This window comes from Notothenia rossii, assembly GCF_949606895.1.
Source record: "Notothenia rossii genome assembly, chromosome: 2".
In the NCBI taxonomy this organism is placed as follows: domain Eukaryota; kingdom Metazoa; phylum Chordata; class Actinopteri; order Perciformes; family Nototheniidae; genus Notothenia; species Notothenia rossii.
Window position 1 is genome coordinate 65420045 of NC_136904.1, and position 72089 is coordinate 65492133.

The following is a 72089-nucleotide window of genomic DNA, read 5'->3' on the forward strand; positions in this document are numbered from 1 at the left end:
TGGGTAGTGTAGTGTCTTCTGCCATCCTTTACTCCGAAAAAATATTTTTTTCTCCGAATCGAAGGGGACAAATACAAAAGCATTGCACACAATTTAAACCAATTAATGTTGTGTAATTAACAAGGATAATCTGGTGTTTTTTAGTCGATGAATAGTGCAGATATCATTGTAAAATCAATCGACAGTAAGGGGAATACTTATTTCCAGGTGTACAATTCTCCGTTATCCAATGGGAATGGACGCTCACATTGCCTTTAAGGGCAGCCGACACAAACGAATGCCGTGCTTCCATGAGCTTGAAATCCCGCCGCAGATGGGAATACATTGCAATCAGTTGAAAGCTATTTGCGTCCCTTTATGAAGCTGAAGGAGCCTAGGAGCGTCACAACTGCACGCCACGGGACCCTGACCAAACGTCGCTCCTGGACGATTATGGAATGAGAGTGTGTTGTTCAAACGGGATCGAAAGATAATCTTTCTGTCTCCATTGACTTCAATACATACTTTTTCCGAAATAAGGTCCCAGGGAGCTCCCCCGGAAAGGGGGACTTCGCCTATAGAGTTGTAGTAAGTAGATAGAGTTCGCTATGATTGAGGTTTCGTTTATGCATAGGGTAGATTATTTTAATTGCATTTCCTTTTTTTTGTGTGTATTTTTTACATTTTGGATTTGCTTGGCGAGCTACTTATTGAGGGCTTACGAGCTAGCTCGCGATCGACGTGTTGGAGGCCCGTGGTCGCAGTGTTGCCAACTTGGCGACTTTGTCGTTAAATTCGGAAGCTTTCCAAACCCTCCGGCTACTTATTTTTGTCAAAAGCGACTAACGACTAATCTAACGACTTGTAATGCTGTTATTAGGGACTTTTCTGGTTTTTGGAGACTCACGTATTGTTCAGCAGTTAACGAGCCGCGGGAGCTGCCGTGAACCCCTCTGCCCTCACAGGCGCTAGTTGCCTCCCGCAGCAGCTCAGCTGCAGTCAGAGCAGAGAGGAGAAAGCCACACCCTCCCGAGTCGAGACTGTAAATGAATTGCTCATGCGTCAAGCCGTCCTGGTTTTGAGCGGGATTTAAAGGTAAATTGTAAATGTTTCTGAACTGTCACACTATAATAAATAACTGCCTTTGCTTTGCATTGACTCACACAGCCTCAGTCACTTAATCACCTCGTCCACTGTGTGTGTGTGCCTCTCTGTGACAAGCTAAACATTCACGTAGGTCATCGTGCCACAGTCTAAACTGTATTCACAAAAGTACAGAAAGGAGTGGGAATCAAACCCTGAGTTTAAAGGATGGTTGAAGCCATTTATCGGAGATGACACACGGGCATACTGCCTTTATTGTAAGGGAGATTTCTACTAAAAACTATTAAAACTATTTCTACTTTCTACTTTGTCTAATAGAGACATTTCTGATCTACTGTCGTCTGGATTTACTCTTTAGGTTTAAGTTTTGATCCTTGAAGGGGGTGGACATTTTTTTTTACCGCCATTAAATGATATGCAAATTAGGCGATGACGTCATTTAGGAACTTCTGGTGACTTTTCGGACAGCCAATAGCTACTTTCCTTACTATGGAGTTGGCAATACTTCCTGGTCGAGATGCAAAAACCGCATACGTCAAGCTTACGTCGGAGGGAGGCGAGATTAACCTGAGCTAACAGTTAAAGGCGAGTACGGCAAATAAAAGTTGTAACAAGCAGTATCGCTGAGCAAAGTGACTAGAACGTAACCACACACTTGTAAAAAAAAAACACACTTTATAAAATCAGGCAACACTAACAAGGCTTTGTGTGATTCTGTTTATTTGTACCTTACTTTGACCATCTGTTCGCTGTTATTGATCATTGTGGAGAGCAGGCAGGCGTTTTGTTTTGCAATATAGCAGCTATCGGATGGAATCAATAGGCTGCACAGGTTGTCATGACTCATGTCCGACTATCACAAGTAGAATCATAATGAAAAATAGGCCGGTAAAATGTGCCTGTAGAAAGTGGCTTATGCCACAATCGGATAGCAACAACAAGTAGTCAAGATAGTCAGTTTAGCCTTATTGTCTGAATCTTTCAAAGTTAATTTCCCTACATGTCCCATTGCATGTCTACTGGGTCTCAAGCCAGATGGCATTCCTGCAAGGACTACCGATCGGCTCTGGACATTGGGATGTTTAGCCACAAAAAGACTCATCCTATTAAACTGGAAGGAACGCAAACCAGCCTGCTTTACTAGGGACTCATGGCTGAGGGAGTATCTGGACCTACTGAACATGGAGCGTGCAGCTTCTCTGCTGGGGGATTTTGAGGGGAGACAGGAGGATTGCGGTTCACTGTCCGCAGCTCTCCTATCTAACCCTGTCAATATGGCATCTCCTGTGTAATGTATAATGTATTGTGTATGTAATGTCCTGTGTATGTCACATTCAGCTGTCTTAGGAAGTCATCCTTGCATCCACCAAATGGCGCTGAAACACGTTAATAAACAATGAACCGCGGCACTCTGGAGAAAGGTATAAGGTTGGAGAAGTCGTTATTTAATTGAATCTGACTTCGTATATGATTAAAAGCAACACGATCATCGACCCAACGCAGTCCCCCTTTTTTTTTTTTGTCTCGCCGTTGGGCAGAAAATCAGCGACGTAAATTGTGACGTCATGACGCAGCAGCGGCAGCACCAGTCGGGCCCTGGGCGGTGTGAACAAAACGGGGGCTGAAAAGAAAAACCAGTTCCGAACCTGAAAAGCTCGAGCACGGAGCTAGAACAGGAACTGCGTTGGTGTGAAAGGGACAATACAGTATCACAAAAATGTGACAGGGATAAAAATGTATTTGTCACAGCTAGCCAGTATTTGTTACTGTTAAATTTGCACTTATGTTGCATTCATGTGTTTTAAAAAATGCTTAAATTAAAAGCTAATACAAACCACATGTGGCTTAAAGGAGCCTCATCTGAGATTGTGTGACTGATGAAGTATGTGACCTGAAGACAGATGTTTGTTTTGCGAAAGTCAAATTCAGCTTTATTGTCAAAAATTCTACATGTGTTATACATCCAGAAATATCTAAATATCGTTTCCCACAGTGTGACATGTATACATAAAACAAAACAAAAAGGGCCTAGATAAACGTGATATACATTAAACAAAACAAAAAGGGCCTAGATAACCGGGGTATACAGTTTAAAATGTTAATATATTTAATTTAAAGGGTTCAAAGTACAGTTTCAGTGCAAGTCAGTTGAAACGATCTTAAGTTGGCGTGACGTTGAAGTCGTGCGACCCTGCTGCTGTACTGGCTTGTAGTTCGTTTATAGCATAACGTTAGCATTTCGCTTTTGGCGACTTGATTTATGATTCAGAAATTATAAAAGTAGGGTTGACATGTGGAGATTATCCGGCTGAACAAAACGTGATCCCTCTCTTAAATGTGTGTCAACCACAGACCTTATTTCGAGCTATTTTCCAAAATCCTATGGAGAATTTGCATTGGTTTTTCAAGAAGGAACCGGAAGAAGTTTACTTCCGGGTTTTACGACGCGTCACTGCGGTTCTCTATAAGGTTATTAGTAACACATGTGCTCTCATTATTCTGCCAGCTGTGAAAAGGCCTAATTAGCCAGGACATATACTTTAATATGATGGTTTAGAACAGTTATTGACAGTGTTTTTTGCAGCAGGTTGACTATGGATGATTCACAGGTTGGGACTTTGTGTGGAAAGAGAGGTGGCACATGAGAAGGAGGAAGTTAGTATTTTAATGAACAATAAATTAGAAAGGTTTTATTCGTAGTTAAAGTTAAATGTGACAGCTGTAGATAAAAATAAATGACCTATTTTTTTTTTGCATTTTATCTTAGCTAACGTTAGCATAATGTTAGCTAAGATAAAATAAGCCTCTTGAATTTTGTTAGCTAGCATTATCATTACTCAAACTATTTGCTAACAGCGAGACACTTTAACTACGCTAACGTTAATGGCTACTTTGCAAGTTTAGCTCGTTTTCTTGAATGAGCATTATTGTAATATTGTTACGTCAAGCACAGAATTATACATAATTTATTACACTATAGCAATAAGCTGCTTTGGTTTCTGACATTTTGCATGCTAGCTCACATTTAAATCAAACAGGGCCATCTTCTAATCTTTGAGCAACACTTGTGCGCTCCAAACTCTGCCAGCTATAAAAGAGCTCTTATAAACCAGGAAACACACATATAATTGAATATGTGTTCTCAAACAGTTATTGACAGTGTTCTTTTTTGTTGTTGTTGTAGCAGGTTGACTCTGGATGACTTGCAGGTTGGGAATTTGTACGGAGAAAGAGAGGCAGCATACAGGAGGAGGTTAGTATTTGAATAGACAACAAATTAGAACGGATTTGTTAGTAGTTAAAGGGTAAATATTAGCTGTTAGCAACAATAAATGACCTCCTATCATTTTATCTTAGCAAATAGTAACATGAAGTTAGCTTTAAAAACAGCCTCTGGAGTTTTTGGCAGCTAGTGTTTACATTTGTCTTTAAACCTGGAACTCATTAACAATGCTAACATTAATGGCTACCTTGCTAGATTAGCTAGTTAGCTCGGGTTAGCATTATTGTAAACTTCAAAGATTACGGCTATACCAATTGGCTGCTGGTTTCTGAGATTTGCATGCTCGCTTACACTTGATTATAGGGCCCTGTTACATTTTAAAGCAACACCTGTGTACTCTGCCAACTGTGAAATAAGAAGAATTAGCCAGGACATAAGTCTACTTTTTTTGTTGTTGTGTGGACTCAAATAGTTATTGAAAGTGGTTTTATTTTTTTGCAGCAGGTTGGCTCTGGATTACTCACAGGTTGGGAATTCATACGGAGAAAAAGAGGAAGCACACGAGAGGGAGGAGGTTAGTATTTGTATTAACAATAAATGTGAATGGTTTTGAGTAGTTAAAGTGTAAATGTTACGGCTGTAGGTAAAAATAAATGACCTTCCAGCATTGTATCTTAACATGAATTTGGCTTTACAAACAGCCACTTACATTTTGGTAGCTAGCATTATCATTACTATGTGCTACACATTAACTATGCTAACGGTAATGGCTACTTTGCTAGTTAGCATTATTCTAATCTTTGCTACTCTACCTAATTTTGCAGTGTTGCCATTGACCACGAAATTGAAGAAGAGACAGCTAGAGTTACAGGTAGGGAACAACTCACTCCATTTCTGCATCTGTCAGCTGATTAGAATGAATGAAATTACACTTTGTAAGTTTCTGTTTTATGTATGTTCACCACACAGTTTATGTTGTTCATCAATGTTATTAAGCTTAATAACAGATATATTACATTGAATTAGGTTTATGTGATGTAAAATGTAGTTTTACGAAGTAAAAACCGTGTCCTTAAATTAATTTGGCTGTAGACTATATTTTATTTTATCCTCGTAGGCAAATTAAGAGTCATTGATCTGACTTTTGCTGAGTCTCTATCTATTTCTCCACATGAATGACTTGACCTGATACTGTAAGAAATAAAATCAATGTTTATATGACGTAATTTAAAGCTGTTTATTCTGAAAACCGGAATTTGAATGCAATCTTTTAATTTAGAACTGTTTTTTAATTCTGAAAACCGGAAGTTCACACAACGACTTCCGGTTTTGCGAGTAAATATTGTAAGCTTCAATTTAAGGTTAGCATTAGCATATGGCTAAAGACTACGTTTTGAAACAGTGAATTTAAGGTGAAATTACACGTAGTGTTGTACACTAAACACACAGTCTTTAACCCTCACTTATTGACACTGAAATACTTTTATTAGGGATTGTTTAAATAACCACAGACATTAGAATATTGTAAATTAACAACAGAAAAACGCCAGGAAGAGGGAGACTACTACTGTTGATAACCCGTGATGGACAGAGGAAAACGATCTCTTTCACCCGGCTGACCCCATGCGAACGGGACAACGGGGGGAAGCAGACGCTTTTGCATATTCCATTTGTGTCACCGTATCATTTGTTTATTTACATGCTGTTAACTTTTGAGAAAGCTTCCTTGGATTCTTTTCAGCTAATCCTGCTCTCAGGTCTAAATCACCTAACAATACCCTCACATTTGAGACCTATAACATTTAATTCAGTCTGAACAAAATACACTTTTAACAGTCCAGTAAAATAATAATAAAAAAAAAAAACCTTTGTGATATATTAAAGCAGGAAGTAGAAATTAATGCTTATCTCCAGATTCCCGGAAATCTGAATTAAAATAATCCTTTGAATAACTTTAAGTGATGACAGCCTAATCTTGCCTATTATGTAAGAGGAAACCAGGACTTGTAGATTGATTTGCTGCCTATCAGATGGGGATCACCCAAGCTGTTGACGCACATTCCGCAAGCAAAACCTCTGCTTCAACGTTTGATAATATTCATTTTGCATGTTGTTCTAGCAGTAACAATTATGTGAATACTGTTTTTTATGGGATATGTTGAAAAGAAAAGGTCCATAAAATATCATCATGCAACACTGACGGATGTGCGTTCTGTTGTTGACTTTCAACACATTTGTATACAGGCCAACATGACACATTGATTCCCAGAGAACCTATCCTCTTTTTTTGGCAGAATTCTCTAAAATGAAAAAGTCCTTGGCAATTTGGCAGTATCTGCAGTGTCCTGATGGTTCCTTTTTTTTCTCCACCAATGTTTCCACAGTAAACACATTGAATGCTTCTTGTGAGTCTTGTTAAGAAGATCTCTGAGTTGGCTGACCTGGTTTGTGGGCAGGGCCAACAAGAAAACAGCTGTCTTTCTCATTAACCCTTCGCTAGTCTCTTGAACCCCCCCCCCTCTCTTTCTAAACACACACAGACACTTGCACACACCCTGTCTGATGGAAAGCCAATAACACAATGCTTTTAGCACCTTGTGAACATGGCAAACAGCTGTTTCCTGTCACACATATCAGGGTTAGTTGTGTGCACCCTGGCATCACCAAATGGTGTATGATAAACATGTTAATTTCTTAACAAATGTGCATGTTATCAGTCTATATTTTTTTACCCCAGCTGATGATGTAGTATAATGAGTGAAACAATTCCACAAAAGGGAGGAGGACTGGATGGATGGAAGGGCGGCTCTCGGTGTTCCATGTGCTCAATTTATGTCATGAACTTACTTTTATTAACCAACACCTTTTATATTGTTTATACATTAGTTATTTTGCCAGCTATCTTTTTTTATTCATAACATTAACAATGTGTTTTAAACTGCAGCAATGTGTCCGTATATAATGATTAGCGCTGGCTACTTTACTTTCATACTTTACGTAAGTTACTTAACACCCATTTGAACCCAAATTTGATATTTTCTTAACCTTACCAAGTTGATTGTTTGAATTGACAATGTTAACCACATGTTCAAACTGTGCTGAAATCTGTATCAGACAAGTTGGGAATGAAACATGTCCTGCTAAATGTCCTTAACCCTCCTATTGCCTTAGTTTTCCCCTCCTTACTTTGGTGTTTGCGGTCAAATTTGACCGGTCCTGTTTGAACTGCTATTACATTAACACAAAAACCATTAATCATCACCAAATTTCATTTAACATCCTTTCAAACTGTAAATATTGTATCAGGCTACTGGTATACATGAAAAACTGCAGTAAATAAATATACAAAGAATCTGAACATGTATTGTGTGCCAGGTGTGATCCATGTGGGGGGATGGGCACATAAGAGCGGGAAATGTGTCAAATTGTTCTGTGTGTGTGTTTGTGTGTGTTTGTGAGTGCCAGGTGTGATTCACATGGGGGGATTGGGCATATAAGGCGGGGGCACATCTAGAGTATGTGTGTGTGGGTATTTGTGTGTGTGTTTGATCTGATCCGGATGGTTACTAATTCCTTTTCTTTATGGCGGCCATTTTTGAACGGGAACACCATGGGTGTTACAAAGTTGACTAAATCATCCAAAATTCAATGAAAGTGGTGATCAGCAATTGTGTATGTTCAAATGTCTACTGTGAAGGATATCATAAAGCCTTAATGCAATCGAATGTAAAACTAAAAAGTCATGATTTCGACTCCACTTCAAGCGATAGAACTATTAACAAAGCAGTTATATACTAATAAAGGACTGGCTTATCTAAAGCCAGTTGAGTAGCACTTGAAATGTTTTAGCTCTATGAAACCTGATGTACTTATATGATTCCGTTTTCTTCAAGTTTGTACTTTGTTGGTCGAACGCACTTATTGTAAGTTGCTTTGGATAAAAGCGTCAGCTAAATGCAATGTAATGATTGATGAAAATAGTAAATCGGTCAGATTTGACCCGAAGACAACAGGAGGGTTAAAGGGGATCATGTTAGTGTGGTTAAGGTGAACATTCTTGGTGTCATCTCAGTTGAAATAAACCAGTTTGTTTTACTATAAATAACAGCTGAAAAACAAAGGTTTGAACAGTTACTACTGTACAATCTCGTTACTTGTGTTGGCTTTAAATGTGAAGCATTGGTAATATGTTCGTATCCAGGACTTCCTTACCATGATTCACCACGACTGAATGAGACAGAGAAAAACTGCTCTGGAGGGAATCCTTCCACTGCTCTTTTTTTCCCTCCTACATTCATTTTCCAATAGATGAATCAATGGCTTGTCTGCAAACCATTCTCATTGACTTAGAGAACTGAAGTAGAAACAGATTCCTGAATGACTTTTGGGAGGAGAAGGAATGGCTCATCATTCCAAGTAGTCTCACTTGTAGGAGGCGGGGTCAAATTAGGAGTTGAATCTATAAATGTTATGTGTCTGCCTGTATCTGGCATGAAGATTGGATTTCGAATGACATGATATGTGTTGGCAATGACCGAAAAAACATCAGATTGTGTTGAATATCAGCCTTTTTCGTATTATTATATGTAAGGGTTCAGTTTAAGAACTTTACACAAACTGAAACTATCTATCAGACACATTTCACTGGGCTACTTTTACCTTTACAGTAGGTATCCAAACTATTTCACTCTTATCAGATTTTATAAAGTATTATCACTCTCTGTAGATTCCATGTTGTCGCCATAAATCAAGAGGTGTTGTTGACCTCAGATTCCTCTCTAAATTTAAACTCTGGATTCCCAATCTTGACCACCTACAGTCTTGACCACCCACAGTGACCGTCACACACAGTTTCACTTTGGTTTTTGTCTGATTTTCTGCACGTTGCTTGTAGCTAAAGAGATGCTACAGAATACAAAAATAAAACAATTAACAGACAAGCTTGTGTGTTTAAATTACTTCACTACAATTTCTCATCAGAAAAAGAGTTGTTATAAACTCTATTCTTGCTTTTTATTGGCCAGTAAAAAGGGTTTCTGATCTTACTGTGGGTCTTGTTTGGTGCCCCAGAGATGGCAATAAAACAGCGGTTTTATGATCTTACTTAGCAACCACTTCTGAAAAGAGTCAAAAAATCTGTGACACCTCAAGATAAGCCAATGTCCTTTTTCCTTATCTGCTCCCTTGCATCTTTTACTGTTTTTTTAATACTAATACATTGTGAGATAACTAGACAGAAAGAAACGCAGGAAAGTATGAGAACTTGTGAACATGGGTGTAGTTCTCCCACAGCCACAAAGGCCTGTGAGAGGATGGTTATGGGAGAAGGCTGACAAAAGGGGGAGGAAAATTAGGCTGGCCAGCATTCTTCTCATTTAAAGCTGTAACTACACAAAAAAGCACTCACGCAGTCGGGGCTGGGTCTGCTTGCTGCTTACAAGGAGAGCTACTCTTGAATTCATGTTGGTGCAGTGATAACCTGAACATTTGTTTTTCCTTTTCATCCTTTTTCCTCTTGCTTTACGCACAAGAAAGGCTCATGTCTTTTTTATAAACATGATGGGTTTTGTGCATTTAAGGAGTTTCCTTTTTCTGGTGGTCTCCGTCGCTCAGGTTTTGATTGTTACATGTCAAGACGCAACTAGTGGTAAGTGAACTCATCTGCTGTTTATTGTAACACCCAATTGTGTTGAATATAATGTGTGATGGTGGCTGATGGTTGCCCTTTGAATGGACTGGACATTGTCTTGGACTAGTGAGCAGTTGGATTAAGTAGTTCAATGTCATTGTTTTTGCCTGTTGGCTCTTGATTAAAGGAGAACTCATTCTTGATAAGACCTTTTATTACACATTGTTAACTTCCTACACCAAACATTGGATCTTTTTGCTACAGTCACTTCTCCTTACATGGTAACTTGATGTTCACTACTGCCTTGTTACGAATTGTGGTTTTACAGGACAACAGCTGAAAATGTAGTTACTGCACGCAACATGTGGGTAAGATCTCTGGTAGAGATGAGTGAGACAAAACCTACCTAGTTATTAAAGACTAGCTTAGTGAAGATTTAAAATAGATAATGGTAGCTCTTATGTGGATTATCTGCAATAGAGGAACAAGCCCTTTATGTCAGGGAACAGTCCTGTGGACATGTGTCAGTGATTGCAAGTGATGTCACCCTCAAGCACTGAAAATGTGCAGTGGAGGGGAAATGAGCACCTTTGTGGTTTTGCGTTACTCTTGGACTACTTCACCACTTTGGAACATTCATTAAGTGTTACCACAGCCATTTTCTTCCACTTCGGACTTACATTGTACATCTGCAGAAAGGATTTCAGCACCAGCGCTTGCGCGCCTCTGAGGGAACACAGACTGCATGTTAATTCAGGCCAGATGTGAGGAGACATTGGAGGAGAGATGCTGTTGGAGCCTCTGACTCACTCTGTGCTGCTGAGGCCTTCAGCTGGCAACACATAGAGCTAGAACACCTGAGTGTTCTTGTTTTACTTGAACTGTGCTTCCCCCTTTTTTTCCCCAACTGAGTGTTTGATCTGGTGTGTCGTTACAGGGACTGTGTTGTTTCTACATATGATGTCATGGGCCACACTGATCACTGGAAAGTTAATTTGATTGGCCCCTGATGAAGAGTTGAGTTAAGCAGTGCCACACAGACAGTACTGTTTATTGTTTTAAAACCTATGGATACATCTGGATAATTTAAGTTTTCTTTGACATTATATCATCAACTAAAATAAGTTGGCTTTACTCCGTAAATTCACATTAAGCAGAGACAGCTGTGTGATAGTGTCGCATCAGATAGAGCACCACCCTGTGGTGAATGCAGCAAAGGGCCCAACACATCTCTCATACTATATGCACACTTTTATTGACTAGAAACAAATATTTCTGTCCCTGCCTTTCTGTTTTGTTCAAACATATATTTTAACTCTGCTAATGCTCGACTTAACAAATAGGGTAACACTACAGTTGAATTCATTTTCCCTGAATATATGGACGTTGAGTTATCTCTGAAAGAAATACGCGACTGTGAAAGAATAGCTGTTCTAGGCTGCTCTGTCGTGATCAGGAAAATGACTTTATGTTAATCTGTTTGTCCTATTTAGTTCAAAGTTATTTTAGGCTTTGTTTTAAACCGTTTTCCATATGCCTGTGTCTCTCTATGTTGATCTTGCATACTTCTTTCCATGGAACAGTGGTGTGTGAGGCGATTGCCTTTGACCAAATGAAAACAGTGGAAAGTTCATGGTTTTGTAGACGAAGGGAAAATGTGGTTCACTAGCAGTTTGAGACAGTGTGAGTGTGTGTGTGTTTCACAAAATGACTAGTTAGTGTTATATTAAATGTTTTTATACTTTCCCATAAAAATAAATTGCATCATAAAGGGACATTTATGTTCTCCTTGATTACCTTAGTCTTGACATAACATATTTAATCTAAGTCAATGGAAGTTCCCGTAGCAAGAAGGTTGGGCTGGATGGATAGGTCAAACAAACATAGTACCTTTGCTGTTTGGTGTCCAGAAACTAAAAGAAAACACTGTTTATAACCTCAGTTGTATAACAACACTGATCTTTGCCTTAAGCCTAAGTACTGTTGTTGGGTTTTAAACCACATGTCAGAAACTTTAAACTTAATCTCGGAGTAATGCTAATGCTAAGCCAACCACCAATGAGGGGCAACGAGAACATCATATGACACACTCAATTGTACACCTTCGAAACAATGCTGAAAATAGAGTACCACTGGGATATTGTGAACGCCAACGACTACAAATACCAGTGTTCCTCCATTTAATTGGGACTTTTATGTGGAAAGTTGAAACTTTAAATTGAGTATGGTTAAATGTTGATGAAAATAAGTAATTGCAAGCAGTCTCATTTCCTCAGTAAACTATTTACACATTAAATAATCTTTTTAATGAACTCAGCAAAAGTCCATGTTGAGGACCACAAGGTTATTGTAAAGACATCTGATTAATAGGACTTTTGTAGAATGTATTAAGTCAAGTATGGTTCTTTTGAAGACTGAAAACGTCTTTAAAACAAATGTTGATTCTCTTTTTTAGTGAATGCAGTTATGCAGCTCAAAATGAAAGTCATATGGTGGGCTGCACATGTGCGGCAAAGTCTGCATGCAAAAGGAAATAAGTTGGCAAGTGAGATCAAGGAGCAGACTTTAGGCTTTAAGCAGTTGGAAATGGTGACGCCAGTACAGATTACCAGGAAAATAATGTGCATCCTTCATTGAAAACCTCTGTTAACTAGTAACTGGAGAAGCTGACATATTGAAATCCTATTTGGAGAAAGGTTTACCAATGTGAACATGGAAAAAGGAAAATAAAACTGCAATAGATCTCTCGGTCCAATAATAAAAAATAAAAAAAACAGGAAGCCAGCCCACAGTTTTACCCTGAGAACATTGTGTCTAAGTGTGGTGTGTGTGTGTGTGTGTATGTATGTGTGTGTGTTGAACGTCGCTCCTCCCAGATGCTGACATAGCTGTAAAACATCTTAAAAGATGCCACTTAGCGCCATGCATCAAAGACTTAGTCTTGGTTACACCAGTGAATTATTTCATTACTAACATCTTGATTTTGGATATTCACACAGCCAAATCAACTCAAAGTGTGTTTCCCTCTGTGTGAGCAACACATGAGCAGAAAGCAAAAATCTGCTATTCAAAATCAACAAAACCTCCATGAGGTCACTGTCTTTCAAATTGGTTCCAGTCGTTGCCACATCACTGACATCGCAACAAATGGGCTGTTTTCTACCAAAGCTGAAACGTCCAAACATGTGAATTCAACCAGGTCCACAGACGGCCCTGATTAGAAACACATGCCGCATTTTTGTGGCATGACTTGATTACACGCCTCTCTTCTCCCAGAGTTTAAGGGGGACGGGCTCACCGAATTGTACATTGTGTTGAGTTACACGCTCAGAAGACAACGTTTTTACAGTGGTCTGATATATATAGCGTCTGGTGGCGAACGCTGGGGTGTCTTGGTGGCACAGACGAAGGAGTTGATTGATTTTCAATAAAGATTGTGCCTGGAGGACTGCTCCATGGGAACCGCTTATAAACCAAATTATCGCAGTCAGCAAATGGAGGCTTGGGGTGGGGGGATGACTTCCAGATGTTCAAATAGTTGCTTTGGCAGTATTTGGAATATCGTTTAAGAAAAACGGCTTAGCCTCAAAATATAGTTGGGAATGGAGAACGATAACTGGATGCAAGACATACAGTGTCTATATTTCTTTACATTGACGTAAGTTTGTAGACTACTGGCTCATGGTTTGCCTAAACAGTTTTCTCCTGGAACATTACTCCTCCGCAGGTCTAAGTTAAAGTAACTATTTGTTCGAAAGCCTTGCAATTACAGCTCCCCTCTGACAGACTTCCTGGTCCTTGATTGGCACTTAATTTCCTCTGCCCTGTCATCCTCTCAGCCTGTCCTGTGGGAGGATGACAGGACACAATGTAAACACAGAAGGGAAGTGCTTCCCGAGCGCTATAATTCTCTTTATTTCATTCTAATTAAGAATGTGACAAAACTGCTTGTCATACTAGTTACATGGAATAGATTGGCCCCTTCATTTGATTGTGATAGAGCCTAAATAAAACAAATGCAATGTTAACATCCGTGCTGTTTACAGTCAATTAATATTTAAAAAACCTTATAAATGAAGGAACCAACCAGGGTAGGAATTTCACGACGTCCTACGGCCACCATGGCCTTTGTGCCCTTCACACTGTTCAAACCTCGAAGTTGCTTTGAAAGCGTCAGAGTAGTGGTCTGGGGCCTCATTTATAAAGGGATATACGCTCCAAAATTTGCGTACGCCAGTTTCTACGCAATGTTTGTGATTTATAAAATACTAACTTGACGGGAAAATGTGCGGTCCTACACGCAAACTCTAACCCATGCGTACACACTAAGCACAAAAACGGGAGAGACGAGAAACTGCGAAACCGTTGGCAGAAGGAAGAATGGAGAGAAATATGTGGAAATAATACCATAAATAAAATGTTACCTCTCATTTATCATATATGAAGAATTCATTTTCACAAATTGATTAAACCCAATCTTAAAATGATTAAACAAACGCCTGTTTGCGACTCCTCAGTGCACACAAAAATATAACTTGGAGAAATAAATAAATACGGATATGTTATGTAAAACCACCTCGAATATGTTGTGTTATTGTTATGAAATGTTTTCTCATAAATGATGCGGTAAGCAGGAGTACAGAATTACGTCTAAACTGACGCCATTTTGCATTTCTATAGGTTGTAGATACGAGCATGGTTTTATATAGGCTACTATCATGTTTAATCGTGTTTTATGCCGCTTGCCAAGACTTGATAAGTCGCTCGTAAAACACAGGAGTTATGGAAACTAAGAACACCATATGTGGTAAATTGTACAACTAATATAACACAACACATTAGTTGTATTTCCTTTAACTGGTGGATATAGAGTTGCTGCGGGGGGAGGGGCGGTTGAGATGCACCGGCACACACACACACACACACACACACACACACACACACACACACACACACACACACACACACACACACACACACACACACACACACACACACACGCACACATATATTTATATAAATATATACGATTTCAGAATCAAACAGAGCACTCTCATAATAACGTAACACTATCAGAGACTGGATATATCCCCCCCCCCCCCCCCCCCTCTCCCCTCTCTGGTCGCTACAATGAGGAAAATAAATTACGGGCCAAAAGTTTTATTTACAAGTATCAAAAGTAAGCAGAGGACACCAAACCAACTGAGACCTGTCTGTCCGCTGCATCTACGCACACACTGTACCACAAACACCTACACACAGTACCACACGCACCTACAGCTCCTAAAACAGGCTACAGCCGTTGTGTATTTCATTATGTGAAGCACTAAATGGTTTTAGAAAAATATCGACTCTTTGTTTGTAGATATCTACTAAACTAAAGCAAATAAAGAGAGTAGGCCTTTTATACTGAGTGATATATATTATACACACTGCTCTGCTTTCTGCACGGACCCCACAGCTGTTCTCACTGTAAACATCGCGACGCGATGAAATCAGTTAATAAATTAATATCCAGGGGATGCATGCAGAGCTGTGATTGGCTAAGATAAGTCCGGCCGTGCGTCACGAATCTTTGAAACATCTCTGTTCCCGGAAATGCATCCACGAAGGAGCCGTGGAGGACCGTGGAGGACCCATCAGTGTATCCTCGGTTATAGCTCCTCCAGAGAGCCTCCTCGACGATCGATCCTCGGTCCTCGAAGTGCATTTAGAGAAATGAGATGTCCTTCAACATGGCGCGCTGAAATTCATTTCCGGGTCACTACCGGAGGACCGAGGAGTCGAGGAGGAGGATTTGATGAAATGAGAAAGGGCCTATGTGTATTTATTTTGTCATTAACCTTTTTCTGACCACTTATTTATTTATTTTGGTGACGATCCGACCTCCATGCTGCTACTCTGGTTCAAACTGCATCCACCAAACAATATGATTGATCTCGACCTCCACAAAATAACCAAAATCTGACACGGTGTGAGATGTCTTTTTTAGCTGTTCTGTCAGCTATCTTCTTCATAAAGTCAGTCATGAGAGGCTTCTCAATACTCAAATTTCCCCTCCTCGACTCCTCAACTCCTCGGTCCTCCGGTAGTGACCCGGAAATGAATTTCAGCGCGCCATTTTGAAGGACATCTCATTTATCTAAATGCACACTGAGGATCGAGCGTCGAGGAGGTTCTCTGGAGGAGCTCTAACCGAGGAGACACTGATGTGTCCTCCATGGCTCCTCCACGGATGCATTACCGGGAACGGTGGAGGCGTGACGCACGGCCGGACTTATCTCAGCCAATGACAGCTCTGCATGCATTCCCTGGATATTATTTTAGAAACTGCTTTCATCGCGTCGCGATGTTTTCCAGAGAGAACAGCTGTGAGGTCCGTGCAGAAAGCAGAGCAGTGTGTATAATATATATCACTCGGTATAACAGGCCTACTCTCTTTATTTTGCTTTAGTTTAGTAGATATCTACAAACAAAAAGTCGATATTTTTCTAAGACCATCGAGTGCTTCACATAATAAAATACACAACGGCTGTAGCCTGATTATGCTTTAGGAGCTTTAGGTGTGTGTGGTACAGATGCGGCAGACAGACGGGTCTCAGTTGGTTTGGTGTCCTCTGCTTACTTTTAATACTTTTAATACTTACTACTGTATACTGTAAATTATTTTGGCCCGTAATTTCAATTCCCCATTTCAGCGACCAGAGAGAGGGGGGGATATATCCAGTCTCTGATTGTGTTACGTTAATATGAGAGTGCTCTCATACTTTAAATTGTATATATTTATATAAATAAATGTGTGTGCGTGTGTCCGCATCTGTAGCCTGTTATTTTTTCATTATACCGCACTCTCAATTAATTCAAAGTAAATATATAAGTCGTCATGAACACATCTGTCCATCAGACAGAGGGCTGCTATGCCTCCTGTCATCATTAATGGACGTCTCTTTAAAAGGACCGCTCAGAGGAGAGGAGTTCTCATTTCTCTAACCGCCTGCTGCTTCCCCTCGGTTCCCCTCCTCAGTCCTCCGCTCGCATCTCCTGTGGGCGGGACTAAGTCTCGAGGATAGGAGTCGAGGAGGGGAGTCGAGGAGGGGAAATTTAAGAATTGAGAAGCCTCTAAAGTGAATGAATGAATGGGCGTTTCTTTGACTATTTATAGGCAAATATGGGCGTTACGTGAAGCCCGCAAAAGCTGCACCGCATTTCAAGTCGATTGTGATTTATAAAGGGAAACCGGCGTAGGTAGTGCCGTACGCACTTTCCTTGCCGGTACGCAATGTTAGGTGAATCGGAAAATGTCGGAAAATACCTGTACCTATTTCTTGGATTTCTACTATGTAAGCAACCTTCCCACGTGAATCCTACACACGGCGTTATAAATGAGGCCCCCAGTCTCTTACTGCATCATGCATTGCTCTAATCGCGAGTTTCACTGTGGCTGTCAGCTGTGTTTACTCCTGTCATTCAAGCAGGATGCGCTGGAGAGGGGTAGAAATCAACTACAACAACATTAACATATTTTACCGTGATTTAATAGTTCAAAAATGATGCTGAAGTAACAAAATACTGATACCGGTTAGTAAAAAACATGAATTAAGGACAAGACGGCAGGCAAAAAATCTTTTAAAATCTGTGTTTTCTGAATAGAGATCGGATCGATCAGGCTAAACTAACCTGTAGCTGCTCCGTCCACACTCACAACAACGTCCTGAAGACATAAATAAAGCATTGAGTATTCACCATGACACAGACAGTCTGTGGTTTGTACATGTTTAACTTTTGTTCAGTTTCTGAACAGATATAAGGAGCTGTGAGCTCTGCTAACAGCTAACGGCTGATGTTTTGGTTCTCGGATTCAACGTCAGTGGCTGAGATCCTCACTGCTGATTGGCTACCAAGAGAACGCGTCACGCGAATTTGACGCTCGAGTTGAACAAATTGATTAAAGAAACTCGTACACACACACACACACACACACACACACACACACACACACACACACACACACACACACACACACACACACACACACACACACACACACACACACACACACACACACACACACACACACACACAGTCTTTTGCATTCCAAAGTATTGCTTGTTCATACAGTTGAATGTTGGAGTTTCACTGTGCACTGCTGAATGATTATGTGCAGAGTTTGACCCTTAAAGGCTGTTTCTTTTGCTCTGAAATGGAATATATTTATTACATATTAATAGAATTTTAGATTTTTTTTATTTGATTTCGGATTTGTGAATGGGAGAAGTAGTAGATAGAAAACATAGCAAACACTAATTATTCAAAGTAGAGTATTTCATTTTATATACGGTAATACTCAGGAGGCATAGGCCTATATGATTATAATGTTTGACTTTATTGATATTAAAAAAGTGATTTGTTTTCCATGTCATTCGTGTGTTTTACTTATCAGAAAGTGAAGTTATTTATTTGTAAGCTCCAAATCCAAATGTTTCCCTCGATGGCCTTTGTGCCCTTAAAACATTTGTGACACCAAAGGCCAAATGGCCTTGCCCCTAAAATGACGAAATTCCAAGCCTGGCGTCAACTACAGATTTATGATGATGACATCAATATAATGTCAGATTGGGCTTTTCATTCTTTTATTTTTAAAAGCAACTTTGAATTGAGAGGTTTCGAAAAAAGTACGCATATTTGAGGCAATAGGGCCTGAAAACCGGCTATCCTCTTGCATCATGGGAAATGCAGGACCAAGGATTTCCTAGATGCTGCTTCTTCAATATCCTCCATTTAAAAATGTTTGTACTAATTTGTGTCACGATAATTAATTATGTTGGACGATACATTTTTCTGGAAATTATTGCGATAAACGATAATATTGTAGGCGCCGTTTTAAGACCATTTTAGACATAATGATAATATATAATAATAATTCAATTCTTTCAAACATAACTTTTTATTGAACATTCAACATTGCAAATGAAATGTGAAATAATATTAAAATATATAAATGATATATAATAAATAAAACAAATTAATTAAATTATAATAAATTAATTAAATCACACACAACCAAAACAATAAATTAAATAGAGTCAGGCTGGAAAACAGAGCTCTCTCTCTCTCATATATATATATATATATATATATATATATATATATATATATATATATATATATATATATATATATATATATATAATAAATACATAAATAAATACATAAATAAATAAATAAATATGAGCACACATTATCTCACAAGCAAAAAAAACCTCCTTAAAACAAGTCAAGTGTACAGTTCACTGTCAAAGACCACGATTCCTCAACAGGCCATATCCAAATCTGTTTTTCTAAGTTTTCGAGCAAGGAACACCAACATGTTTGCATTGTCGAGCGGGGGCTCCCCATCTCCAGCTGCCGTGTTTGCTCCCAGCTGGGAAAACGGAATGGGGTGGTTGTGTTTTAGGTGGTTTAAAATGCGTGGTATTGCCTGCTTTTGTCGCTACCTTTTTTAAACCAATGCGACACACCGCCCGGCTCCTTCAAGTCCGTAGGTTCGCCTCGTTGATTTGGTTTGAATCCAAAATACTGCCACACCGGAGAATCGACATGTGTAGTTAGGTTTTGTAACCAATTCCATTTCACTTTAAATTCCCCGCGAGTAAGTCACACGTTGTCTCCCGCTTGTCGCTATATTATTAATTTCACGTGCAGGCGGAGTGTCCTGACCTGACTGTGTGTCAGCCCCGCCCCTCACAGCGCGCCTGGCAGCCACAGCGCTCCAGGCTAAAATGCTGGTCACATCTTTATGTAACCGGCAATTTATCGAGCTCAGAAAAGTTATCGAGTCCATTTTTATTTATCGTACGATAAGTCAATTTATCGATTATCGCGACAGGCCTACTCACAATATCTCTCTTTCAACAATTAAAAAGTAATAATATCAATCCCGAAATGTCAGGAAAAACAAACATGACCGCCATGCCTTTGAAAAGAACAGTTCTCCTGTACAGTGAGTGTTGATACAGCTGCTTGTAGTTTTTTCAGGAGGTCAGGAGAACTCTTGCCCTTTGGAGCTCATCCTCTGCAGGTTGGCAGGCCTTAGTGTACTATAGCTCTCCCTCTGAACATGTGTCTCTCTCCCCTGGTGACTTTTTCAAAGGCTGCTGTAATTGCTTCAAATCTTCCAATGTCATGAGATGCTGGGTCCCATCTGGACTCCCTCTCTCTGTGGCCAAGTGCTTTGGGCCAGCTAATAATTCAGCAAAATTAGATTATAGTTTCTGTTGAGTGATTTTCGCAGCAAAGAAGAGTGTCATTGTCAGTAATAAGCATACAAAAGCATGCAAACATTTCCTGTCATGACAAAGCTAAACTTTAGAGATACTGTAATTTATAGTGTTTGCTTTAGAAATAATGGCATTTAAATAACAAGAAACACCCAAGATGTAGCCTTCTTGTCATACATTCTTCAGAACAACAAACAAGTCCGACTTTCAAGCATCACTTGCTTGTACGCCGCAACATGGTGTCTGTCAGCCATAATTGCAGGTTGTGGTCCGACCTAAATTCTAAGTTGTAGCTAGGTTGTGTATATTACATCTGCAGTGGGTGAACGAGTGGAGCTACATGGGTGACAAGGGTTAGCAATGTGGCCTGAGTTATGTTTAGGCTCTTAACAACGTGTTGGACAGCTGATTGACTCGATGGTGAACGCCTCATATAAGTGTGGTGAAATGGCTCAGGGCCAGTTCTGTATGCAGGTGGTCCTTCTTTAGTGGAGCCCAAGCCGATGAAGTGTCACTACTGCAAATAAATAGATATAAATAAATAACATTAGACTGTATAGGTGATTAGTTTTTAGTTAAGAACCACAGTACATATGTGACTTTAAGCAGGAGGCAACATAAACAGCAGGCTCTGCATTGCTTTAAACTGAAAAATTGTGGAGTTATTATACTTAGACTCTTCTCAAACACAGTTTCTATGCATCTCTACAGAAAGTGATGCAACGTGGAACAACCCACGAAATCAATTTTAGGGCTGAAATTCTTAGTCGACTAACACTCATGCGATAAGTTGATTTAATCGTCTCTACATAAAGAACACCTGAATCTTGAGTTTACCACAGATTGTCAATAGGCTTTTGGCTAATACGTTTCTTGGAAATAGGTAACTTTTGGCAAATAACCATGCCACCCAAGAAATTCATAGAGGAGAGGTTATGAGGCATAAAGAGCAAACAAGTCTGCGTAGAGAGGTCAATGAGGATGGAAGCATTGAAGCATATCATGTTGTATGAGGATACGTTGTTTTACTTGATGTTGATTGTGCATGATACATGCCTTGACTGAGTTGCACCACATCATTGGATTCCCCTGTTCAGTATCAGGACTTGTCTTGTGTACTTTATATTATCCACTGGATCAATGGAATACAGTCTTAAACCAAGAGGATCCATGAAAAAAAGAATCATTACAAAAAATGATCTCCCATTGCTCCAACAAGGATTATCTCCATGTTCATAAGTAAAATGCATTAGCTTTTGAGAAGAGTTGCTTCCAACACACAAAGCCCTGGAGTCTTAACCACACAACACTGCCAGAACTCAACAGAAGGGATGATGTTTCTCAAAAATGTCTTCTACTATTAAACTCATATTGTTATAACTGAGAACAGCATCACATCTGGAAGCACAAAGTGAATCAGAAGTGCTGAAGAAGAGTTTCTTTTGCTATTTAGAAGACTTTTTTTTATTATATTGCCTGGTTTGCAAATCATTGGCATTGTTCGTTCCGATTCCTATGTGGCGGTCTCAAAAGATGTCCAGTTCAGATGTAAGTTATTCAGTAGAGAGAAGGGTGCATATTTTAACACAATGCGAGTCTGTACTGCCCTTAACTTTACTGGCCGTCATGTCCAGTGAGTGTTCCCGAACAAACACCTCTCACACAGAGCCAGACCCATGGAAATGTCTGCTTGTAGCCGATGACTCATGGCAGCCATTGAACCTAGATGATTTCACCAAAGGAGCAAAGCCCTGCTGCAGAGGAGACAGTGTGTTTGAGAATGTGGTAAACTGGCAAAGCTACATGTATTTGGTGATTTAGTTATCATTAGTTTGTATTCAAATTCTAAGCTAGAAAATAAATCTGTAAATAGAGAGTGGACTTTCCCACAAGTGACCGCCTTTGGTTCGCCATGTTACTTAAAAATGTCACAAACAAAGTTATTCTTGGCAAAATCACGATATATTTTTCTAAACTAACCAAAAGGTTGTGCTGCTTAGAGCTAACCAAGTTTGGTGCCTTTTTGTTTTGTTTCAGTTTACAGCCTTAACCACATGCAACTGCATTCTTGGGGAAAATACATTTAACTAGAAACATAATTGAAATTGCAATTTAGTTGTTTGTAAACTTAATTTTGTAGAACACATAGTTTTCATGAATCAAGTGACTTTACTGCCCTAACGTTTAACTGTTTACAGTACATTGTGGAAAGTTAGAAACATTTCCAAAGGAAGAATAACCATTTCAAATTCTGGCATAGTAATTTACAGTCCCATATTTCTAAAACAAAATCCACATGAATGAAATCAAACCCTAGCACTTTGTGCTTTTGTAAACATACTAGAGAATTAAAGCAAAGCCACATGGGTTCTCTTGAGACACAGTATCCTGCACAATAACCTTGTAATTACTCTATACTTTATTCTCTCCTTACTTAATCAGCCACAGTTCCACACCGACACATGCCTCAAGTTGGTGTTGTGCACCATGCCAGGCTTTATTTACCTGGGCTTAATTGACGCTCTGAGTACAGACTTTGCGTCTTGATTTATATTTCATCTCTTTCCCTCTCTTGTCTCTAAGCCTTTCACTGAGGTGCCCTGCTATTTAGGGGCTTCAGCTTTAAACATGGGATAAGAACAGAGGAGGAAACTTCATTTTATCATCATTTCATATCTATTACGAGAGGGCTGCAGCCAGAGGGGAGATAACAAAGAGACGGAGGAGGTGGAGGAGGAGGAGGAGGAGGAGGAGGACAGAGAGGAGTCGGGGCAGGGGAAGAGAGGAGGGAAAAGAAAAACAGGGGTGAGAATGTGATGGGGGTGGGAGACGAAGCAATGAGGGAAGCCCAGAGGATTGTTTGGGACACGTCATTTAAGGGTAAATACTTCTCTGTAGACTCAGCCTCTACCCCCTGCACATCGCGGTACTCTGCTCTACTCCAGCACAGGAAGTCTTGTGGAATTTCCTCTAGAAGAGCATCTGTTTCTGCTCTGGTTGTTGTCACTAGCAACAATTTGATTCACATTCAAATGAGAGAACACTTGAGATTAAAACATTGTTTTTTTCCGATTAGTGTTTGATTTTTGGGTGCAAATGCCTGCCTCTTCCGTGTAGAGTACCCACTTAATGAATAACATGTTATGGATAGTTGAGGGATATATATGGTTTATATCCATTCGATCAGCAGGCTTTTTGTCTTTGCTCCTTTAGAGCCTTTTTGGAGTCTGCCTTTTGGTGGACATGTTTAGGACTTAGCCAGCTGCTCATGACATGTTGAATAAAGTATGCAGCTGTTACTGATGGAGGGGCGGAGTTCCAGTAAACAAACTGCAGCACATCGCCCAATAAATAATCCTCCGCTTGGCACTGATGACGTTGCAAATAGAGTCCCAAGATGCTGGTTAAAGAGTGCTCCATTAGTTGATGCAGTTGGCGTTCTTCCATGGTGTCACAAGAACCTGGGTGGGAATATTCCCCTCATCCTTCAGTCATTAGGGAAATACAGATGTGGGAGAGAGTGTGTGTGTGTGTGTGTGTGTGTGTGTGTGTGTGTGTGTGTGTGTGTGTGTGTGTGTGTGTGTGTGTGTGTGTGTGTGTGTGTGTGTGTGTGTGTGTGTGTGTGTGTGTGTGTGTGTGTGCGTGTGCGAGAGAGAAACATTTGTATTGTATTCAGTAATTGGGAATATCATCATTTGATTTAGCCTTTCAGAAGTCACAAATTAGTAACCCAGATGTATTTTCAAAGATGTATTTCACAGCTTATAAGATGGTCTTTATCTTTCATAGAAACATAACATTGTCTGACTAAGGAGTCGAAAGTTGCAAATATTTTAGGAATTTTCTCTTATTGATAGGGAATAATGTTATTCCATTAACTCAAATGATAAAAAAAACTACAACAACCAGAATGCATTGTGCTCTCTCTGCTGCTATCATCACCAGATGGCTTTGCTTGACTTTTGGCTGATGCAACTCTTCCTCCTTTTAGAGCCATAATGCCTCCGCACTGCATCTTTTTTGAAACTAACATCTTTGATAAGGATTCTTTCCATTTGTTCAACATATGGACCTCTAGTGACTTTTAAAACACCCCCACATTTGTTGGGTGAAAGCCCATTTTGTGCACAGGTATAACCTTTTCCAAAGCCATGTACTTGGACACTGCTTGACCCTACCTGCTCTGAGCTCAGATGCATCACATCAGTTCTCCTCTGACCTCATCCCCTCTCTGTCTGCATCTGCCTCTACAGAAATGCAGGCTGCAGTACACGTCAAGGGGCTCCATTTAGCAATAAAGAGAAAGTGTGATAAATACTTTGTGTCCCCTGGGGCACCAGCATGAGTGATGTCACCACAGAAAGGGGCCTCACAGTGTCAACCCCCTCTCAGGTTTTCTCTGTGCTCACTTATCTGACCAGTGTCTACCAACAGCAGAGCTCATTTGTTTATCCCAGAATAAGGATCAGTGTTTCAACTAATAGCTGTCCCCTGTGGTTTTTACCTGAGGAGAAGAAGCTATTAACCCTCCATGTTTAGAAACACTCTGCAGACTGTAACTATCACAGTTGATAAAAAACAGGAAATTATTAAATGTATGCTTCACTTAGATATTTATAAACTAGGTGCAGATTACTTTCCTGTCAATTTAATGACCAGCTTAAGGATCTCAGCATTTCAAGTCCAAATGTGAGCTTTCCATTTAGTTCAAATTGGGCTTAATTAAAATCAGAGGTGTTGTGTATGTCACTCATTTAACTCCGTTAATAACACACTGGAGAAGGCTGCAGTTTGACGCCACAACAACAACTGTTTAGAGCGGCAGGAACAGGAAACAAAAACAAACATTATTACCCCTGTGAGAAATAAGGAATTGGGATGGATACTGTATGGGACACGGTGTCGTTCCTGATACTACCACTGTCCAAACGGTTATCCCTCTGTGTTTTAGTTACAATGAAAATGCCCTAATTTCTGTTTGAATAATAATCCATGTAGATAAGAGCGTAATAAGAGCTTTAGTTCACCTGGAGTTAAGTCATGGTTTCCATTTCAGAGTTGATGCTGGGCTTACGCCAACTCAAGCTTATCTCCTAATGTTTTGAGGAATCTTTGGCCTAACATCTGCTCAGAAAAGGTTTTCTTTACAGCCTCTTCATAAAATCTGCTCTGTGATTGAGTTTCAGCCAATTGCAAAATGGCATTACTTTAAATACAGATGCGTCACATGACCTCTAAAAGAACATCTTCCAGCAGTGATGGGTCATTATGCACCTTTCTGCATTTAACATCTTGGTTTTGGCTTTTCAAGCCCTGCATTCACTCCCCCGTACTGCTTCTTCCATACATTTAAGCCACTGATAAATAAGTCAAGTAGAAATCAATTACAACATTCATGGAGAAAGTCATTACTGTCATGTTGAATTTATTTTACAAAGTATGGAAGATAATTAAAGGGGATCTATTCTGCTCTTTTTCAGGTTCAGGAAAAGTAAAACCTCAAAAAGAATAAAAGGTTGTTTTACTTCAAGTGTGTGTGTGTGTGTGTGTGTGTGTGTGTGTGTGTGTGTGTGTGTGTGTGTGTGTGTGTGTGTGTGTGTGTGTGTGTGTGTGTGTGTGTGTGTGTGTGTGTGTGTGTGTGTGTGTGTGTGTGTGTGTGTGTGTGTGTGTGTGTGTGTGTGTGTGTGTGTGAATACATTTAGTTTTTTTTAAGGCTGTTTAAGAGGAGTTGGTCATAATATGTTGCAGACAATAAAGCACCAGCTAAAATCACAGTAATGTCAAGCTTGTGACCTCAGACCATGCAATTCTTTTAAAAGTATACATCTTTTTTTTAAATGTCTTCTGCCTGTCGCAGCCTGGCTGTTGCATCACTTCTCTGAGCCGTTAGAATAACACGGAAAGAAGAGAAAAAGAACAGAGACTTAAAGCGAAAAACAGAGGAGTGTGGAGGAAAAGTCCAGAAAGCAGCCTGCGTGCTTTGATAGGGATAAGAGGGAGGAAAAGGAGATTTGAGAGCTTGACGGGGTTATGAGAAAACGCAGGCTAATGCGAAAAAGAAAGAGTGGGATTTAAAACGGAGCCTCCGGCGGCCATTTGGTTTAAGGAGTGGAAGCAGCATCCTGAAAATAGTGAAGCTCTGAGGTCAGACAAAATGAGGAGGCAATAAATCTCTGCTGCCTCGGGCCTGCTCCCCCCTCCATTTAAATAATACGCTTCATGAAGCGACTCCTTCCCAACCCGAAGAACAGTCGGGCATGTTTGTCCCATCATCTGCAGTAAGTTTGTTAGAAATGTTCCAAAAGGAAAAGTCTCTGTTACATGTTCAGCTGTGACCATATGCTGTACTGCTATCTGAAAGGCAATGATTGATGTTCCTCAGTACATTTCATCATTTGAGGTAGTTCTTTCTGCATTGAGTATCTTTCATTTTAATACTTGAAGTTATACAAAAGTAGTTGAAAAATGTCAGCAGTGCTTTTTGTATTTGACAGATTCAAGATTCACAGGTCATTACATTTGATTATATGTTCTGTAAGTATTTTTACTTAACGTGTACAAAGCAGGACTTTGACTTGTAGTATTTGCAGTGTGTGGTATGAGTACTTAAGTTGCTTAACAAATTACTTAAGGTACTGAACACTTCCTCCGCCACTGCAACACTTGTTGTTAATGAAGATGTTACTGCACTCAGAGGGGAAATAGATAGCAACATGTTGTGTTAATGTAGCGGCCTGTGATTGAGATTCTGTCCTCACATCTCCAGAGAGAGGGAGAGGAAGAGATATTCTGCACACTGAGGCAGAAACCAGATGTGTTGAGAGCTGCAGACAGTGCGGTTAGCAGAGCAGAGCATGCATTTTATTTATCCAAACTGTTGGCCAACCTCAATCACAAAAACGCATTTACTCATTTACCCTTTATTGTCTAGCCATGCACATCATTTTATAATTCTGACTAAGGTGATGAGATGTCTAAAATATATCCCATATGCATACCATTCCTCAGGATAACTAGCAAAGCATGCAGTCAGCAGGGCCTATTTCTTTGGTGGAAAAGAGCTCAAATCAAAACGGTTGACAGTGAGCTCTGTGGATGACCAAGATTAGCATTTTCAATGCTTATTATTCATCAGCACAGTACAACATTTAGTACATAGAAACTACATTTCCCAAGTGCTGTATCTTTCACCAGCAGGGTGTGCACAGCTGTGTTGCATACTGCCAATGATTAGATTACCGATTACCGTATTGTTGAGTTGTGCCTGCCTGTCCAGTGTTGAGTCATGTTTACTCTGATGAAGATCTGTCAGACTGAGAGCTCAAGGTAAACTGGATATAAGTGTGCAGATACCTCTTCTATTAGGTAAGACAGATAGCTTCAAACAAAGTGAATTTGTAAAATGATAAAGATGGCTACAAATGTGGCTTCCAATGCTTGACCCTGACTTCAAGCTAAATCATGACATTGAGGGTATGAAACGTTTTGCCAGTGAGATCAAATAATCATTATAACCTAAATGGTCACTGGCTTTTACTTCCAAGATTGATTGTGAAAAAAGTACAAGTTGTAGTATTGTGAGGAACCCTCAGGGGATGAAACATGAGGATGATGATGTCGAGGAGACATGGACATCCTCCATAATGCTTGTACGATTTTACTCTAGATACATCTATTGCCTCTACCCACATCTTCAGATATTATATTTCACTGCCATTTGTTCTTCCAATACATACGTCTGAAACCCTAGTCCTCATGTTCTTCCTCTGTGTTTCAGTCCCATGTCTCTCCTCTCCACAGTTATGCTTCACATCTGGCTGTGTGCTCAGTTGAAGTGAAACACCGGGGTGCTCTGACCTCTTGTATATGTTACCGCTCTGCTCTGCTCAACTGGAATGTTTGACGTCACATTTTCCTCCACTGCATATCTGCTTTTACTTGGACCAGCCTCGTGTCATACTGTTCATTGATTAAGAATTAAGACGTTATCAATATTTATAGGTGTGGAGATTAAATAATGATGAAGTACATTTAGTTTTCACTGGTCATGTAGCATGGGAGTTTCTGCTTTGTTTTAACATACACGTCTGTGTCTTATAAGCAGCACCAACAGGAGATGTCTCAGAGTTGAATGTGTTTGATCATACAGTATGGAGCTGATGGCTGGCTGGCTATGAAGACTGACTCAGTAGTGTGATGTATTATTCTTTGCAAATACATACTGTATATTATACACGTGGTGTATTGAAATGGCACAATGACAGGAAAGTGCACATTGAAATATTTTTTTCCCATACATCTTTCTGAAAATAATGTTCACTGAGGACAAAAACGCATTAAAAGTTATCATTCATTTAGAGCTTTAATGTGCCAGTATCAGCCATGCCGGACAATGTTAAAATCATATTTAAACTTTCACTTGTAACATTTTATGAAGAAACTTTATAATACACATTAGCATGTAAATAAGGCATTTTTGCCTACTAAAAAGTGAATATACAGTATAATAAAATCTTTCAAAATAGGTTGGTTAGATTTCCGCTCAAAATGTTCAAATGATGTACAGTATAGGATAAGTCATTTCAATGCACAATAACACAGTGACATAATCTATCAAATGTGCACATGTAAATCATGCTATCCTCTTTCGTCCTTGCTAAACAAGTGACGGAACACTTTAGATAAAAACCAGTGTCAGTACAAAACATAAATTAACCCCAAAAAAAAGAGTGACGTGAAGAAAAACTGTCACATTTACATAAACATTTCTTTTTTAATGCCTGTCTTCATTTATTGGTTGAACTTTTCTTCATTGCCAATTATTCCAATGTTTCCATTTTCATTTGAAGGTTGTTTATTCATGCCAGTTCTTTGTTTCCGTGGCCAAAAGGCTCCTTCCTTGTTCTCGCCTCATAGCGAAGCATCACATTGTCCACATTCAGTCAAGTGTGACAGTGTGCGTTATTGACCATGATCGATGTGCAGTGGAAAGAGCTTGAGAGGACACGCAAACCACATGTTTGACACGTTGCCAACACTGTGTTAGCTTTGAGTTTCAACAGCTTTACCTGATAAAGAGAAACTCTCATGTTGTTGTGCTTTTGTCTTTGAAGAAATTCCACACTAACCAAAAAAACTAAAAGGCAGGCTATTGGATTATGTCGTTGCATGAATTCAGTTTGAAGTTTTCTTTTCCTGAATGCCTTATGATTGTGTTTGTGTGAAGGCACTTGACAGTAACATGGGACTACTGAAATTCTTCAAACCAATTGACTAAAGTTGTCTTAAAGCCTTTGAGAAATGGAACAAAAAAACACACTTATTTGAGCTGTAACATGCATGCACGTTTACCTAACCCAATCAGGTCGTTTGTTTTGCCTTAACATAACCAAGTAGTTGTATTGTAAAAATGTTTAGTTACTTTTAAGCAACAACCAAATCTTTAAAACTACCTTTGGGACGAAGCAGTTTAAATGGGAAAATGTTTACAGAAAACAGGGTGGTCTCCCTCTACAGCTTAATTAATTGAACTGTAAAAAAAGTAATTTTTTAGGGTTTATTTTGTTTAGTAACTGAGATTTAGACTACACCGTTTTGCTCTGAAATATAGAGGCCAAATAGATAGAGAAGCCGGGGGGGGTGGGGGGGGGAGGGGGGATAGCTGTGGTTGCCTCTTTAATGGAAGAGCCATTGAATTGCTGCTGATGGAAAAGCCGAGACATGTAATCAGCAAGCTACTTATTCATTTCTACTTTCCTGGCCGAGCTCCCTACCCCTCCCTCGAGACTCTCAGCTCTGTTTGTGGAAGCCAAGGTAAAGAGCGAGCATGTTCAAACTAGATCGTTGTTACAGATTGCAAGCCCTGTGAACACAATTCAGCAAATCCTCCATGCTTCAGAATATTAAACCGATGGAATGCACATATTAAAATCCTTGTGCCAGTGGTTGAAAAGGACATATGGAGAGGGATAATCACAGGGCGTTGATGACCTTTGAAGCCAAACACTGTGTTGACATGTTTTTAACCAATTACGACTCAATCACAGGTTGGGCTGAAGGTCCTTCACAGAGGGAAGATTTATGTTTGACCATGACACCGGGGGTTTGAGAGCAGGAAGGAGCAGCTGCTGCACACAGCCCTCAGCAGCTGTAACTCATCTGTATCTGGAGCAGGAATCAGGCTGCATTCAAATTAGTTACTGCAACAAAGAGCCTCTTCACAACAAGAACGGAAACAATTAGCATGATTTCATAAACGTACCATGCAGTGGGCACTATCCCTCTGAAAATGAGACAGAGTTGTGCCCATTAGTTTGGGGGCTGCACTTGGAACAACTCATACTTTTTCTTTTCTTTTTCCTAAAGGAAATGAGAGTTCCAGCTTTATGTGACTCATTGTTTCCATAAGGCCATTTTCTAACCCCCTCCACTTGTGGCTGCAAAAGATTCTCCCCTAACGCTGTGTGTTATGAGTATTTCCATATTAGCCAAGGAAAATCTATAAAGTGTCTACTTTTTTCTGTCTACGTTTGCCAAGTACAGCACATATGTGGCAATGCAAGAGAGCGCTTTTCAGGTTATTATACCTTCGTGCCGAAGTTAGCCGGAGAGATTCTGGCTTTGAATAGTCAATCCGTTCATCCAATTCTTGCAAACTCTAAATCTCAGTAACACCTGGAGAACATGTCAACAGGTTTGACACTTGGACTCAAGCATGAACTTTTTAGAATTTGGTGGTCAGAGGTCAAGGTCACTGTGACCTCACATCTGTACCCTGCTAGTGAATGCAATATCTCAGGAACACCAGAAGGTAATTTCTCCCAACACAGGTCAAAGGTCAGGGCCATTGTGACTTGACAAAACATGCTATTTGCTATAACTATCATTTACACTCTTATTAAGAGAATGTTGCACACATGTTGTACTTATTACCACCACTATTTTACTTAAACGTTATATGATTTTGACATTTTCCTTAAAAAAATGTATGCTTATATATGTATTATTTTATCATTTTTATTTTTTCCCTGTAGTATTGCACATTCTTACTGTAACTTCTGCTGTTTATATAACATTTTAATTTAATTTTAGAATGGAGCACCTTTTGACAAAACCCATTTAATGATTTAAAAATGGAATAAAGACATTATTTGTAATGACGTTTCACTGGTTGTTGGAGTCATACAGTTGTAATTGTAGTTTCTTCTTCTCTTTGATGTGTGCCGTCACTTATTTCGGAGTTCTTTGATATCTGTCTGCTGTGTGGTGAATAGCGGGCACAGAGCAGACACATGAGTCATGTCGCAGAGCTCCAGACTCCATGTTTTAAACCGGAGGAGGAAACTGTCTGGGTGCTTAGCTGACTCGTGGAAAATCCAGATCAAGCAGTCGCCTTCGGAGGGCCGCATGCCTTTTCGCCGCTGTCACGGTTAAACTGTTTTTTTTACGGCGTCTGTGGAAAAGTATGGAACCGGCAATGAATTAGCTGAGAGGGGGGGAAAAGTGAACGTCCCTCTCCTCCTCCTCAAGGCTTGTGGTGGGGGTTTTAAGACCGCTCTAAAAAACCACACTTCTCTTCCAGTACATTTCAAACTGTCCCAACATGCAGAGTTTCAAATGTTTCAAACCCAACAGGAAAAATGTCTCTCCAGCTCTGTGGCCAGACATCGCTGCTGTGACGCTTTCTTAGAAATGAAGGGAACCTTACCTTGATGATAGTATAACAACATATAATGCAGCGTGTTTAAGGCTATATACACAATATAAGGACATGTTAACAAGTATTCAAATCCTGTCATAAGCACTCAAGCATTTCAAAAAAGATACACACTTTTCTGAGATGCATGAGTAATTCATCTTCATTTTTTGGAAAGATTGTTTTGTGTTTACGCTGATGTTTCGTTTCTTGGTTTCACAAGACAAAACTAAGCTGTTCCCTTAGAAGTGATTAAGTCGGCTGGATTTTAATTTGTGTTTACATTCTTTTACTTCTTTGTCATAATTCTAGCCTTAAAACATTTGTACATTCTGTTGTGAATGAGACATAAGAAATTAAATGAATATATAAAACTGGTAGGGATAAAAAGCTCAACAAGAAACTCCACATCCACAGAATGAAGATCTTGGTTTGATAATGTTTTGCACATGATATATGACCCAAAGCACAGCCACCCAAACTGGTGGGATTAGATTGAATTGACTTCCTGCTGTATTGAACAATGTCCAAGCCTAGTGTTTCCTGTAATTGGAGGCATTTCAGAGGGTCTCTTGTCAGGACGAGTTTAAAAAACATCCCCAAATCATGTACATGATAACCGTGTGTGTGATATGGGTGTGTGTTTATGTCCGAGTTTGCTCACTTGAGTGTGTGAGTTGAGCCTTGTTGTATATCTGTATTAGTCTCTACTGTACTTTATCTGCAGTGTGTGTACATTCCTTTGCTTGTCTAACTAAAATATAAATATGGGATTAAGCCGTGTTAAAACATGTTGTCTCGTGGCATACAGCCTCAGTATAAGCACACCTGCATTAGTATCTAGCGCTCTTTGACTTTTTTCTTTAAGTTTTTTGGAACCATCCAGAAAGCACATTGAGGCTGAGTGAAGTTGAAATGTAGATGTTTTGACATAAAACCACAATAACAGAAACATTTGAGCAGTCAGGGCTCCCCTGCAGCGTCCTCTCCCTGCAGCAGGTTCACCTGGCTCACCTGCACAGTGAGGCTCAGAGCTGCCCCCTGCTGGTCAACTCAGGAACAGCTGGAGTCACATTACAAAGGGTTAAAGCTATGATCAGTTCGACACATCCCTATGCTCTACAAACACAGTTCTTATTTATCTTTTGTTTATTCAGCTGTGGATGATTTGCTGCAAGTGTAAGGTAACACACGTTCAGATATTTGCACATATTAGAAAGATTGAAAACTTGACTTTATATTTGGATAAGACTTCTGGTAGTAACAGATGCTTCACAGGAGGCTGCAGGGTTTTTTCTTTTCTTTTGAACATGAGCCAAGTTTTTAGCACCCTGTCTCTCGAGGAAAAGACTTCACTCTTTCTCTGCAGCCAAGAATCACCAGACCTTTATTGTCTGGCAGCCTCAGTTCATATCACACTGGAACATGTTTTATTTCTCTCCAGCATGATTTTTTTGTTTCAATAGTGTTTCCTGTTGGTAAGATCTGCTGCTGGACACTCACACCTGAGATTGTGAATTTGTTGGCATCAACAGGATAGTAACTACTCTTAGAGGCAGCTGGTTCAAGGACAAATAAATGAATCTCAGGGTTAGTCCTGTCGTCTCGTAGAAAGATGATCCCCTCTGTGTTTGTGTTGAGGTTCTCTCAAAGGCAGTTCATGTGTTAACCCCTGGGATAGGCCTCTACACATATAGAGGACAAGAGAGAATAGAGGATTGATGGATGACTGCTTAGTTTCTGCTTGCTTGGTTGAATGGTTCACAAATAAATGATTGATTCCTTGTCATCTTGTATCTTCACTGGACATACTTTTTTGACATGGCCAATCAATCAAATCAATAAATCAAATGTTATTTGTAAGCCCAATATTACATGCATACAGATGAAGATAACGAGAAGAAGAGGGGAGATGGGATGTGAATGATTTAAGGTGAAAATGAAAGTCCTTGACAGTGTAAACCTATAGCAGCATAACTAAGGGGCTGGTTCAAGGAAAGCCTGAGCCAGCCCTATCTATAAGACTATCTTCCACAGAAGAGGAGCTTGATAGATAAAGACCCTGGCTCCAGTTTTCAAAAATAGTTCTCAAAATAAAATGTGTCTTTTTCCTTTAGTGTATATAAGGCTCAGAGAATCCCAGTCCACCTGATTAACCAACTGTTCTCCCCTCCTTGATGCAGGAGATGATTTGAGCTGCACGGCGGACGGCCAGGTGTACAGCAACAGGGACATCTGGAAGCCAGAGCCATGCCGGATGTGTGTGTGTGACAATGGCCAGGTCCTCTGCGACGAGATCCAGTGTGATGAGCTGAGTAACTGCGACAAGGTGGTGATCCCCGATGGAGAGTGCTGCCCCGTGTGTCAGAGCGGAGCCTCCACCGACGGGGGCCAGGGCAGCTTCGGAGGTGGTGATGGTGGTGGTGAGGGAGAATACATACACATATATTTGATGAGATGAAAAAACTACTTTTGATACCTGTTAATGTATTCAGAGTAAACAATCACACACACATGATCAACACAGATTAGAAACAACATCTGCAGAGCTTCAATGAAGGACTCAGTTTCAAACTATTAAGCACATTTGCACAGGATGCTTTTCTTTAAGAATGAGTGAGATAACGGTGATTGTGTTGCCTTTATTTACTTTGACAGACTTGCACAATGGTGAGATATGAATTTACTTAAAGCTGATTCGCTGTCTGCATTTCATTTTCCACTTGATGATTCATTGTTGGTTTCCGTACCTTTTCCTGACATGCAGTCCAATTAATCATGTGATCTATTTTTATGTTTCCTCTCTGTAGGTGAAGCAAGAGTCTATAAGGTAGGCCACAGTGTCCCCATTTAGGCTGACACTCGTTATATTATGTGTTCCATCACAGAGTTTAACATATTTGGTCTATTCTGTTCATACAGGGTCAGAAGGGAGAACCCGGAGAAGTCCCACTGGTGAGTTTTGCCAAATATGAACCTCTTTTAAAAAGGATGACTATTTAGTTAAAACAGACTTAATGCAGATTGTAACTTTGATGATTGTCCTGCAGGTGACTGGTATCAGAGGCCGCCCTGGACCTATGGTGAGCCTCTTATTTTTATCGTTGAAGATAGAATAATTTCTTCTTCATTCAACTACCTGAACTGACACTAGATGGCATTAGAGGAACAGTTACCTCCTGCATCAACTCACCTTCTACACAGCATTCATCTGAGGCACTGTGTTAAGCCTTCCGGCGACAGGTGTCGTTGTGATGTCATCACTGTCAGACACTCATTGGTCCTTTCTGTTTGTCATGACTCCAGGGGGGTCCGGGCTCAGCAGGAGACAGAGGAGCTCGTGGACACAAAGGAAGGCCTGTAAGTCTCCATGCACAAAAACACAATGTTAACATCAAAATAAAGTTCAAGTAGTGTGTGATCAAGTGTTCTTTTATTCAACCCTTACACTTCTCTTCTCTTAATATGATCAGAAACAACATCCTGATGATATTTATTATGAGGTTTTCAAAGGATATATGGCAGAACACAACAGGATAAATCCAAGCAGTATTGAATGGGTTACAGTTTGCACAGTCCATATGTACTGTATGTGTATGTTCCTGCATATCTGCAGCAGTACTACGAGTGTCTCAGACTTGTAGATCAAAAAGACAAGATACGATAATATAACGCTTTTTCCAATCCTGCAGAAAAGGATGGTGCCACATTTCTCAAAAGTACAGCAACCTAAAATAACTAAAAATGAAATAAAAAGTGCATAACAACAAGGACCAACACCACTGCATAATAGAACAGCAGTGAGAGTAACTACTATATAGGAAATAAGTAAATAAAACGATCAAACATATAAAGTGTATAAGAAGTAATGCTGACACCAACGCCTTATATAATACCAATCAGTAAGGCAAATCTATAAAAATAAAAATAAATACATTCAATTAAATAAAACAAAAAGTATAAAGTAGTGGCTAGTGGCTAATGGAAAAACTGTAAAAAAAAATACATTTTGTAGAATATGTTAACTCAAATTAAACAGATGGTTCATTATTTATTTAGACTTCTTTAAATTGTGTTTTTTATGTTTTTGAGTATATCTTGATGTCTACAGAATTCATTGGATGCTATCTCTGCTCTTGAATATAGCATTGTCATCAGAAAGTCTTAAATATAATGCAGTTTATACATTATATTCTTTTTTTGGTTCAAGGGCAAGAGACGAACAGTCAGAATAAAGCCTAAAGTGCCAGGCTGATGTATAATGTGCTTTGCTCAGCCGTGCTGTAGCAGGGTGATGAACGAGGTACAGGGCAGTCAGAGGCAGCGTTGGGAGGAGATGTATTAACCAGCGGTCCCTACTGTACAAGCTACACTGCTATACACACATCAAGCTGCAATGACTGGTCCAAGCAGGACAAAGCAAAGTATCTCAGCTACACTCACTCAACTTGATTTCAATATTTCACAGGAAATACATAGCACTAAAACTGAAAACACAAGTACAAATACATATTTTCACAGCCAATAAATCAATGTTCGACTGAATAGTTATTCAATGTTTTTTTTCATTCATTGACTCAGTGCTATTCTCTCTCTCTTCCCTATAGGGACTGCGGGGCCCCCCGGGTTATGATGGAGAGCCAGGTATACCAGGTATGCCCGGTGAGGTCGGACCCCCAGGACCCCCAGCCCACCCAGGAGTGAGTCACATTCTCACAAGCCGCAAACACACATATGTACACATGTATTTACAGGCTAACAAAAGACAAGGGGGTGTTTACACACATTAGAAACACACACCCTGTTGTTGTATAGCCATCCTTATACAAAACATAATCAGCAGAATCCTATACGAGTCTTCTGTGGGTCTTCTTTGGGTGTAGACAGAGAGCAGCAACACACGTGACCACATTCATGCCCAATCAGCTTCTACCTGTCCTTTATATATTTGTTTTTGTATCATTTGTGTCCAGATTATTTTAAGTTATGTTAAACCAGAGTGTGCCCCCCCCCCCCTGCAGGGCCTGGGATCTCAGATGGCCGGAGGCTTTGATGGGAAGAACGGACCTCAGGCCATGTTGAGCGGCTCAAGGGTAAGAGAATGTTAGCTAGATATGAACTCATCTAGTACGGTAACTAAGTCTTTTTGTTTTTCAGTCCTCTAAATCAAAACAATTAGCAAACCACTGTCTGGAAAGGGTTTGATTTTCTAAACTGCCAAGCTTCAGATTGTTTCTCCCACATTTCTCAGTCTTTTACCAAATAATAATAATCTGAAATGTAATATTCCACTTGAAGTAAGTTTACTTAGGAGATCTTTCCCGATATCCAATAGTACAACTTGGTGCATCTTTAGTTAACTCCTCCCTGTCTCATGAACACGTTCACCAAGTGGAATGAGACAGCTGACCCAGTCTGTAACTCTGGTCCTTATATTACACGTTTGTTGTGAGCCAGAGAAATGTTGATGACAGGATTATTGTTCAGACTGGAGTACCCGCCTTTTAATCACACATATTATGCAACACTGATGTTGATCTTCCAGAAATGGCTTCCTGCAATAAAACCACTGGGATTTTGAGTTTCTAACAACTTTTAAACAAATCATTTATCTTTGTCCTTATGGAGTTACTCTACTCCCAAAGGGCACATGTCATAATGTTTTTACATTTACGTGTGTTAGGTGTGATTCTGTCCATCATTTCATTTTACATCATGTGTGTTTTAGGGAGAGTCTGGAACAAGGGGCCCCACAGGGCAAAACGGAAACGCTGTAAGTCCACAACATCTCAACACAGACAATACTTGAAGGCATATTATTATATTTTAAATGTGTCACTCTTATCACTCTTCTAAGGGTCAAGCTGGACCCCAAGGACCTCCTGGAGAAGTTGGGGAACCAGGGCACATGGTATGACATCATTCTTTTGTACGATTGATGTATGTAGCCCACTTGCCTTAACTAGCTGAGTTTTCATTTGACTGGGATGGATTTCAGAGGGATGAGTTTTCGCTGTATGTTTACAATGTGTGACCTTTACAGGGTACGTCTGGGCAGAGGGGACCTGAGGGCCCTCCAGGGAAAGCAGGTGAAGATGTAAGTCACATGGTGTCTCATTTACTAAATCTTCACTTTCACCATGGTGCAATAACCCAGCCTTCACTGTATTGTTCCAGTTACTAAGATTCTGTGAATGTATCTACAGTTAGTATGTATTAAGATCATTGTGAATCCATCAATGACTTCTTAATGTCAAGCAGAAGATACTGAAGATACAAGGAGACGCATAGTATACAAATAACATTTATAAACTGTAAAATGTGTTATAATCCAAATACGTTTTGATACATTTCATAGAATTCTTTGTTTTTCTTTCATGGTCAAGTGGACTAAATAAGAAGTATATGTCAGTGACATCCTAAATAACCCTAGAGCAGGGCCGTTACAGGCTCCTTGTTCTACCACAAACCTCAAGGGAAGAAATCTGAGGCATATATTTCATTGTTAGCACAAAATGTTTCACAGCAAAACAGTTTGTAACATTTTGATGCCACGTCCTCCTCACACAGGGAGAAGCAGGAAAAGGAGGAAACAGCGGAGAAAATGGATTCCCTGGATCAGCAGTAAGCCCCTAGAGCTCCACAGCATACCAACGTTTCTTCACTGCACACATTACATCTGTATTTATTCAAATCACATATATTTATTACCGCTGTAATATATATAACTGATGAACATGTTGCATGTCTCATGTTTCAGGGATCCAGAGGATTCCCAGGTACTCCAGGGCCTCCCGGTCTGAAGGGTCACAAGGTGAGAGGACCTTCTCTCAAACATGGATGTTAATGCTTCTCGTCATGCTACTTGCTAAGGAATGATATGTCATGCATGTGGTTACTGATTGTCTTCTCTTTTTGACATCAGGGCCATGGTGGAATAATCGGACAGAAAGGAGAAATTGGAACTCTTGGATCCAAGGTATAAATGAATAAAGTGACATTATTTCCAGTCTGTCTGTTGGTGTGTTCAATGTGTTGGAAAGCTGATTGCTGTAGCTGCTAAAGTTACATGAATACCTGCTAAACACCTTGCCTGAAGTGTGCTCTCTTGTTACTTAACAAGTTCTTCTTTTGTGGTTTTACAGGGTTCTACAGGGCCTCCTGGTCAAATGGGAGGACCTGGACCCATGGTAGGTCATATTCTTATATTATATAATCTTGAGTGCGGCCCGTCTAAATCCTCTATTCTGTAAATTACCCTTTGAACTATCTAACTTTAACCTAAAGCTCAGCTAGAGGACAGCTGACAGGGTTATATTGTTGTTTGAAAATGTTATTGTATTTATGTCGCTGTACCTTCCTTTCATGAATATATCGTGTAGACATGCTGCATTTGCGCTTATATGTTTGAACCTCTGACTTGAATAAAGCACTTTGTTCATCATGTTTATGACATTTCTGAGAAACCTTCAAAGTGATTCAAATAAAGCTTCATGATGATTATTATTCATATGAGCTGTAATTCCCTGCGTGTGACAGGGTCCTGCCGGCATGCCTGGTGAGAGAGGACGCTCCGGACCCGGCGGTGTCGCTGTAAGGATGAAATCACTTCTGCATCAGAATCGTTTGTCACCATCATCACTACATTACAAAGTGTTTAAATGTCATATTATATTGATACCATGTTGTGTTTTAGGGTAAACGTGGATCACTTGGTAACTTGGGAAAGCCTGGTCCAATGGTAAGACATTTCATCATCATGGATGTACTGTACACCTCAGAGACCATCTTATATAGTTAGCTCAGAAACTTGAGTAGTGAGGGATGGGACCACCTCATCACCTGCTTCAACTCTGCATATTCTATTTCATCCGCTTCCACAATTGCAACCTTTTTTTCTGAAGTCATTGTTGTTATTTGACAGGGTCCGCTGGGTCTCAGTGGGTCATCTGGATATCCAGGATCTCCAGGAATGAAGGTAAGAACAGAAACACACGTACACTCATGCCAATTAGCTGTTTAGTGACTTTCAATTCTAATTAAAGGTTTAGTTTATTACTTTCATTTTCAAAAACTGAGTCCTCCCCGACCAGCCTCGGGATTAGCAGTTGACGACTCAAAAACACACAAAGATTGATAAACACATAATAAAAGTGATTACTTAGTGTAATACGTCATTTTTACATGAATTGTGCTGTTTTCCAAGTTCCAAATGTTTCAATTTGAGAGCATATGGTTTCATTAATAACATATTGGCTGTTTTATAATAATCCAGTCTTCACACTTCTTATTGATATTTTCTGTAGCATTAAAAATATATATTTTTGATTGTTTTGTGTGTATTTCCTCAAACTTCCAAATGTTCAGTATGGAACTATAAAAGGAAATGAAAAAATCAGTCATTCCCCTAAGATCAGATGCAACTTTATTTATCCCATAGGGATCTCTGCATTTGAATATAGTGATAGGAGCAGTGGGCTGCTATTATGCGCAGCACCCAGGGGAAAGTGTAGAGAACGGTGCCTTGCTCAGGGACACCTCGGTAGCACTTGGTCTTTCCGGGATTTGAACCGGTGACCTTCCAGATCCCAGACCAAGTCCCTATGGACTTAGCCAGCACCGCCCTAAATTTGTATTCTACCAGTGTCACATTTCTGCATATGAACTGCACTTTGTTGTTCCACAGGGACAAGCTGGCCCCACAGGGGTCCGGGGGCCAGAGGGCCCACAAGGACAGAGAGGAGAGACCGGTCATCTGGGCAGAGCTGGACCAGCCGGCCTCAGGGTAATGTCTTACTTTACTTACACATTTCCTCATAATAAAGTTATTAATTAAGCTGTTTTTTTTTTTACAAATTCAATCAAACAGAATTTATTCAAAAACAATGAACAATTACAGTCATGACTCATGACACATAATGGAGATATGGTGGATAGGGCAAATAATGGTTCCCAGCTATTAGGTTGATTTAAATCTGATGGAAACATTGTCATAGTTGAATATTTATAACAAATGTTAACATGTCAACATGCTGCTGCTTGGATGATCTAATGTGAGACATGTTGTGTTTACAGGGACCCCTGGGAACAGATGGAGGCACCGGTAGCAAAGGACCAGTGGTACGTACAGAGCTATTTATTTTTAACGGCTTATTCACTATTTATGAGATGAATGTACTCATACACAGCTTCCTGTTTACAGGGTAATCTGGGTCCACAAGGTGCAGGAGGCCATGCTGGACCCCATGGCCCCCCAGGCCCTCAGGGGAGCACCGGGCAGCCTGGTATCAAGGGACAACTGGTAAACTGCCTTTAAGTTTGGAAGATCCTAGCCTTATGTATTGCTGCACATTCTGAATACAACTGTGACGATTGCTGCAGAAAACTCACATTTGTGTTACAGGGAGACGTTGGCATAGGAGGATTTAAAGGAGAGTTTGGACCCAAAGGAGAACCAGTAAGCAATCTACATCTAATAATATCTTTACATGCTGCTTTATTGAGTCAGTCCAATATACATTGATGATTCCATAAAAGCAAACTGTAATAGTGTTTTTTCATCATTTACCACTTTGTGTTTTGTGTGTCAACTCTTTAGGGTCCTTCAGGCTCCCAGGGACCGCTCGGACCTCAGGGTGAGGAGGGAAAGCGAGGACAACGTGGAGACTCCGGCTCTCTGGGCCCCTTAGGTCCCGTCGGAGAGAGAGTGAGTCAGCACACTCCTCCATCAGAGCTGCACTTTAAAACACTTTAATGATAAATAATTATATGTTTTGTATCTATGCATATCTATATCTATGTTGCAAATGTATTATCTTTTCAATTTACACACGGCATCTATTGCACGTCTGTCCGTCCCGGGAGAGGGATCCCTCCTCTGTTGCTCTCCCTGAGGTTTCTCCCATTTTCCCCTTTAAACTGTGGGTTTTCTCTGGAAGTTTTTCCTTGTACGATGTGAGGGTCTAAGGACAGAGGGTGTCGTATTGTCATACTGATATTCTGTACAAACTGTGAAGTCCACTGAGACAAATGTAACATTTGTGATATTGGGCTATATAAATAAACATTGATTGATTGATTGATTGAACAGAGAGATCTCAGTAAATGGGAGAAATAAAAGCAATCATTTTAACTAGGAGGACAATTAATTCATTTTAAAATTATAATTAGGTCTGTGGTTTCCTGCCATCGATTGAAAGTCAGGTCAACTTGACAATGACCTTAGACAAAGTAAATCCAGAGAAGAAGTTGGACGAGCAGTGGTGTTCTATGCTTTTTTCTCTGATGCTGATTTGTTTACAACCTGTAGGCTGTAGTTATTATGACAAGGGCAAAAGTCGGGTGATAGAGTATAAAGTGTGAAAATTCCACATGGGGAGGAAGTCGGGAGCATTGATGTGTCAAAAAAGCACTGTTTCCCTCAGGAGACCAGTGTTAATGTCCCGGTGAATCCAGAAGACAAAGTTGACTTTGAGCTCATTGTTTGAACTCAAACCAGGATATTTTTCTGAACCTAACTAAATGTTTTTGTTTAAATGTTCAACTTTAACAACAGAAGTTGTAACGTTTTGGTACATAAACGCTGTAATTGGAGTAAACCTGGAATATTGTTTTTCAGGGAACTCCTGGTAACAGAGGATTCCCGGGTGCTGATGGTCTGCCAGGACCTAAGGTACTGTCCTCTACCGTTTACTATAATGATTCAAACTGATGAAGCAAGATGGTGCTACTGGTGTTTGGTTTGACACTCAATCAAGGACTTCATCATCTTTTGTTTTCCTCAAGGGTGCTCAAGGAGATCGTGGAATATCTGGCCCCCCAGGGCCAAAAGCTGCAGTAGGAGACCCAGGGCGTCCAGGAGAGCCTGGTCTGCCCGGTGCAAGGGTAACACTGACAGCTTGGCATTACATTTGATCTACTGCACTTATTGTTTTACTGTTTGTCTGTCGAACATATTTCCGTTGCTCATAGTTTGACTTTCTCTTCATGAAAGGGTCTCACTGGAACCCCTGGAGTTCAGGGAGCAGAGGGCAAGCCAGGGCCACTGGTAGGTTGCAGCACTCAAACACAGTCACAATTTCACATTGGCTTTTGATAAACCATATTACATAATTGAGTTAAATGATTTTTTCCTTCATTAAGGGAGCCCCAGGTGAAGATGGTCGTCCAGGCCCCTCAGGGTCCATCGGAAACAGAGGGCCCGCAGGAATCATGGGAGGACCGGGCCCCAAGGGCTTCAATGTAAGGCTGCATTGTCACTCAGAACATTGCATTACAATTCAGCCGGTCAGTCTCTATATCTTGCTCTGTTTTCTAATACATAATGTTCTTTCCACACCTAAAGGGGGACCCAGGAAAGACCGGAGAACTAGGGTCTGCAGGAGTGTCAGGTCAAAGAGTGAGTACTGCTGCTTACCAATCAAAAATTCTGTTGTACACTTTGTTTTGCTATCAGCATGGAATGGGAAGTCATAAGGAGTTGTAATCAGTAGAGAGGCTGGGTATCATTAAAACAATTCCTATACCCTTCAGTACCCTTAAAGGGATACTGATACCAGTACTTCATTTGACATCATGGAGGCATTTAGCTGTGACAAATGCCTCTACCACTACTGATCTTAAACCACAAACACATGTTTAAAGGATTATATGTAATCAGTATTTATTCCTTACTGGACCTCAACACACAGCACTGTTTCCCATCGACAGTAGCTGCATAGGAGCGTGTGAATAGGAGCCATTCACACAACACAATCATTCTAAGAACGCTTTGGGCTGCGAGAAAAACCCTGAATATAATAAGGTCATTTAGATCTTGGTGCAAAGGGATGATAATAATAATAATGATAACTTATTTATATAGCGCCTTTCAGGGGACCCAAGGTCGCTTTACAGAAAAACAGGAGTAAACAAAGAACAAAGATTAGATTGCAGGTATCATTTGACTCTAATAGTTTGAATACCACTTGTTCCTGGGTTATTCTGCTCTATGTCTTAAAGGTTATGTGCAATGGGGAGTTTGTTCATTCTCTCTTTCTCTAAAGGGTCCTCCTGGGAAAGATGGAGAAGTTGGGCCTGCTGGCCCCTCCGGCCCAGCTGTAAGTCGGATTTCTGTATTTTTCATCCATTTAATGTTTTCTTTACTGCTATTACAAAGGACTGATGATTCATTGTGTGCTTTCAAAGGGAGTCGCGGGAGAAAGAGGAGAGCAGGGACCTCCAGGTGTAAATGGGTTCCAGGTAAGTCATACATTTTGGTTTGTAGATTAACATTCCAAAAATGTTGTTTAACGCCTTTGGAACATTAGAAATGATAACAAATGGTTAGAGCTCAGTCTGTGCTGTAGGACTCTGGTCATTTCTTTATTTGTTGTGTTTGTAGGGGCTGCCTGGAAATCAAGGCCCACCTGGAGAATCTGGAAAGCCAGGTGACCTGGTGAGTGTGACTCAAGCTATAAATGCTGCTTCGGGAGAAATGAACTGAAGCTCGTTCCTTTATTCTTTATATGCAACATTAAATGGTTTCTAAGGAGCTTGATAGTGTTTGACTCAGCTTTACCATTATTCCTTTTTTCAGGGTATTCCTGGAGAGCTTGGTGCTGTCGGACAAATTGGACCAAGGGTAGGTGAACTCCACAATACTAAATGATTCAGGCGGTCGGTGAAGTAGGATCCCTGAGACTGAGGATGATGCTTTTTCTTCCTCAGGGAGAGCGAGGTATACCCGGAGAGAGAGGAGAGCTGGGGTCCACAGGCCTTCAGGGACCTAAAGGCATCCCCGGTGCACCTGGTCCTGATGGTCCAAAGGTAGAGCACAGACGCATCCCCTGAAAGAACTGACAGCATTATAGTTCTTTGATAATTGTGCTTATCTCATCTGTGCTGGATTGTATGAAAAGCAATGAGTAAAGGTTATAGGGGAAATACACTGTATGTTCATCCTTCATCTTGGCAGAAAACTTGTATTCACTGTGTTGACTGTTGTACTATTACACTAGAGCAAAATCACTTCTGCTGAAAATGAAGAATAAACAATATAAAGGTTTATAATGGAAAAAAGTAAATGTCAGTGGGCAGTGTGGTTTTGCTGAACCATGTAATGGATCCTTGTTTAATTCTGTGTGTGTTTGTCCCTGAAGGGTGGTCCTGGTCCTGCTGGGGCCCTTGGTGACGCGGGACCTCCAGGTCTGCAGGGGATGCCAGGAGAGAGAGGCATCTCTGGCTCCCCCGGGCCCAAAGGTGACAGAGTAAGTTCATCGATAACTCCGTCATTATGATCATTTATGTTATAAAGTACACATCATTTTATCTCTACTGCAAAATGTGTTTAAGTTGTACGTGTTCTTAAGTCACAATCAACAGATCTGAGTTTTCAGTGTATTCCGTGTCTGGCTTTAATGAATGCAAATGAGATAAGTTGCCAACAGCAGCAAAATAAGGAGTCTTACACCTGTTTTCCTGTCTTGTGTGTAGGGAGCCCTCGGTGAGAAAGGATCAGAGGGAACAGCTGGAAATGACGGTGCAAGAGTAAGCCACATATCTCACTCACAACCATAACAAGGAACCATACTGATGGTGCACATCAGGACTCGTCACAGCTTGTCCTAAGAAGTGTGCGCTCTGACTTGAATGCCTAGTTAAAGGTAACCCCCTGATCTGCTCTCTGTCCACAGGGAGGTCCAGGTCCTGTCGGCCCGCTAGGACCTGCAGGACCCAGCGGTGAAAAGGTACAGTCTTTCTTTTCTTCCCAGCACACATAATCAAATAATCATTTATATATTAGTTACTCAACCCATGTTCTCTAGACTTCTTGAAAGAACATGTGGTTTTCTGGCATGCCTACAGTACATGATGACAAAGAATAACATACAAAGGTCTTGATAAACTGAAGCAAATGGGGACCACGTTTAAAACAGCTGACATCAAAACACCCTTGAAAATCTGTAAACGTTAACTAGTCCTGTGCTCACTTCTTCCCAAACGCATGATTAGGGTTAGCTGAAGTTAGGATTGGGGTTGGGAGAAACGTGCCCTCTACAAGTGCGTGACTATTAATGCAAAAGCATTTTAAACCTGTTGGGTTTTAGGCAAAGTGTAAATGATAAATGGGCTGTTCTTATATAGCGCTTTATCCAGTCTTTATAACCAATCAAAGCGCTGACATACTACAAGTCATTCACCCAGTCACACAGAGCAGGACACCTTGCTCTAGGACCTAACATTCACACACATTCACACACCATCGGGAGCAACTCAGGGTTAAGTATTTTGCCCAAGGATACATCGACATGTTGACTCCTCGGGCTGGGATCGAACCCACAACCCACACTTAAAAGACGGCCGCATGTCAATGTACATGTTGAAGAAGTGAGCATATGACTGTTTAAAGGAAATGTAGATACCTGCACAAGTTGTGTGACAGTATGTAACACACAACGTGTTTGATAGAGTCTTGCAAAATGCACATCACATGAGGGAACATGGAGGTTTTTATACACAAACAATAATTTTGGGAGTGAAGTATTCCTTTAACCTGTTAAACCCGGAGAACCCCGTTTTATTTCACGAAAATGTGTCTCAGGGCTTCTTAACATTTAAAAACCTATTAATGTGTCATACCCACTTAACGCGAAGAAACTCAGCTAACTGACGATACGAACCATTTTTACCAAAACAAAACACAAGTCTCACAAGAAGCGTCTAAATGAGCCCTGAGCGAAAAAATGCAAACGCACTTAGCACAGAACTCACGGTAAAATACCCTTATTACTTATCGGATCTGCACAAACAATCATCAATCATCACTGAGCGATCAAAGCTCGCGACATGGGAAGCAAACCCTTCACACCACGGAGCTTTACGGAGCAAACACCGGACATTGTCTTACCTTAGCTGTTGTTCTGATCAAAAGTTATGTTCAATGGCATTAAAACGATAAAAACGCTGCTGAAGGTTAATCCAATGTGTCTGTGTCACTTTGAAATGATTACTGATAATCCACCATTCCATTTTTAACTCAATAACAGAGTTTTAATATATAGCTGCTACGATAGCTACTAGAGTGTATGACAGCTTCCGGTTTTGGGCATTCTGGCTACGCATCACTCATTCACCAATCGGTCATGTTTAGATGGATTTCAGGAACTTCCCCTCGATTCTATTGGCTCTAACGGTTAAAAAGAGATGTCAATCATCAAAATCGACCGAGGGGGGCAAAAGATATGGAAAATGCACCCAAATGACCCCAGAAGTGGGTTTTTTGTTGCTAAATCTCTCTAAGAAGGTCAAAGGTCACTTGTTTTGCATCAATCTTGATACAGGGTACTTATTATATGTTATAGTTTGGATTCCTAAAGCTTTTAGTCTACTATCCCATCATTCAAGGGTGGTTTTCACTCGTAATGTTTTATTTTGGACGGACACTATAATTTACAGTTTTTTACTATGTTCAATCTGAATTTATGAATCTATATTGATTCTGACTCTTCTACATCCAACTCACATGTTTATCATTACTTTGAGAACAAAGATTATTCATTTAACCCTTTTAGAAGTGAAGATAGTCATTTGTTCTGGGAATGTCATTTTCGAGCCTGAGGCCTGGAAAACAGGCTCGGGGCTTAAGAGGTTAAGAGGCTGCTATTCTCATCACAATGATTCAAGGTGATGACAATTTGTTTTTTAGGAGAGCGTCAGTTCCCAGGATGCCCTCTGTTTTTATTGTCTTGGCTTAAGTACAGGCTTTGGCTTGCTTTGCATCTTCAGGATTTATGTAGCAGCACAGGCTCGATGAGGGGTTGTAGAACCTGTTGTCAGTAAACCTTTAATATCTTTGCAGGGAGAGCCCGGACCCAAAGGACCACACGGACCCGCAGGTTCCAGAGGAGTGCCAGTGAGTGGACCCCGACCTGTTTATGATGGTGATACAGAATGTGTGTGCATTATTAGAGCACTTTATTAAAGTAACCTCTGTCCTACAACAGGGATCAAGAGGAGACCCCGGCCCCATCGGTGCTGTTGGATTTGCAGGAACTCCTGTAAGTGCTCATTCTCTGTCACATATTTTATACGCTGAATATTATTAATAGACCTCTATGATTCTCCAGGAGGAGGTGTAAAAGTGAGGACGGATTCAACTAGTTTTTATGTATTTGTTGTAATATTACGTTACGGTTTGCAGGGTCCTGACGGCCAACCTGGAGTGAAGGGAGAGCCTGGAGAGCCAGGCCAGAAGGGAGATGCTGGATCACCAGGACCCCAAGGCTTATCCGGTGCTCACGGTCCTCCTGTGAGTTAAAAGACACTATAAGATAAAGATTCTCTGAGAAATGTGTTTTAAAAGTCTGTGATATTTGTATACAGGCTGCTATTTAATGCTGTGCTCCCAGAGGTCAGCTTTCACTTTTTGCAAACGCACTGATAAATAGCTCTTTTAATCAGTGTTGTTCTGTTGTAGGGGCCAACTGGCGTTGCCGGACTGAAAGGAGGCAGAGGAACTCAGGGCGCACCTGTAAGATCATTTCATAATTACACAAATCTTATGAGAAGGTGAAATGACATGGAGAGCAGAGGATTCCTGAGCACAGGCAGGGTGTTGCTCTCACCCTCTGTAATAAGACCTGTAAAGCACTATCTGAGCAGTGTGTGTCTTTCCTGCTTCCAGGGCCCCACTGGTTTCCCCGGATCTGCAGGACGAGTCGGCCCCCCAGGCCCCACGGTAGGTTCTGCCCTGAGTTTCTAAGGTCAACAGGAAGAATTATATCTTCAGTTTTTTGAAGTATACTAAATACAATGGGATTCTTCTCAGTTTAGGTTTGTCAGTCATTAGCACTAAACAACTCTGGATTTGGTAGTTAATACCGAATACATGATGTCACACACACTAACCCAGCAGCTGAGCGGCTGTACACACATCATCATGTTGTTTGAACACGCTGTCTAACAGCATGCCTCTATCTCATCAACACTTCCATCTCCTGCCAGGGTCCACTGGGAGAGCCCGGACCCCTGGGAGCTCCTGGTAAAGAGGGTCCTGTTGGTCTCCGTGGAGACAATGGATCCAACGGCAGACAAGGAGAGAAAGGACCAGCCGGACCCCCCGGCAGCTCCGGAGACAAAGGGGACTCTGGAGAGGACGGACCCACGGTAAGAACATGCTCTTCTTGTTGTGCCCATTTCACATGTAGTTAGTTTCATTACATTCTGAATCAGATCAGAAATGATTGATCAATCCCAGGGGAATTGTGTTGCTTCCATTCCAGAATAGGAATATGTACTAACATAATGAGGTAATAAGTATATTAAACATGTAAGATATAACAAACAATATATAACAACAATAAATAGCAACATTCATTATGTGATGAAATAAAAAAATTCAAACAGATATGTATACTAGAACATTTATCAACATTGTAAATAATACTAATAATGCTCAAACATGGAACCTATTATTTAAAGGGATGAAATGCAGGAATATATAATAAGAGTATATGTGGAAATGTACAGTATAAATGCAGTAATAATACCAGCATACTGCAATAATGACTTGTAATTGCTCATACTGTTGAATCACAATCAAGAAATCTGTGTCCGTTAAAACTACTGGATTATTTGTAGTAACGATGTTATACATGAACAAACCCATATATTGCTTTTAAGCACAAAAAAAGTAAAACTACAAAATGGAATATAAAGAAATAGATTTATTTTGATCTACTCAATGTTCTGCTTGTGTTTGTCCTTCAGGGTCCAGATGGTCCCCCAGGCCCAGATGGAACTACAGGACAGAGAGGCATTGTGGGTCTTCCTGGTCAGAGGGGGGAGCGCGGGATGCCCGGCCTCCCTGGAACCGCGGTCAGTATCTGAGTCTGAAAATGAAGACAGAAACCTCTCCAATAATTAATAATAACAAAGAGATGCTAGATCGGGAGAACATTGTTGTGTAAAGCTGCGAGCGCTGCAGGAAGATGGACGTGGATGAATCATTTGAACTAAGCGATATCATCACAAAACGTCCCCTGCCGATTCATCACATTATGAGAATTCCTTTTTGGATTCAAATTGTTCTGAACTTTACATAAGTACACCATAGTTTTGTAGATGTAATGACAATAAACCTTTGAATCTTGACATCTTGAAGGTTAAAACTGAATTTTCTTAATAAGTTTAAGCTAATTTGCAAACATTTCTGACCCTTGCAGTCAAGTTAAGTGAGTTACAGTTTGTTAAAAAGGTCTTTTTACTGCTGCATTTTGATTTGTCTGCTTCTTTTTTCAGGGTCCTCCAGGAAAACAGGGCTTGACAGGACCCTCAGGGGACAAAGGCCCCTCAGGACCAGTCGGTGTACCAGGTGCTAACGGACCTCGTGGGGACCCTGGCCCTGATGTGAGCACACATCTAAATATGCTGTGTTTCTCACCAGATATCACACAGGCTGCACGTCTGTAATGTTGACAACTCTACTAATATTTGCCTCTGTGCTCCTCAGGGCCCTGCAGGATCCGACGGGCCCCCAGGCAAGGATGGAAATCTGGGACAAAGAGTAAGAGACAAAGCAAATGAAAGGTGTCCCCTGTGTTGTTTTACACACTGTTAGTGACTGATGGTGTTACTCTTACAGGGAGACCGAGGAGACTCTGGTCCAGAGGGTCTGATTGGTTCTCAGGGACTCCCCGGCACCCCAGGCCCTGTGGGGTCTCCGGGTGATGCCGGCAAGAGAGGAGAGGCTGTGAGTGGGCTTTCTTTTCGCAGAACCAATGATTTTTAAATGATTAAACTAAGATTTATCATAACACAACACCTAAATCAACATTAAAACGATTCTTTCTTGGGTTTTTTCTGATTAAATGGTATACTGCTGGATGGTTCCAAAAAAAGACAAGGCTACACAATATTATAACGAGTTGGGACTATTTCTGTCCAAACGTTTCCCATAAGACAATGGGATGTCAAAAAGTCAGCATTTATTGAAGAAGTACAGATGTAATTTTTGCAAAATCATGGTTTTATTTAAATACTCTGTTTGATCCATATTTGTTGACGTTTGGCCTTTCAAACCAATATCTCAACCAAGTTAACTGCGGTTAAAAAACTCTTTGCTCTCCCACTTGCCACACAAACACTACCAACTTACAGTTTGTAAAGAAAGTTGAGTTCATAAAGAAAGACTCATCAGACAATTCAGACCTCAGGAGAAGCTTCAAATGTAAAGGACCATGGGGACAGCTCTGTGTGTGAGTCCATCAGCAGGAAGACTTCGAAACACATTTACTCATGATTACACTCTGCACGAGGATCTGATTGACGAGTAGCCAGGTTTGGATCAGGTCGGCACACAGAGACAGATCCATGTGTTCGGGTACAGGAAGCAGTCTTTAGACAGAGTTTGGCAGAGGTGTGTGTTGCCTATGGGATTTCTAATGATGTCACTCATGTTGCAGGGCTCCAGAGGACCCCTCGGCCCCCCTGGCTCCGCGGGGAAGAGAGGATTAGTGGTGAGTCAACATCATGCAGCTACATGGCGCGCTAATGCACACTAAAAACATGGAAAGAACTTCTTTCCAATCAATGATCATGAAATGAGTTCAATCTTTCTAATTCAGGGACCCCAAGGACCAAGAGGAGATAAGGGTGACCTGGGAGACCACGGAGAGAGAGGGCAGAAGGGACACAGAGGCTTCACCGGTCTGCAGGGACTTCCTGGACCTCCAGTAAGTAACCCAGTCCGATCCTGAAGACCTCAGTGACGGCTCCTCTCAGATTACCTCCTGTCCACTGTGTTTGAAATGCATAGGAAGTGGGCAAGCAATTCAAAGTTGAAATGCATTAACTCAACTTTAAATTATTTCAGTTCCGTTTTGTATACCTCAACTGTAATGCTGTAAAATTCAGGCACCAAGTGATCCTCTGAGAGTCCTCTGATTCCAGCTTGATTACTGTGCTTTAGATGGAGTGGAACAGACTTCAATGAACTCTCTGACCGGCTCTCAGCCTGTCTGTAAGATATCACAACAATGATCCTTTGGTTTGATCAGAGTGAGAAGTTTGAGTGAGTCCAAGTCTGGGCTAGTTTTATTTCTACACCTTGGAACATCAGGCAAACTAGCTGAATAACACATGCAACCAAATGAGTCAGTTGATTTGATGTATTGGAAATACTTCCTGTTTTCCAGTAATGGTTTGATTTAGTCTCACACCAAGGACAAGCAGAGCACAGACTTCTTATCCAAGTCAAGTTTTGCGCTTGGACATCATTTAGTCCCTGTATACGTCACACCTATTGAACACAATGATAAGTCAAAGTCTAATGTGTTTTGGGTTGAGGTTATATTCAGGCCTCCAAATGGAGTTCTCCTGCAGATTTCGTCCTGGGGTTGATAAAGCTAGCTTGTGCTAAAATCCTAGTGCTTCAGTTAAAGAGAAGCTCCACCACATTCCCACGCTTTCATTTCAGTATCAAATAATAGAAAGTAGACTCAAAATCTGATGTCCGGGTATCCTGAGGACCTCACTGCAGTCAGTACAAGATGTCTGACCGAAGAAAATGTTAGAGCAGCTGGGATATAGATGTCATTTAGCTGACACTTTCACAAGGTGCCGTCATACACTTCAATACAAAGACCTGCCTACACGAGCAGCTTGGGGTTGGGTATCTTCCATTAGGGTTTTCAGAAATAGTCTTAAACTGTATGGTGATGTTCCAAAATGTAAAGCGTCCTGCTTCAGTATCTTTCTGAGGCTCATAGACTGCAAACGATGGCTCACCTGTGCTTTCATTTCTAATTCCAGTGTGGGTAAATGATGTGTGTAAAGCTTATGAATGATTGAATTCTTACTGTAGGGCACAACAGGAGAGCAGGGAGCTTCAGGAATCGTCGGACCAGGAGGAGCCAGGGTAAATATCAACTCAACCATGCAGAAAACATACAGTATATTTGAGTTTCACACCAGAAATCACTGTAAAACCCAACTCCTGGTTTTATCACTAACAGTCTGTGACATGATTGTGGTTCAGGGACCTCCAGGACCCATCGGGCCCCACGGAAAGGAAGGGTACATCGGACAGCCCGGACCCATGGGCCCTCCTGGAACTCGAGGACTGAGTGGAGAAGTTGGACCCGAGGTATTTACTCTTTATGCAGAGCTAAACTAATAAAGCGATGGCAGTAAACGGTAAAAGCAGGCAGATGTGAGGAGACATCATTAAACTGCTGGACATGTTTCCAGCAGATGTTCAGTTAGAAGGGAACAGGAACGCTATAATCCGTTATTGCAGTACGCACAGACCAGTAAATAAAAACATCAAAATAAAACCTCTCCATTAATACACAGGGGCCTCCAGGAGAGTCTGGACCCGCTGGACCCCCCGGCCCCCCAGGACCCCCCACTGCTGCCGGAGATTACCTCTTCAGCGGCCTTCACGACTACGACTCCGGCCCTCCAGAGTTCAGCGAGGACGAGGCCATGCCCAACAGCAACGGCTCCACCATCCTGGCGGTCGACCCCGGCGTGCAGGCCACCCTGAAGGCCCTCAGCAGCCAGATCAGCAGCATGAAGAGCCCCGACGGCAGCAAGAAGCACCCGGCCCGCACCTGTGATGACCTGAAGAGGTGCTACCCCGCCAAGGCCAGCGGTGAGTCAGCAGACAGAGGGGATATACTGTAGATATGTTACAGGAATCTGTCTTCTACACCTACTGTGGGCCAATCAGAACTGACATGAACTCCTTTGTCTTCCTGTTTCTGTTTCTCTATGCGACTGTATAGGGTTTCTGAAATTGTTTTTTTATTCAGTCTAGGCGGCCTTGAGAAACACATTCACACTTTCGACTGCGGTTTTATTTGTACAGCTTTACTTCAGCTTAATCCACATGAAAATATGAAAGAAGACAAGAGGGAAACAATTACTTAAAGAAAATAGATACTAGAGATACTAGTATGATTCAGGGGTGGGGAAGTTTAGACAATAAAGGGTTTTACAGTGAATTGCGGTTAAGACACATTCATCATGGTGAATTTTCCTCGTCAGAATTATGGAGAGCATCCTCACATTGTGAGACTCAAACATCTGTGTAGCTTGATATCATGTAGAGAAGTGAAAAACGAGAGCCTGAGTTAAGAAACACAGACGGAACAGACTCACACAGTGTTGTTCACTTTAAACAGTTTGAATTATCTTTACGTTATGCAGGTGTCTAATGATTGTTTGCTTTTGCTAAAAGTTCTGCACAAAAGTTTGTCCTATCTGTGCTGCAATTATTTGTTTCTTAACAACATGTACGGTTAAGTGATTCTAGAATGCTTAGAGTCTTAGATGTCTTAAGAGTGTTAATCACATTCTGATGATTCTTGATAGCTTGCATTTATTTCAACCCAAACAATCATTACATGAACTTTTCATCTTGTTCTTGTCATGACCTTAGCTCTTACTTTAAACAATGCTGCTCTTTCACACGCTACATGTTAGAAGTCATGTTGGGGTGTGATCTCTCTGATTTAAACTAGGTTAGCTTATAATTGTGTTCACACACTAAAGTGCATGTGTTGATGTTGTTGTTGTGCAGGTGAGTACTGGGTGGATCCAAACCAGGGCAGTGTGGAGGACGCCATCAGAGTGCACTGCAACATGGACACTGGAGAGACGTGCATTGCTGCCAACCCAGACAGCATCCCCCGGAAACAGTGGTGGAGCACCTCCAGGAACAAGCCTGTGTGGTTCGGAGCCGACATGAACCGCGGAACACATGTGAGCTCTTACAGGGGGAGAGGGGAGAGGGGAGAGAAACAACATAGATCTACAGGCTAGGATAAACTGCCTCTGTACTGATGTCTGTCATTGTGTCTCTAGTTCATTTATGGCAACAAAGATCAGCCGCTGAATGCCGTCACCGTTCAGATGACCTTCATCCGCCTGCTTTCCAAAGAGGCCTCTCAGAGCATCACCTACCACTGCAAGAACTCTGTGGGCTACAAGGACCAGAAGAATGGCAACCTGAAGAAGGCTGTGATCCTGAAGGGATCCAACGACCTGGAGCTCAAAGCAGAGGGCAACAACCGCTTCAGATACACCGTGGTGGAGGACTCCTGCACAGTGAGTCCCCTCAGCCATGAGGACCTGTTGATATCAACACATCCCATGGAAAGACCAAAATCAACAATGATAAAAAAAATTTATTAATATATAAAATGTAACAAAAGAGTAGGAGACAGTTAACCTGCTAATGACATCAACCAATCAGAGCGGATGACTCTCTATTGCAGTGTCATTATAGTTAGTGAACTCAGATCAGAGAGCCAAACTCTGTAGGGCTGATCAAATCTAAATCTAAATGATGTATCTGCATTGCCTCAAATGCTTTCAGAAACACCTTTTAGTCTAGGCTACTTGCCGCCTCAGACAATTTAAACCCAAGTGTACAGGGGGTCAGTGTTGCTCTATAGCACAGACACATGATATGTCAGGCTGTGAATGGCAGGAAATACTTGTTAATGCTATCGATTCATTGTAGGTTTTGGTCTTTTCATGGGATTTTAAAGCAATTAGCAAACAAGAATGATTTGACTTATTGAAGATTCCTGGAGTTAGTGAGGATCCAGAAACACTCCATGTCACTGAGATGTAAGGCTGTTGAGAACTATTGAGTTATTAACTGAGCTTTTTTCCTCCATCTCTTACAGCAAGCGAATGGCCAGTGGGGCAAGACAGTGTTTGAGTACAGGACACAGAAAACGGCCAGACTTCCTATCGTGGACTTTGCCCCCGTGGACATTGGCGGCCCGGATCAAGAGTTCGGCATGGACATCGGGCCCGTGTGCTTCTTGTAAAACGGTCAGCGGGGACTGGAGGAGAATCCTGAGACTGTTGAACTTGACAGCTGAGAGATCAGCCACTTTGTACATATGAGTACTGAGGACTATTGTGGCCGGTGGCAGGATATTTATTGTGCCTTTAACCCAGTTCAAGACATCGAAGATTTGTAAGTTACAATGAAAGTTTGGGATTTACTTAAAACAAGTGGTAAGAATCATTCCTCTGTGGTCTTGTTCGGCTCACTACGGTGCTCCAAAGATATTTCCATTTTCATTTTATTTCACAAAGCAACATTGCCAAAGATTTATGAATATGAAAGCATTAAAGTAGTGATAAACTGCTATTTATAGGCATAGAGAAACCCCACTGAAGCCAAATGTTGTCCCGCTACTTTTTTACAGATTAGTCTATCCTTTTATTGTTTGTACTGTTTGCATATACAACAACATTGTGGTGCAATTGAGGAAACGAATAAAGCCGATGATGCGTTCACTGGCGCCGGTATTTTTCTCAAGACAGTTTGTGTATTTTAAAACTCTGTACCACCGACTGTGTAGAACATTAAAAAGACACATTAAGACTGTCCATTCCTCAGTGTTAGCTACCTCGTCACCGATGACACTACATGTACATCTTCTTTCACAGGTGCTGTTTGTAAGTAGTGTGATCCTCGTGCGCTCCCACCGGCTGCACGCCACAGGGCGGGGGGGTACAATAAAGATCTTTCTGTCGACGACGGAGAGACCAATATGGTGTCGTGTGAGTGGTGTGTGGTGATTTGTAACTTTTATTTCCCCTTTCAATTCCAATGCCCTACAGTGAAAGCTTGCACAGATTTTCTTTTATGCATGTCAGTTCCCCCTTTTCCCGACACATATATGCTCTTGAACTCTTTTTTATAACCACTTTTATAGATTAAGGTGGCTGTGAGTGCATTTGCTTTGTATTTCTTGCTATGCAACAAATTAAACAAACTGCTTGTTAATCCCCCCAAGCTCTTGTCATATTGATTCAGTTGCAGCAAGGTCCTTTGTTTGTAATTTTCATTGTTCAGTTGGGATTTTTTAAATGGGGGGGTGTGGTTGAACAATATTACAGTGTACACCTTTTCAAATATCCAAACCCCTCACTGAAAAGTGAGTGTACTCACGGAATACACTTTATCCTGCACAGTAAAAGCCAAAATAATAATCACGATTCTTTTTAATGAATATTATGATCAAAATGTATTGTTTTGAGAAAAAGGACAGGGCGACATGGGTAAACGCTTAAACGGTCCAAACACTAATATTAGAAGAAACGTTTTGAACTGATTAAACATCTTCACCAACTTGACAACACATACCCAGGGTTTACTGAAACCCTAAACGAATCTCTGTAAGAAGCTGAAAACACAACGGAAACGGGGACACTAAAAAGTCTTCTCAGGCCCCAGCCCCACAAGGACGCATACGGCTAAACGCATAAGATTAACGCAATCGCAAAAAAGCTTCCGTCCACACGCAATATTCACAGGATAGTTTCTGTCCACACGAGACAGCTCCGCTTAGCTCCAACTGCTGGAAAAAGCAGCAGTACATATGCCGAGCCTGTACGTGGCGCTGTAACTTCCTCCACAAAAGCAGCGAAGAAGCATGGTTGTCATGGTTGCCCTTCTGTTTATTCTCCGCGGTGTGGGCCGAGGGAACCGGGAAGAGTTTTTCGCCCGTGTGTTAAAGTTTAAATCTTCCGGATAAAATGATAAAAGTGCCGGTCAAAGGTCTTCTTTGTTATTTATTGAGCTTTAAAACAAATAAATAACGACTCTATATAATATAATAATATGTATCATACATGGAGCCTCTCTTTTTCCTCCCTCTCTTCGGACAGCGTCAGTGTCTGTCTCATGCAGCAGCTGATCCAGTAATGAGTGACCCGGCCGACAGTAAAAATAAACATATTGTAACGTCCACCCGGACGTGTCGGAATGACGAGTGAAGCGTTCTCAAGTTAAACAGGTTTATTAACAACCAACGGCTCTCATCCGTCCTTTCTCACTCTCTCTCCTCTCGCGCCAACCTCTCTCTCACCTGCACGCGCCCACACAGACACACACACACCAAACCCTCTGCTCCCCAACCCCGCCCCTACCTGCTCTCCTCACAGAAGCCTGACACAAACAGTTAACAGAACACTTGAACAATAAATGCAGATCGCTACAATATTTATAACTAGTTTAGGTAGTTTGAGAGGTAATTAAAATAGCTAAGGGTGATGATCTGACTTGAAGTTTGTGTTTTGCTCCGTTCACAGCTGCATCACAGCGGGAGGAGCTGCAGGTGAGCAGAGCTGCGTGTCTCCGTCCTGTCAGATTAGACTTCACTCGCGTTTATGTTCATATCGAGAGAAAGATAAATAATCTGAATTCAGTGTGCAGTTTAGCGGGGCTATTGCGTCATCATTATCACGTATAGTTCCTACACACGGAGCCGTTTGACCCCCCAGAGCGTTGCGTATGCCGTGCTATCCACCTTGGGACCCGTTATCATTACCGCAGTTGTTTACTGTCATATTCGGTCGTCCTAGTGTGGCAGCACGGTCTATATGACACTAAACAGTAACGCAAACGACCGTTATCGTCCTCGTGGGGCCAGGGCCTCAATGTCAAGGAGGGATCCTTCAGCGCCACTATTTCAAGGATGCTAAGTCACCAATTCCCACCGAAGGACTGTTCCAATGTACAGGATCCTTGGAATTCTACCGAGGACTGAATCCTTTGTTGCAGGAAATTTCGAGGCTGCACGTGTGTATCCTCGACGGTCTTAAATGACCCTCAATTCTCTGCGCACGGACCAATTTCCCAAATCTTTGGCGGAATATGGCCGAATCCAGGCAGTACACATTTAAATATGTTCAGTGGCGTAGTAAATGTGCACATGACTTGTGTTTAAAGTTCATAGCCGTTCGCGTTTTGCCCATGTGAAAGCAAACCGAATCTTCTGAAAAATGAAACAATGTAACAAACTTTCATCTGGTAGCAAAGTCCCTCCCCTTCCGGTGGACCTCCGTGGGACCTTATTTCGAAAAAATTATGTATTGAAGTCAATGGAGAGAGAAAGATTATCTTTCGATCCCTTTTGAATTGTGCCACGAATTAAACATGTGATGTTTGTCAATTTAAAAGACAATTTTGAAGTAAAAAAAATGTGTCGTAAAACTTTGAAGTAACACATTTGTTTGTGTGAAACACTCAATGAATCTCTCGTCTCGCAGAACAACACACGTCACCAAGATGGCCGTCACTACTGTCTTGTCAACAAAAGGATTGACTACCCTCGCTATCACCACAATGAAACACGTCCAGAAGAATGTCATGCAAAGCTGCCTGCTGCCTTCCTTTGTTTCTCTCTGAACTGCCTGGTCTTTTTAATGTTTAATGTCAACCATTTGTGCTAATAGCATGAAGTAGAAAAGATCGCCGATCGCCGATGCTAGCGTTAGCATTTCTCCCCCGGGCTTAAATTGTGTATCATAGAATGATCACACCTGTGACAGTACTCTTCAAAGGGTTCACGAAATATGACTACTACTCTTGCTGTTCAACATTTTGGGTTACTTAATGTTACTTCATATTAAGGCTAATAAAAATGACAAGGCTGTAATGCTATACGTGCTAGCTACCTGGTCCTTTCATCAGATGGGAAGCGAAAGAACGAGCAAGACCCATTGCTGGTATGATAACAACCTGTTACTAAGCACACAGACATCTTGTTAAAGTTATCTTATCTTAGCCAGCGCCATATAGATAGATTCCATCTATATGGCGCTGATCTTAGCTATCTCTTAGTGGAGGAAAACAATTGTGACATCACTTACGCGACTCTGAGATTAGTAGTCTTTCTAGTTGCGTATTTTTCATAGTCTTATATTTCAACAGTTTTACGACAAATTGTGACTTTTTTTAAATGGAAATAATTTTTTAAGATTGACAAACATCATATGTGTAATTCATGGCACCACTCAAGCGGGATCGAAAGATAAGTTTTCTCTCTCCATTGACTTCAAGACATTATTCTTCCGAAATAAGGTCCCATGGACCGGAAGTAGATGGGCTCCCCTTCCGGTGGACCTCCATGGGATCTTATTTCGAAAAAATTATGTAGGCCTATTGAAGTCAATGGAGAGAGAAAGATTATCTTTCAATCCCGTTTGAATTGCGCCACGAATTACACATATGATGTTTGTCAATTTAAAAGATAATTTTGCAAGTCAAAAAAAAAAAAAATGTTGTAAAACTATGGAGTAACACATTTGTTTGTGTGAAACCCTGAATGAACTACATCTCCGGTCTAGCAGAACAACACACGTCACCAAGATGGCCGTCACTACTGTCTTGTCAACAAAATAATTGACTACCCTCACTATCACCACAATGAAACACGTCCAGAAGAATGTCATACAAAGCTGCCTGCCTGCCTGCCTTTCTTTGATTCTCTCTGAACTGCCTGGTCTTTTTAATGTTTGCCAGGGAGAAGGGAATGATGTTCACTAAGTGGGTTGCTTCATGTAAAGCGGCGGATTATGCTGCTCTGAGGGAACTGATCATGTTGGAGGAGTTCAAGAGATGTTTGCCTGAGCGTATTGTGATACTTGAATGAAGCTCCGAGACATAAAGAGCAGCCACAAAACATGTCCCCTCCAAAAGGCATCGGCCTGATTAAAGCAGAGTCATCCATTATCCCTGCATCTGACCGTGACGAAGGTGAGATCGATCCCTGCTTTAAGCCTTTTGTGTTCGAGGGGTTAATATCCTTAACTGGTCGGTCTGCCAACCAGAGACCTGTGCGCATATTACGAGACACTGGAGGCTCACAGTCTGTGATTGTTGCCTCCACATTGCCATTTTCTGAACAATCAGCCTGTGGATATGGTTCCACCTTATGCGGCATCGAGATGGGTTATATCCCACGGCCCGTACACAAAGTACATGTCCAATCAGACCTAGTAACCGTTTTTTACCCAGTCGCTGTGTGTCCAGTGTCACCGTTCAAAGGGATAGTGTTTTTAATGGGAAATGACATTGCGGGTAGTAAGGTGACCCCTGCCCTCAGAAATCACTCTGATGCCTCCTTGTCTGATCCTGTGATTGTGCCTGTGCTTTCGGATAAAGACGTGCTCGAGGGAAAGCCAGAAATGGTGGTTTCCCCTCCTCCTGAGGATGTCGCGAGACCAGCGCAACCTGCCGGCTCAGACAAGCCTCTCGACTTTCCGACTCTCTCAGTAACTCGAGAGTGTCTGCTAATTTATCGGATACTCATCCTAGTTTTGGTATTAGCTCTACAGCACGTTGAGATCTGTGTAGGACTCAGCCTTTGGCCAATCATAGTCGTATTCCTTTGCTATGATCCCTACGTAGTCTACCCTAGCGTGCACAAGCACGATCAGTGTCTCATGCGATGGGCTCTGATCGGGCAGGACTATCACATAAGACATCCGTCTTAAACAGGGCTCAGAGAATTTGTTGGCCGATGCTTTGTCCAGGTTTGTTTTGTGATGTTAGTGTGTGTTATTAGGTAGCTTCGTTAGTGTGTTTGGGTTCACAAAACCTGTGGGTTTGTGTCTTAAGGGGGAGAGTGTTACGGCTGCTGCCTTCCTGGTCGTCTTAACTGTGTTAATCTGTTTGATATGTAAATGAGCTGTGCGGTTGCCCTGACCTAATTGGCTGCCATCACCTGGTCCGCCCCCTGAAGAGTGTGATTGCGCACCTGCTGGAGATGGCTTCAAAGCCTGGGAACAATCATCACTCGGGGATGAGCTCCTGGAGGAGGAAGCCGGAAGTGGAACGAAGGTCGGAGACGCGTGACAGAAAGCTCAGAGAGAATCGGAAAACTCGGATACATACAGAAACGGTAGCATTGGACTGTTATTTTTGGGCGGATTTGCATAAACTGTACATTGAGTGTTTCATCATGTCAACCAGCTCAGATGGTAGCCAAAGAGACTATATGGACTGGATGATATCCAAAGCTGCGAGGAAGAAAAGATCTTTGAAAGAAAGAGATAGTTCAGTAAGAGCTAGAAGTTGGTCGGATTGGTCGGGTGAAGCAGACAAGGCTAATCAAAGCAAAAAATCAAAAATCAGTCAAAGTGTCAGCCAAGCAATGTTGGATAAAGAACTAGAACACGAGTGGAAAGTTGTAATAGAATTCAATCAGGATGGTGGGCATTACCACCCGATTAAACTTACCAAAGCAATTGAAAAAGAGATTGGAAAAATAAAATTTGCTAAATTCATGAACAACATGCAGGTTTTAATACATGCCAATAACAAACAGCAGCAGGAAAAGATTCTGGGAATGAACTCACTGAATGGGGAGAAAATGAAGGCGCATGTACCAGGAGCAATGGCAACTGAGAGGAGTAATTTCAGGAGTATCATTGGACATGTCAGTGGAAGATATTAAAAGTGAATTAAAAGGAGGTAAAGTAGTGGAAGTCACAAGGCTTAAAAGCAAACGGGATGGCACATTCAAAGAAACATTATCAGTTCTCATTCATTTTGAGAGAACATTACCTAAGGCAGTACAAATGGGATATTTGAACTTCATTGTTAGGGAGTACATTCCCAAACCTCTCAGGTGTTACGCATGTCAACGAATGGGGCACACAGCGCAGCAGTGTAGAGGGCAGCTAAGGTGTGCGAGATGCGGAGGAAAACATGAGTATGGAAAATGTGAAAAGGATGCAAAGGTTAAATGTTGTAACTGCGGAGGAGATCACAGTGCTGCGTTTGGAGGATGTGAAGTGCAGAGAGAGGCCAGAGAGGTGCTGAGGGTTAAGATTACAAACAAAGTTTCATACGCAGAAGCAATAAAGAAAGTAAGGGGAACAATAACAATCAATAAGACCCCTTGTGGAATGGAGCAGAGCATTACAATACAAAATGGCAGGAACACACCAAAAATTAATTTTCAAATCCAACCCCACAGCGCCACCAAGAGTAAAGAGGATGATGATGTTCTAGGAGTGAAAAAGGTGAATTTTGTGGTACAGATGTAGCGATTCATTTCAGACAGTTTGAAACGCGAGGGCCGTGATTGGTACGTGCCCTCGCTCAAGGGAAAACCTCCAGCTTGACTTGAGACCGCCCCCGTGATAGATAAATGTAATTATAATGAAGCCAGCTGCAATGGATCATTGATCCACCAGGGGGTGCAGTGGGGTTCCACACTGGAGCTCATGTGAAATAAAGTGAGATACAGTATGCTGGATGTACAGCGGAACTTTGTTAAGATCCATATGTCACGGATATCATACTACTGTGCTAAATAAGAGACATGTAATCATTTACAAAACATCACCATGTTGTTATTTAACAAAATAATTTTGTTATTCGAAAAAAACGAACGGGAGGAAATGCAGCCCGGCTCTCGATTTGTAATCCTAATTTAATCATCATCTTCACCACGATCATTTATGTTTATGTTCGCCGAATTGACATGAAATCACTGACACATATGAATATACTGTATTCAACTTCATTAAAACGTTATTAACGTGCCTAAACTCAGTAATTCACCAAAAATATGTATATTTTAATGGAGCTTCGTCGGTCGATCAGGATCCCAAAGTGTAGCGGAGGGATCCTCATCTGGATGAAGGGTGTTACTTTCCCCATAAAGAACAAGTTGCTGCAAATTATCCCGCTTATTACATGGCCACATTCTCAACAAAGTAACGACATGACTCCCAATATTAATTGAAATGCTTTTATGGATTTAGAAAATGTTTTTATTGATTTAAAAAATAGTTGTATGTTGTGGTGATTGACATTATTCACCCACGGAACTATGGGTTGGGGTATTGTTCCGCACGGACATTAGTGAGTTGACCGGACTTCCTGTTTCCCCCGGTCTTTTCTTCCCGGGCTGAAAGCTGTTTACATGTTGTTCTGATGTTAAATAAAAGTCTAGCTTGTACCTTCGATACCCCGCCTCCGACTCCCGTCTCTCGGCACTACATTGGTGACCCCGACATAAGTCTCGTAGAAGGATCCGAGACTGAACCGAGCATGGCAAATAACGCCGTTTTTTTCAAACTGCCGGAGTTTTGGGATACATCTGCGGCTGCATGGTTCGCACAGGCGGAGGCTCAGTTCGCCCTCCGCGGAGTAACTGATGACGCATCACGCTATTTCCACGTCGTTTCGGCACTGGGAAGCTCCACTGCGACCCGGACGGTGGGCTTTATTACATCTCCCCCTGCCCAGGATAAATATGCAGCGTTCAAGGCTTTCCTGCTAAAGACTTTCGAGCTGTCTCGGTCGGAACGGGCCCGACGCCTGCTCGCTATTCATAGCCTGGGAGACAGCAAGCCTTCTGACCACATGGAAATGATGCTCAACCTGCTAGGTACGGAAGAACCCAATTTTTTGTTCATAGAACTGTTTCTTCGGCACATGCCGCCGCATGTTCAGACAGCGCTCGCTAACACGGCTATTACTGAGCCACGCGCTTTAGCCGAAGAAGCTGACCGGTTCTTCCTGGCCACCCAGCGTTTTACCCCTGAGGTGCTGGCCCCGACACGCAGCGGCTCCTTACCTGGTAGAGGCATGCCACCTAGCAGAAGCTCCAGGGCCGACGTCAGCGACTCCAGCCCTGGCCTGTGTCAGTACCATGCACGCTATGGGGCGAAAGCGAGGATGTGCCGTCCCCCCTGCACCTACAAGGAAACGGGAAACGCCAAGGCCTGCGCTCGGTAGTGGCCGCGAGCGTGGGCACATCCAACCGGCTCCTGTTCATCAGGGACACCCTCTCTGGTCGCAGACTCCTTTGTGACACAGGAGCCCAGCGGAGCGTCCTGCCGGCTACGGTGGAGGACGCCGCCGGTGGGGGCCACGGCCCACCTTTGACGTCCGCTAACGACACCCCTATCCGCACCTATGGCACAAAGACAGTGGACCTGTGTTTCGAGGGTCAGCGGTTTAAGTGGGATTTCATCACGGCTGACATCTCCTTCGCCCTCCTTGGCGCAGACTTCCTGTGCGCTCACGGACTGCTGGTGGACGTCAAGAACAGCCGCCTGGTGGACGCACTGACGTTTGCCTCGTTCGCATGTACCCGCGGCGAGGCGTCATTCAGCGGGCTCTCCAGCTCACTCTCACAGGGTGACAAGTTCCAGCACCTTCTCAGTGAGTTTCCCGACTTGACGCAGCCCACCTTTTCCGCTGCCACTACCAAACACAGGGTAGAGCACCACATTGACACTGAAGGCCCCCCAGTCTATGCTAGGGCCCGGCGGCTCAACCCTGACATGCTGTCGGTCGCCAAGTCGGAGTTCGACAGCATGGAGCGTCTGGGCATCATCCGCCGCTCGGACAGCCCTTGGGCTTCGCCGCTCCACATGGTCCCTAAATCAGCCGGTGGCTGGCGACCGTGTGGTGACTACCGCCGCCTTAACGACGCCACTACGCCAGACCGCTACCCGGTCCCTCACATCCAGGACTTCTCTTCACACCTGGCGGGCAAGCTGGTTTTCTCCAAGGTGGATCTGGTGCGGGGCTGCCATCAAGTTCCGGTGCACCCCTCAGACGTCCCCAAAACTGCGGTGATTACGCCGTTCGGGCTTTTCGAGTTCCTGCGTATGCCGTTTGGACTTAAGAACGCAGCTCAGTCCTTTCAGCGGCTGATGGATTCGGCGCTCAGAGACATGCCATTCATTTTCGTCTATTTAGACGACATCCTTGTCGCCAGCTCCTCCTCTGAAGAGCACCAGGCACATCTCCGTGTCCTTTTTGCGAGGCTCAGCCAACACGGCCTGATTATCAACCCGGCAAAGTGTCAGTTCGGGTTGTCCTCCATCCACTTCCTCGGGCATCTCATCAGCAAAGATGGAGCCGCCCCCCTCCCATCGAAAGTGGAGGCCGTGTCCGCCTTTCCACGACCGTCTACAGCTCGGGCGCTCCGAGAGTTCCTCGGGATGGTGACGTTTTATCACCGGTTCATCCGCCGGGCGGCCCACACCATGCGCCCGCTGTACGAGGCCCTCAAGGACAAGTCCCCCGGCCAGGCCATAGACTGGACGGCTGAAAGGGAAGCCGCTTTCGATGCCACCAAAGCCGCCCTGAGCGAAGCCGCAATGTTGGCTCACCCGTCACACAGGGCCCCCATCGCTATCACCACCGACGCGTCTGACTACGCTGTGGGCGCGGTGCATGAACAATGGGTCGACGGCGCCTGGCAACCGCTTGCCTTTTTCAGCTGCCAGTTGACTCCCAGGGAGCGCAAGTACAGCGCTTTCGACAGGGAACTCCTTGGTCTCTATTTGGCTGTTCGCCACTTCCGTTTCCTGCTGGAAGGCCGGGAGTTTGCGGCGTTCGTGGATCACAAGCCACTTACTTTCTGCATGTCCAAGGTGGCCGAGCCGTGGTCTGCCCGACAGCAACGCCAGCTTTCGTACATCTCCGAGTACACCACGGACATACGACACATCGCTGGCAAGGCTAACGTGGTCGCGGACTGCCTCTCCAGAGCGGTCATCGGAGCTGTGCAGCTGGGCCTCGATTACCTCCGCATGGGCGCTGACCAGGCCTCTGACCACGGGGTCCAGACCCTCAAGGCCTCGGTCACAGGATTGCGACTGGAGGAGGTCACGGTCGGTGACTCGGGCGCGAAGCTGTGGTGTGACATCTCCACGGGCCAGCCTCGACCGCTAGTCCCTACGGACTGGCGCCGACCCGTTTTTGAGGCGGTTCACAATCTTTCCCACCCCGGTAGGAAACCGTCCGTGAAGTTGGTGTCGCAGAAGTTGGTGTGGCAGGGGCTTAAGAAGGACGTGAAGTCCTGGGTCGACGCATGCGTGGCTTGTCAACGGGCTAAAGTCCACCGCCATACTAGGGCCCCTTTTGAACTGTTTGCGGTTCCTGAGAGGAGGTTTGACCATGTCAATGTCGACCTCGTAGGTCCGCTTCCCCCCTCTCACGGTTTCACCTACCTGTTTACGATGGTGGACAGGACGACCCGCTGGCCCGAGGCCGTTCCCCTCACCTCGACGTCAGCTTCCGACGTCGCCCACGCTTTCATCGGCACGTGGGTGGCGCGCTTCGGGACCCCGTCTGACCTCTCCTCTGACCGCGGTTCTCAGTTCACCTCGGAGCTGTGGAACGCTGTTGCTGTGGGTTTGGGGGTCAAGCTGCACCGCACCACCGCATATCACCCCCAGGCTAACGGATTGTGTGAGCGGTTTCACCGATCCATGAAGGCGTCACTGCGTGCCGGATTGACAGACGGCAACTGGGTGGATAAGCTCCCGTGGGTTATGCTCGGCCTCAGGTGTGCCCCCAAGGAAGACCTGCAGTCCTCGTCGGCGGAGCTCGTCTATGGCCAGACGCTACGGGTCCCCGGGGAATTCATTCCCACCGCCACTGTGCCCTGGTCTGCAGCCGAGCAGCGCTCCTCCCTGCTGGAGACCGCCGGGACATTCACGCCCGTCCCCACGTCGCAGCACAGCAACCCAGCTTTCCGGGTGTCCCCCGGATTACAGTCGGCGGATTTCGTTTTTATTCGCCACGACGCTCACCGCGGTCCCCTGCGCCCCCCTTACGACGGTCCGTTCAGGGTCATACGTCACGGGGACAAGAGCCTGGTGGTGGACGTTGGTGGCAGGCCTGAGACTGTGTCCGTTGATCGGATTAAGCCTGCTCACGTGGACGTTTCCAGGCCGTTGGAGTTGGCTCTGCCCCCACGTCGGGGCCGCCCTCCCATGTCCCGCCCGCCACCCCCTGTGGGGATGCCCTCGCCCTCGTTGGCGCCCCTGCCCCTGCCCTCGCCTGCGGCCCCGCCCTCCTCAGCCCCTGTGGTCCGTACGCGCCGGGGTCGGGCGGTACTTCCTCCCAGGCGCGAGGGTTTTGACTATGGGTGAATTCTGGGGGGGCTTGTGTGGTGATTGACATTATTCACCCACGGAACTATGGGTTGGGGTATTGTTCCGCACGGACATTAGTGAGTTGACCGGACTTCCTGTTTCCCCCGGTCTTTTCTTCCCGGGCTGAAAGCTGTTTACATGTTGTTCTGATGTTAAATAAAAGTCTAGCTTGTACCTTCGATACCCCGCCTCCGACTCCCGTCTCTCGGCACTACAATGTATTGATTTAAATTCACATGCATCCGCTAAGAAAAATAGTCCGTTGTTACAGTTTTTTAAACAGTCTGAATGAAACGGCAGCTCTCAGCTGTGTATTTACACAACTAATGGCCCATCAACCACAGGTCTCTCCCCCCCTCCCCCCCTGATCTTTCTTCTCCAGCAGCTAAATTAACAGTAGGTTACTCTGAGTGACCATAGACTGTATGTGACAAGCTTACAGTTAGTGACGTAACAACACCATAAAAGCTGGTGGGTTGAAAGCAATACGGGAGGTAAAAATAACTACAATAATTGTGACTTATTTATTGTGGCTTTTATGTTTTTAGGTATAAAATGTTATGTAATTCAGGCTTATAGTTCACCCCTCTCTAAAAGCCTTCAACAATGACAATATTCATTGTCATTTAATAAATCCTTCCAACACACATTGTAAAAAATAGCCTACTGTAAGTTAAGAAATCTTTTCAATATGTACATCTTCTGATGTAAAAACAATAACATTATAAATAGTAACATAGCTGAACATGGTATTGCACATTTACCTTTGAGTGTTACTGACCTGAGATGTTTTTACTACATGAATTAAGGTGACTGAGGCTTTTTAACATACAGGGATGCAAACTCATCAGGTATGAAAAAGGTGACAAGGATCCGAGCCCCCGGCTCCCCCACCCACGGAATGACAGAGGATTTTAGCAGTCAGAACAACTAAGCAGCAGTGTTAATAATAACAGAAACGCCAAAGAGTCACATCTAATAGAAATATATAAAAGCATTTATTTTAAATTGTGGAGCAGTTAGATTATAATTTTGGCAGCACTGTTGAGCATTTTGAAAATGTATTTTCATGCCTCTGTGCAAGGCTTAAGTCTTTTTATCTTTATAGCCACATGGTGTAAAGTAACTAAGTTCATAAACTCAACAAGTACTATACTTGGGCACAATTTTGAGATACTTGTACTTTATTTAAGTATTTCAATGTTTTGCTACTTTGTTCTTCTACTCCACTACAGTTCAGAGGTACATGGTGTACTTTGACTCCACTACATGTATTTAATACCTTTAGTTACTTCACAGATCTGGATTAATTAAGTGAAATATAATCAAGTGTTAAATCAGACTTTAGTTCCACCTGGAGTAAATCCACAAGCTACCCTGCAGTATACAAAGTCATTCAAACTAGCTGCACCTTTAGCAGCTTTGAGAACACTTTCATGATCAATCATTATAAAACATATCATATCTATTATTCTGAAATGGACCAATCTGCACAATGACTACTTTTACTGTCGCTACGTTCACTATATTTTGATGATAATACTTTTCTACTTTTACTTGAGGAACATTTTGAATGCAGGACTTTTACTGTAACAGAGTATTCCTACACTCTGGTACTTCTACTTTTACTCAAGTACAAGACCTGAGTACTTCTACTTTTACTCAAGTACAAGACCTGAGTACTTCTACTTTTACTCTAGTACAAGATCTGAGTGCTTCTACTTTTACTCAAGTACAAGACCTGAGTACTTCTACTTTTACTCAAGTACAAGACCTGAGTAGTTCTACTTTTACTCAAGTACAATATCTGTGTGCTTCTACTTTTACTAAAGTAGAAGATTTGAGTAATTCTACTTTTACTCTAGTACAAGATCTGTGTGCTTCTACTTTTACTCAAGTAGAAGATTTGAGTACTTCTACTTTTACTCTAGTACAAGATCTGTGTGCTTCTACTTTTACTCAAGTACAAGACCTGAGTGCTTCTACTTTTACTCAAGTACAAGATTTGAGTACTTCTACTTTTACTCTAGTACAAGATCTGTGTGCTTCTACTTTTACTCAAGTAGAAGATTTGAGTACTTCTACTTTTACTCTAGTACAAGATCTGTGTGCTTCTACTTTTACTCAAGTACAAGATCTGAGTACTTCTACTTTTACTCAAGTACAAGACCTGAGTACTTCTACTTTTACTCAAGTACAAGATCTGAGTACTTCTACTTTTACTCAAGTACAATATATATACTTATACCACCTCTGTTTATAGCCTATGAAAAAAACTATTAGAAATAGAAGGCTAAAGCTAACGTTAGCAGATAGTGACAATGTATGCTAGCTAGCTAGCTCAACGATTCCTTAAATAATATTGCCACAGAAAAACTTTTCAGTTCACATCACGCTCTGCCGCTCCGACAGGGAGCTCTGCTCTGAACACCTGAACAGCCCGTTCTAACAGCTGTTCACCAGCGGTCCAGTCTGTGCCACAGTGACTCCGGACGCAAAGTTAATATCAACGAACGCACCCGTAGCTAATGTAGCTGCTGAAGCTAGACCATCATCTCGGAGCAACAGAGCCTTATTATACATCCATGAGCAGAGCCGACAGGCAGGAAGACTCGAGCACATAGCTCGTACTTCATTATAATATATAAAAAAAGAACACCATGCGTGTCATGATGGCACATAACAGCTCACGGCCGCAGATTACTCCGGGTCCCAGCCCCCCCCATACCCCAAAAATATTTGTATTGCAGATCTACATGAATCACACAAACGACTTATTTTGGATTCAAAACGGCGAATTTCGCCGAAAGGTGACAAGTTTGCATCACTGAACATAGACAGAGCACAACTGAAACATAACATCTGAAACGATGTAACAACATAATACACTTGTGGGGATGCTTGGGATGTGAGGAGTGAGGGACACGGCTTAGAACGGGCGTGTCGCCTGGCAGGACAGGAGAGTGTGTGCACCAGTCTGCCTTGATCTATGAATTCATGTCCGTGACACTCACTGCTGCCCACAGCTGTTTTATAGAAGGAAATTCCTTCACTTCATGAAAGTGTTTTAACCACACACACCTCTACACACACATGACGGGTGTTATTTTCCCCATAAGGAACAAGTCGCTGCAAATTATCCCGCTTATTACACGGCCAAATTCTCAACAAAGTAACGACATGACTCCCAATATTAATTGAAATGCTTTTATGGATTTAGATTTTTTTTTTATTGATTTAAAAAATAGTTGTATGTATTGATTTAAAAAATAGTTGTATGTATTGATTTAAATTGACATGCATCCGCTAAGAAAAATAGTCCGTTGTTACAGTTTTTTAAACAGTCTGAATGAAACGGCAGCTCTCAGCTGTGTATTTACACAACTAATGGCCCATCAACCACAGCTCTCTCCCCCCCTCCCCCCTTGATCTTTCCTCTCCAGCAGCTAAATTAACGGTAGGTTACTCTGAGTGACAAGCTTACAGTTAGACACAACACTGTCATTGCAAGTGACCCTCAGTTAGTTGACTTTTATGTTCAACTGCTAAATTCATTACTGATAAAAAAAGGGCTTCTACTGTACCTAATTACCTTAACACTAGAACCGCCAGAGGTTTTTGTATAGGCCTACCTAAACCTGTCAAATCCCGCTATTAGAATGCAACTTTTAACAACATAGGGTGCTACATAACACACTTTCAGGAAAAGTCAGGGACTGGGAGACTTTAATATTTTATTGAAAAAAAGTTACATTGCACACACACAACACACATCACACAAATTGACCCGATTGGCGGTTCTAGTGTTAAATAAACTCACTAATTAATTAAACCAGTTCAATATGCATTATTCTTATTCTTATCATTCTTTATGAGCGCAGAAATAGTCTTAAAATCAGATCTGTTTTTTAAATGAAATCTGACGGCAGGCAGTTAGCTCTGATCACCTATGACAAATGCGCCGCACCTAATCGCTGGCCATTCAGCCACAGACACTGTTCGAAATGGGGGGGAGCTAGGAGGAGCTTGGCTCCCCCGAAGAGGGAGGGAGCTCCCATGAAGGCTGACTTTGAGATAAATAGGGAGAGCCCAAAACAATCGTGCATATTTGTGTCAAACAGATTAGAAATGTTGAGTTTCTGTAAATAACAGTTCTTGAAATAAATAATAGTTATTGTTCATTACAGTTTCTGAATATTTGTTTTATGTTTGTGAATATGTCTGGGTGTTGCCATCTGTATGTGGCGGCGCTGCATTCTTACTTACGTTGCTATGATTATGGCTGTGATGCCGGCGCGGTATTTGAAATGTTCATATTGATATTTTTTTAACTCTGGCTGTGTAATAAAAAACTATGGCAAAACGAAAACAGCCAAGCGTCACAGCTTTTGGATTCACAAGCAAAGAAGCGAAGGAGTCTAAAAATGACAACGTGAACGGAAAACAACTTTTAGTTGGCCGGCTGTAAGC

At 42.0% G+C, this 72089-nt stretch overlaps 1 protein-coding gene and 1 long non-coding RNA gene across 2 annotated transcripts; both read left to right on the forward strand.

Annotated features, from left to right (window-relative positions):
- Positions 1-4118: 4118 nt before the first annotated feature.
- On the forward strand, positions 4119-5190 carry LOC307025858. The gene is made up of 3 exons (XR_013804291.1): positions 4119-4336; positions 4808-4880; positions 5131-5190. It is a non-coding gene; the product is annotated as an uncharacterized lncRNA (long non-coding RNA).
- Positions 5191-9702: 4512 nt separating this feature from the next.
- On the forward strand, positions 9703-56707 carry LOC307028280 (uncharacterized protein). Its single transcript, XM_079663168.1, has 54 exons — positions 9703-9953; positions 34091-34330; positions 34718-34737; positions 34830-34862; positions 34958-34990; positions 35214-35267; positions 36515-36607; positions 36929-37000; positions 37636-37680; positions 37765-37818; positions 37951-38004; positions 38478-38531; positions 38668-38721; positions 38833-38886; positions 39053-39097; positions 39447-39500; positions 39604-39648; positions 39832-39885; positions 40594-40692; positions 40983-41027; positions 41110-41208; positions 41311-41364; positions 41506-41613; positions 42526-42579; positions 42693-42791; positions 42901-42954; positions 43050-43148; positions 43252-43305; positions 43952-44005; positions 44094-44147; positions 44290-44343; positions 44485-44529; positions 44616-44714; positions 45047-45154; positions 45381-45434; positions 45581-45634; positions 47746-47799; positions 47891-47944; positions 48088-48195; positions 48364-48417; positions 48571-48624; positions 48891-49052; positions 49656-49763; positions 50187-50294; positions 50398-50451; positions 50530-50637; positions 51350-51403; positions 51512-51619; positions 52750-52803; positions 52924-53031; positions 53241-53541; positions 54472-54653; positions 54756-54998; positions 55586-56707. Exons 1-54 carry the CDS (start codon positions 9863-9865, stop codon positions 55730-55732), a joined length of 4497 nt encoding a protein of 1498 aa, XP_079519294.1. The 5' UTR covers positions 9703-9862; the 3' UTR covers positions 55733-56707.
- The last annotated feature ends 15382 nt before the right edge of the window (positions 56708-72089 follow it).

Bases quoted from the DNA above. Each gene is read 5' to 3' on its own strand.
- LOC307028280 (XM_079663168.1), top strand. From the start codon at position 9,863: ATGATGGGTTTTGTGCATTTAAGGAGTTTCCTTTTTCTGGTGGTCTCC. The intron at 38,887-39,052 runs GTATAAATGAAT...GTGGTTTTACAG, and splicing joins TTGGAACTCTTGGATCCAAG to GGTTCTACAGGGCCTCCTGG. The intron at 41,028-41,109 runs GTACGTACAGAG...TCCTGTTTACAG, and splicing joins CCGGTAGCAAAGGACCAGTG to GGTAATCTGGGTCCACAAGG.